The sequence below is a fragment of the Aulonocara sp. 'chitande type north' Nkhata Bay genome, linkage group LG19 (genome assembly GCF_057382095.1).
Source record: "Aulonocara sp. 'chitande type north' Nkhata Bay isolate Kocher_YH1m ecotype deep benthic linkage group LG19, A_spYH_male_GT1.1, whole genome shotgun sequence".
NCBI classification, from domain to species: Eukaryota; Metazoa; Chordata; class Actinopteri; order Cichliformes; family Cichlidae; genus Aulonocara; species Aulonocara sp. 'chitande type north' Nkhata Bay.
This window is the reverse complement of record NC_141362.1, coordinates 1648304-1720392: the sequence shown is the minus strand read 5'-3', so window position 1 is coordinate 1720392 and position 72089 is coordinate 1648304. Positions and strand designations below refer to the sequence as shown.

The 72089-nt window shown below is 40.1% G+C and overlaps 2 protein-coding genes across 3 annotated transcripts; both read right to left on the bottom strand.

The window, feature by feature from the left end:
- Positions 1-31670: 31670 nt before the first annotated feature.
- osr1 (odd-skipped related transcription factor 1) lies at positions 31671-38802 on the bottom strand. 2 transcript variants are annotated; one of them, XM_086275631.1, is made up of 3 exons: positions 38547-38791; positions 34745-35449; positions 31671-32312 (listed from the first exon to the last, which is right to left on the bottom strand). In XM_086275631.1, the coding sequence occupies exons 2-3, from the start codon at positions 35419-35421 to the stop codon at positions 32180-32182; spliced, it is 810 nt and encodes a 269-aa protein (XP_086131757.1). In that variant the 5' UTR covers positions 35422-35449; positions 38547-38791; the 3' UTR covers positions 31671-32179. The 2 variants fall into 2 exon arrangements, with proteins under 2 accessions (XP_086131757.1, XP_086131756.1); XM_086275630.1 differs by lacking the exon at positions 31671-32312 and adding an exon at positions 32676-33217 and having other exon boundaries at positions 38547-38802.
- A 15306-nt stretch (positions 38803-54108) lies between these two features.
- hhipl1 (HHIP-like 1) lies at positions 54109-65176 on the bottom strand. Its single transcript, XM_086275146.1, has 9 exons — positions 64827-65176; positions 63112-63758; positions 62762-62905; positions 62021-62349; positions 60925-61051; positions 58680-58825; positions 58487-58568; positions 56742-56824; positions 54109-56636 (listed from the first exon to the last, which is right to left on the bottom strand). The coding sequence occupies exons 1-9, from the start codon at positions 65112-65114 to the stop codon at positions 56077-56079; spliced, it is 2406 nt and encodes an 801-aa protein (XP_086131272.1). The 5' UTR covers positions 65115-65176; the 3' UTR covers positions 54109-56076.
- Between the last annotated feature and the right edge of the window lie 6913 nt (positions 65177-72089).

Sequence of the window (72089 nt, the reverse complement as noted above, 5' to 3'; positions counted from 1 at the left end):
TTGCACAATCGGTGGCTGACTAAATACTTTTTTGCCCCACTGTATGTCCTTTAAGCCTCATCAGCTGGATAGGCTGTCCACCCTAGTCCAGTGCTTAACCCAGATTTCTGATTGGCTTTCAAGCAACTACCTCGTTCTAAATGGTAACAATGATCATAGCTCCTCCTGAGCTACATTCTAAAATTAGTAAGGTTCTTGCCTCTTTCTGTCCATCTGTCAAGTCAAATATTCGAAATCTTGGAGTAATATTTGACTCTTCTCTGGGCCTTGACTCTCATGTAAAATCTTTGTCTCGTTCTTGTTTCTATCATTTAAGAAACATCTCTAAACTGCGACATATGGTTTCTTCAGCTGAACTGGAAAAACTCATTCATGCATTTGTGTCATCACGCTTAGATTACTGTAATTCCCTGTTTACTAGCTTGGATAAATCATCTCTCTCTCGCCTCCAGGCAATACAAAACGCAGCAGCCAGACTACTAACTCGTACTACCAAGAGTGTTCACATTACTCCCATCTTATATTCTTTATATTGGCAACCTTTCTAAGATGAATTGCGGTCACAGTAAAAGCCCTCACTGGCCATCCAACGGCGATGCTGTTCCTCTGGAATTGACCGAGAGCTTCCCAGCTGCACGGGCTGCTCACTGCTCCCATAATCCTCCATTTCTCAATCACTTCCACCTCAAGCTGCACCCCCACTGGTGGTTGTTTCTCCGTGGACCTGAGGCTCATGGGAGGTGTAGTTCCATGTCCCGCGGTGCACTCGTAAACAGTCATCCACCTTGATACATGGTGATATAAAACCACCCAAAGAAGCAGGCACATCTCTTGTAACCTGCTCATACATATGTTATTCAAAAGAGTGCTTTCCAATGCTTCCTGTCCCCAACCGGTCTCCTCAGCCAGAATCCAGATATTGACGGAATAATCCGCCATGCTCCATTTTCCTTGTTTTAAATTCAATAACCGGTGGACGGCAGTGGTGGCACCAGAACCTTTGTTAAACATGTAACGGAGGGAAGGTGATTCTATTTCCACAGTGTTTTTTCTAAAGGAAGGAAACCTTCCTCCAAACGGACAGAGCAGTGGAGCCGCCAAGGGAAAGCACACGCTTAAAAAACTGTATAATTAAAATATAATTTATTATATTTAAATAGTTAAAAATGTAAAACGAATTAAAACAACCCTGGCCAAGGGGTAACACAATAAAAATCAATAAAACACAACATTAAAAGTCCAGTGGCATCCGCCACGGTATAAAAGTCACAAAGAGCTAAGAAATCCAGCGAAGTGGTGTAAAAGGGAAACCCAGCGGAGTCCTCGCCTTCCTCCCCGCATTCCGCGTCCCGGTACGCTGAAGAAAGGGAGGGAGCGGCAGTCACTATTCTTTTCAGTGAGTTGCTTCACTAACAGTTTTCAGTTTCAGTAATAAACTTTGTGTTTTTTAATCTGACCCTCCTGGCTTTGGGCTCGTGTATGTTACCTCCCTGGGTCGTAACAGAGTCAGAGTTGCCAGTTCGTGGTTTACATCCTGCAGCATTTGCTCATGCTGCTCCAGCAGGACTTCCTGAGTGGTGAGTGTCCGTTAAACTGGATCAGAGTCAATTTTGTCAGGATCGTTCTGTCACGATAAAAAGGGGACCCAAGCACAATGCTTAGAAATAGAACAAAAAAATGAATTCAATTATTAGAAGCCGCCCATGCTACTCACAACGGCTTGACAAAGCTAAAACTAAAATTAAATAATACAAGAAAACACAATTTGGATGCAAAGGCTATGTTTGGTGTTATGATTCAGTGTTATCAGTACTTGTTTATTATGTATATATACATAAAATATACACATATGTATATATATATATATATATATATATATATATATATATATATATATGTGTGTGTATATTTTATGTATATATATATATATATATATATATATATATATATATATATATATAACACCCAGCACGCCCCTGCGGGCGGTTTATCCTTCAAGCTCGGGTCCTCTACCAGAGGCCTGGGAGCTTGAGGGTCCTGCGCAGTATCTTAGCTGTTCCCAGGACTGCGCTCTTCTGGACAGAGATCTCCGATGTTATTCCCGGGATCTGCTGGAGCCACTCGCCTATCTTGGGAGTCACCGCACCTAGTGCTCCGATTACCACGGGGACCACCGTTACCTTCACCCTCCACATCCTCTCGAGCTCTTCTCTGAGCCCTTGGTATTTCTCCAGCTTCTCGTGTTCCTTCTTCCTGATATTGCTGTCATTCAGAACCGCTACATCAATCACTACGGCCGTCTTCTTCTGTTTGTCTACCACCACTATGTCCGGTTGGTTCGCCACCACCATTTTGTCCGTCTGTATCTGGAAGTCCCACAGGATCTTAGCTCGGTCATTCTCCACCACCCTTGGGGGCATCTCCCATTTTGACCTCGGGACTTCCAGGTTATACTCGGCACAGATGTTCCTGTACACTATGCCGGCCACTTGGTTATGGCGTTCCATGTATGCCTTGCCTGCTAGCATCTTGCACCCTGCTGTTATGTGCTGGATTGTCTCTGGGGCATCTTTACACAGCCTGCACCTGGGGTCTTGCCTGGTGTGATAGACCCCAGCCTCTATGGATCTTGTGCTCAGAGCTTGTTCTTGTGCTGCCATGATTAGTGCCTCTGTGCTGTATATATATATATATATATATATATATATATATATATATATATATATATATATATATATATATATATATATGCATGTATGTATGTGTGTATCACTGTGATGGCATTTATATGGTTTTACATACAGACAACAGGCTCTTCTGCCGTGGTCTCATTTTGTCAATTACCAATGATGAAGGAGCGCCATAACATTCAATGGGAGCACTCTGCATTGTTGGCAGTTGGCTTGGCAGATCAAGCACAAGTTCCAAAGATTGGAAGTGAGAATGTGTTGAAAGCACAGTGTTTGCCCTAAATATATATGTTTAAAGTGATATTGCCCAAAATTCCAATAACAGTCGCCTTAAGGCACCTAACATTGTTAGGTAGACACCTTCTAATAATACAAAGAAACCTCAACAATCAAACAACCTCCTATGAGCAAGCACTCTGGCTACATTAGGACGTGAAAAACTCTTAACAGGAATAATAATAATAATGGATACTTTATTGATCCCCATGGGGAAATTACTTGTTTTTCTCTGCATTTGACCCATTCACTCAGTGAAGCAGTGGGCAGCCCACTAAGCAGGCGCCCGGGGAGCAGTGTGTAGGGACGGTACCTTGCTCAGGGGTACCTCAGGGTAGCCGTTAAGTGGATTCGAACCGCCGACCTTCCGATCATGGGGCGACCACTTTACCTACTGAGCTATCCCTGCCCCTAAAGGAAGCAATCTCCAGTGAAGCCAGTCTCAGGGAGGGGCTGCTATCTGTCACAACCAGTTGGGGGTAAGTGCTCCTTAGGAGAGCAAAGCAAAAGTCAGTATTGACACTGTGATTGGTGAAAGATTTGGAGTAAACAACCTTGTGAAAGTCCAATACACAGTCCAATTACAAAGTTTTTTAAGAGAATGGTTCAAGCTCAATAATACTAAACACCGAAGAATAGGGCAGAAGAACACAGCTTCCACTTGGGAAATTGTTGGTGGGTGAGAACCTATGAAAATGCTTTGGAAATATTTTTTTCTTTTAAAGATGACCAACGCTAAACAGAAGACTAGTGTAGTACTATGTACTGTTGATATCAGTGTTTTAGCACATACACGTGTGAAAAGAGAACTTAATAATAAACACTATGAATGGCTTATTTGTTCTACAGCTTGTTTGCTGACTCTGTCCTTCCTCTTGTGCGGCCCTCATCTTCCTTTCCCATCCAGCCAAGACTCATCCTGTGCTGGCCAGGGAGTAGTCAAAGCAGCTTTGCCCTGATACTCTTTTTACCAAATGATTTCTCTGGACAGGAGTGCAAGATTGGAGGGTAAGAGGTTCATACACCAAACAGTAAGCTGCAAGGGAAGGATATACTGCAGAGGTGGCTGAAGGCCTCCTCCAGCCCCAAAGACAGTGTTGTGAGTCAGCATGAAGAAAGCAGTTCACCCGCACAAGATGGGCCTCTTGGAAAAAAGAAAAAAAAACTCCCACAATGAAATGTTTTCTCTAAAAACTCTGAGACACTTGAGAAAAGTTTTCACCCCAAGATGCAACACAATGCACGTCCCTGTGCTTCCTCCCCCTCGGCTCAGCAAGCAGTGGCTAAAGGGAACTCCACGACCTGAGAAGATGGTGGGTGGTGGACAGTGGAGGTGCAGTAAAGCATAGGAAGAGCATATCCAGAATCTTTTGGTTGCTGCCAATGTTAACATATACCGGTGGATTCAGTATCAAAGTTTCTAGCATTTGGCTTCACAAAAAAAAAAAAAACCCTACAAAAAAAGGCACTACAAAAACACAAGTGAAGGAGTGCCCTGCTGGCGATTCAAATAGAAGATGTTTAATTATGAACATCTGGGAAATCAAACTTTTCACCAGACTCCCCCCTGTGCTTAAACTCTTTCATGCAAATATCTTCAACATTGTCATCTCCTTCTCTGAAGAGCAATGTTTTCCTATTTCAGCTTAATTGACTTAAATGTAGTTAAGAGAAGGGGAGCCACATTTGACAGACCACATTGTACAATTTTGAATAAACAGCCAGAATAACAAAAACATGCTGTTTAATTTAATCTTCCAAAATTTTTATCATCTCGAAACGTGTTTTTGTTACTTGGTTAGGAATGGAGTGGTAAAGGCTGTGTAATATTAATAGAACTACACAGAACACTTAGTAAGAGCACATTATATTAAGGTAGGATTGGTTATAAAATCTAATAGCATGTCTGCAAACATAGCCAAGTTCTCTGCTCTGAAAACACTTTTCATCAGCATTTCTTTCTTAAATATGTACATTTACTTAGGTTCTGTTTACAATGTTCCCATTTTATGTTGGCTCAAACTAAATGGTGCAGTTAAATGTTTTTCTTTTTTACAACTCCTAAATTTACAATAACAATGCTTTTTTTTAAAGTATTACATAGTGCTATACTTAATTAATTGTGTTAATCATTAATTATTAATTGCATTTTTCAGTAATGCAGTAAAAGAATGAGTTAGTGTATGAGTTTCTGTTATCACATCACAATTACAGTTTTATAATTTTGTCGTTATGTATATTACAACGTTCTAGAAGCATAGAAATAAAAAAGGGAGACAGGGAGTAGGACAGTGGTGGTGGGGTCTACTAATTTTGAGGAGTTGTGATATGTGTTTTTATGTTTCCATTACAAAAGGATGGTAAAGTGCAAATTGCGTCCAGGTCATAAACAGCTGCATATTGGTAGATAATTATTTAACATTTTTAACTTGAATTTATTTTAATTTAGGACAGAAAGAAAGATAGAGATTGTTTAATCTCTTAACTGCTTCTCACAGATTCCCATATTCTGCTGTGTTCTTATGTCCTGGGGTGACCAAACAGCTCTTGCACAGCAGCCACAGGTGGATTCTTCTACCCTGCAGCTCCGAGCTATGCTCAGCCAAACATAACAGCTGTCAGGCCCATGGGGTCCATGTCAAATAGCTTCTTTGGAGAGTGCAGTGAGGTCTGAGGGATCATTTTCTTCTTTTTATCTGTAGTGCTTGGTGTTAAGAATGTGGCTGCTGTGTCCTGCATAAGCACATTCCTTTCTGAATGCCTCATTTCCATGTTAACATCTCAGTATAACAAAGGAATTCCTTTATACTGACATAAATATATGTCAGTATATTTTGTTTATTTCTTGAAGCCCTAACATTGTATTTTAAAATTAAAAAGACATTAAAAAGTCAATAGGAGAGATGTTAGCTGATTAAACAAGTCTTAAGTGTAATAAATTCTGTTTTCATGGATGCCTGGATGTTAAACTTAATTGTTACACCTGGTAAAGCAGCAACACTGATCATTTTATTACAGATGAAAGAATTTAGACAGTTTTTAACTCTCAGTGATTCTGCAGTGTTCGTTTGACTTTGGGACCTGAAAATGGCTAATGATGTCAGACTTAAAGGCCGGGTTGCATTAATCTATTACTTAATTATCCACACTTAACAACTCTTGCACCTAATCCATAATAAATGTATGATAGAAAAATGTTATAGAACCAAAACATTGCAATTGTACTTATAGTTTTTATACTTGAATACCTCTGAAATGCAACAACTGGTACATGTGTTATTATTACCTGTGCTCCTTTTAATCCAGTTGGTGAGGGATCCACTGCCTTTAGCAGCCTCACACAGGTCCTTTTGTCACTGTTTCCTCCTCATGTCCTTACGAGACATGTCTGGGCAATGTTATATCATCAGTAATAATTTTAAAAAATCTATACACATAAAGCACACACACACACACACACACACACACACACACACACACACACACACACACACACACACACAGACTCGCACATACAGTGACATTTTAAATAATAAAAAAATTAAGTAATACATTTAAAATAATGTATTTATGATGATTCAATTTGTTTGACTATCTACTCTGTGCAGGCAGAAAGCTTATTAAATGTTTAAACTGTAGAGATGATAATAATTTTGCTGCTATAAAATCAGCATTTTGTCATATTTTAAATGTAACTCTAACATAATCTGTTTCTTAATATATTTTCTTTAAAATTTGTTTTTTGAATATTGTAATTGCAATAATTATGTGCATATGCATATTAGAAAAATAAGCCCTCCAGAACAGCAGGGAAAAGCCCTGTAACTTACTTTAAAATGGAATATGTTCCCTAAAACGGTGGACAGAGCTACACACTCATGACACCCTTACCCTTAGCTAACGGCTAATGACCAGCACTACTTATGCAGTTGCACACACAGCACGCTCGTTTGTATCAATGTGTCTGTTGCCACAAGATCACTTACAAACATGTACATAATAACCTAATACTCCTGTGTGCTGTAGACTATAGTGTACACTGTACACCCTACTTAATGGTTTTTGTGGCATCAGTCTGAGTCTCCCATTTAATCTGTGTTTCTCAGTAACCACTCTGCACCGCCAGGCAGCCAAAAATGTGCATGCTCTTTGCGAGCTCCCGGCTCATAACCAGCGCCCTCTGTCATCAAGGGTGATCATTGGTTAATGATCATCATGTGACTCATGCAAGCCAGATCCTTTTATTTAGCAAAATTGTGATTAATAAATCATAACCCAAATTTAGTGAGTTATTATTTATTTGTCATTTCTAGTCTCATATCTCTTGGAGATATATTTTTTATATTCTCACACAGGTGCACACACGGGTGCTCAGAGACACAAACTACACCTTTCTTGGCTACTACCTCAAAGCACATTGTGCGTTGTCGGTCTTGCATCCTGCACAATAACATTCATTATTTAGTATTTACTGTTATTTACTGTTAGATAGATTATTGCGATGGTGGAACAATGCGGTTTTCGTCCTGGTCACAGAACACTGGATCAGCTCTTTATCCTCTCGAGGATACTTGAGGGCGCGTGGGATTTTGCCCAACCAGTCTACATGTGTTTTGTGGACTTGGAGAAGGCATTCGACCGTGTCCCTCGGGGTGTCCTTTGGGAGGTGTTGCGGGAGTATGGGGTTTCATCACCCCCATCCGAGTATATATATATATATATATATATATATGTGATGATATCTCCCCCCTGACCTGGCGTCCTGACTCCTCCTTGCCGTAGCATTTGTGTTGTACCTCGTCAATCTCTAGCTGTGAGAGCAGTCCCTTCTTTCGAATGTTGGAACACTGAGCTACTAGTTGTTTCGCCGTCATTGTGGATGTTGGGTATCGAAGAATCCATAGGTCCCTCATCCTATTCATGTAGCCCCTTCCGCCGGGGTTACTTGCGTAGTAGCATTCCAACAACGCCCTGTTGTTGGAGGGAGGTTAGCCAACTAACGGAGTTGCAGAAAGTTGCGACAAAGAAGGTGCATAATAAATACAGCAAGCTGTCCATACCTGAGGCCTTGGAAACTGCCAAGCAAAGACTCACAGCCTTGGCCAGCCGCTTGAGGAGGTACACCAGAGAGATAGAGGGCAGGAGAATAAACCAGCTGTTCTCCAAAGAACCAGCAAAGGTGTACTCTCAGTGGCAAGGGAACAATAATAACTAGAGAACAGCACCACCAAGGCTGGAGACGGAGCAATACTGGAAGAGCATATGGGAGAAGGACGCAACCCATAACGGCAATGCTCAGTGGCTGGTGGATCTGAGGGCAGACCACAGCGACCTCCCTGAACAGGGTCCAGTAACCATCACAGTGGCAGATATCCAAGAAAGGGTCTCCAGTATGAAGAGTTGGACAGTACCAGGGCCCGACATGGTTCACGCCTACTGGCTGAAGAAGCTGACTGCACTCCACGAGCGTCTGGCAGCACAAATGAACCAGCTGCTAGTTAACGGGAGACACCCGGAATGGCTAACCGAAGGTCGGACGGTCCTGATCCCCAAGGACCCCAAGAAGGGACCGGTCCCCTCCAACTACCGACCAATAACCTGCCTCAGTACTACATGGAAGCTCCTGTCAGGCATCATATCGGCTAAGATGAACAGGCACATGGGTCAATACATGAGCGGGACACAGAAAGGAATTGGCAAGAATACCAGAGACGCAAAACACCAGCTACTGGTAGACAGAACAGTCAGCCGAGACTGCAAGACCAGACTGACCAACCTGTGCACTGCCTGGATTGATTACAAGAAGGCCTATGACTCAATGCCCCACAGCTGGATACTGGAATGCCTAGAATTGTACAAGATCAATGGGACCCTAAGAGCCTTCATCAGGAACTCAATGGGGATGTGGCGTACAACACTAGAGGCCAACTCCAAGCCCATAGCACAAGTCACCATCAAGTGCGGGATCTACCAAGGAGATGCTCTGTCCCCACTGCTGTTCTGCATAGGCCTGAACCCCCTCAGTGAGATCATTAACAAGACTGGCTACGGATACCGACTACGGAATGGAGCAGTTGTCAGCCACCTCCTGTACATGGATGACATCAAGCTGTATGCCAAGAGTGAACGAGACATCGATTCACTGATCCACACTACCAGGCTATACAGCAATGACATTGGAATGTCATTCGGACTGGAGAAGTGTAGTCGGATGGTAACAAAGAGAGGGAAGGTAGTCAGAACTGAGGGGATTGAACTACCAGAAGGCAACATTGCAGACATAGAGGACAGTTACAAGTACCTGGGGATCCCGCAGGTGAATGGGAACCATGAAGAGGCCGCTAGAAAAGCTGCAACCACCAAGTACCTGCAGAGGGTCAGGCAAGTCCTGAGGAGTCAGCTGAATGGTAAGAACAAGATCCGGGCCATCAACACGTACGCTCCTTACCATGCATGGAGGGTTTCACCCCAAGTCCAGCACCCTGAGGCTGTACGCTAAGCGGAAGGAAGGGTCCAGGGACTGGTGAGTGTCAGCACCACAGTCCAGGATGAGACAACGAACATCCAAGAATACATTGGGAAGATGGCCCCAACTGACCGAGTGCTCAGTGAATACCTCAGGCAGCAGAAACCCAAGAAAGAGGAGGGAGACGAGGAACCATCATGGAAGGACAGGCCCCTGCATGGTATGTACCACCGGCAGATAGAGGAGGTGGCTGATATCCAGAAATCCTACCAGTGGCTGGACAAAGCTGGACTGAAAGACAGCACAGAGGCACTAATCATGGCAGCACAAGAACAAGCTCTGAGCACAAGATCCATAGAGGCTGGGGTCTATCACACCAGGCAAGACCCCAGGTGCAGGCTGTGTAAAGATGCCCCAGAGACAATCCAGCATATAACAGCAGGGTGCAAGATGCTAGCAGGCAAGGCATACATGGAACGCCATAACCAAGTGGCCGGCATAGTGTACAGGAACATTTGTGCCGAGTATAACCTGGAAGTCCCGAGGTCAAAATGGGAGACGCCCCCAAGGGTGGTGGAGAATGACCGAGCTAAGATCCTGTGGGACTTCCAGATACAGACGGACAAAATGGTGGTGGCTAACCAACCGGACATAGTGGTGGTAGACAAACAGAAGAAGACGGCCGTAGTGATAGCTGTAGCGGTTCCGAATGACAGCAACATCAGGAAGAAGGAACACGAGAAGCTGGAGAAATACCAAGGGCTCAGAGAAGAGCTCGAGAGGATGTGGAGGGTGAAGGTGACGGTGGTCCCTGTGGTAATCGGAGCACTAGGTGCGGTGACTCCCAAGCTAGGCGAGTGGCTCCAGCAGATCCCGGGAATAACATCGGAGATCTCTGTCCAGAAGAGCGCAGTCCTGGGAACAGCTAAGATACTGCGCAGGACCCTCAAGCTCCCAGGCCTCTGGTAGAGGACCCGAGCTTGAAGGATAAACCGCCCGCAGGGGCGTGCTGGGTGTTTTGTTATATATACATACAGTGTTGGAGAGTAACGGAATACATGTACCGCCGTTACGTATTTAAAATACAAAATATGAGTAACTGTATTCCGTTACAGTTACCGTTTAAAAAGGTGGTATTCAGAATACAGTTACTTTGTTGAAATAAATGGATTACACTGCGGTACTTTCCTGTTTCATATTGTGGCGGGTCAGGACTGTTTGGTTTTGCTTGACAGCTACGTTCTGTTGTTCCAGGCGGCAGTGTTACGGTTGCCATGGTTACAGGGTGACGCTCTCGCTCTGCGTGTTTCCTGGGTGAGAGAGCGCCTTTTCGTTGTTGTTGTTGTGCTAAGCTAACAGGCAGAATGCTACAGCTCTAAAGAATGTAGCCTGATGGGCAGTGTAGTCCGTGCTGCAGGGAGAATGGACTGCCATACCCGTTATGTGTCTGTGAGCGCGAGGAGGGAGAAAAAGGAAAAGTACGAGCTGTCATCGAGCAAAAACGGGAGCTGGAAGCATGTAAATATAATAACAACCACTTCAGCCAAGAAGAGAGCCTGACGAGCCCAGTTGTAAGTAAGCTATTAAGACTCGACTGTACACTGTGTTCGTGTTTTCCTCCGAAACAATAAGTTCCGTTGGAGCAGCCTTTCAACGCCTCTCTCTGTCTCTGCTAGCAAAGTTGACCCAGACAACAAAGTAAAGCTATTTTTCGGCTACGAGCTGACAGGGACCCCGCCGTATTAGTCAGAGGTCCCTTTACTACAGGTTCGGAGCCGTGGACCTTCAGTAACAGTAATAAATCACAGCAATAGTACATTCACGTAGTTGTAAACAGCATGATAATATATTAAGTAATCCAAAGTATTCAGAATACGTTATTCTCATTGAGTAACGTAACGGAATACGTTACAGAATACATTTTGGGGCATGTATTCTGTAATCTGTAATAGAATACATTTTAAAAGTAACCTTCCCAACACTGTACATATATACATATATGTATACTCTTATAAATGCACCATGGTGTACAGTGTTTATTGTTATATTGACAATAAACACCTTGAATCTTGAATCTAATAGTTAAATGTTATTGTTGAGGGGCACTGGCAGGACTCCATACAGACACACATTAAAAAAAATAAAAAATGCCTCATGAAAAGGGCACTTTGAACACCCAAGAGGAAATGGGGAAGGTGCCCCCCCTGTGCAACTTGTTTGCTCTGAGATCTCCTTTCAGCTGAACATACTGACACATATCCCCTAGGAGGTGGCCAGTGGACATCTGAGGTGAGGTGTTCATCATTTATGCTGCTGATATATCCATGAAATCTTTACTTTGAGCACGATCCACAGTTTCTGACCATAACTGAAGGTAGGAGTGTAGATTGCTCAGTACAGGTCAGAGGCTTGACTTTCATGGCAGTATTTTTGGAAAATTACTTTTTTAAATAACTTTTCTTAAACTGGGAAACGTGTGAAAATTGCTGTGGATCTACTGAAATACTATTTTATAGTTTGACTCCACAGAAATAAAAAGTTTTCACTGTTGTCCATGATTTACAAAATTTTAAATTATACTTTCCCCTCAAAATATAACCTCCCTTCTTGTGTATATTTCCTGGTAAGAGTGTATTTTCATGATTTATATAGTATTTGTGGACTGTGACATTTAATTAGGTCCACAAATTTTAACAAATCAGTATTCCATCTCAAATGAGCAAAGTTTTAGAGCATTTCCTGCTCCAGTTGATATCCAATTTGCATAAAAAAATGTACGTCCAAACTTTGACCATGTATATTGATTTTTGCATAATTATTTTTGAAAAATGGTCTGTCGACCAACTTTCAGGCTCTTTACACATTGAAACCTGAGGCAATGCTTGCACATGAATATCTTTAAGAACTATAAACGTAATAGGCTGAAAATGTCACTAGTCTTTCTTTCCACTAAAATTAACCAGAAACTGTAATTTGGGACGTATACATTAAAAAGTGTGGATATTTACTATTTAAAAAAATTAACTGCACTCCATGAGTGCCTGGCAGCACAAATGAACCAGCTGATAATGGATGAAACACACTGAGAATGGCTAACTGGCCCAGAAGGGACTTGGCATAAACATGAGGGTGGCAAAACACTAGCTACTGGTACATAGAGCAGTCACTCGAGACTGCAAGATAAGACTAACCAACCTGTGTGTAACCAAGGTTATTATGGTTTTAAATTGTATTTTTACATTTGAAAATTGCCCCTAAATGAGTTTGAGTAGTTACAGTTTCATTGCTGTTATTATTTTGTACTTTATTTTGGTGTATTGTTCCTTATTGTTCCTCAAATTTACTAGAGGCACCCCAAAAATTGTAAACAAAGCACCACTCGCTGGTGAAAAAAAGAGCAGCAAAGAGCGAGCAGGAGATTGTACATGCGTGAGCATAAAAAAAGCCCTGAGTGAGGGAAAGACAATAATTCACAGAGCAAGTTGGGAACAGATGCATCACTATCAGTAATCTTGCATGGTCTCTCTTTTTGACACAGAAAAGAGTTACACCACCAATTAGGAGCTGGATATTTAATACATTGTTACTTAAAGAAAAAGATTTAATTAATTATTTCAAAAAGGAGTGGGCACTGAATTTAGGAAGTACCCCAACCGGTCGCAGCAGATGGCCGCCCCTCCCTGAGCCTGGTTCTGCCGGAGGTTTCTTCCTGTTAAAAAGGAGTTTTTCCTTCCCACTGTCCCCAAAGTGCTTGCTCATAGGGGGTCATATGATTGTTGGGTATTTTCTCTGTGTTTCATTGTAGGGTCTACCTTACAATATAAAGCACCTTGAGGCGACTGTTGTTGGGATTTGGCGCTTTTTTTCCTCATGCAAATCTTTTATCTGTTTATCTATTAATTTCTATTTGTGTTATTTTGTGTATTACATTATAGGAGGATTGTTGCAATTCGCTGTCCTGAAATGCTTCTTAAAAGAAGTACAGGTCAAGGCTTACAGATCCCAGTCTTGAAACTGTACTCAGAGTTACATCTGTCAGAGTAAATGTGGCTTAGCTAAGTGAGTAGAAGAACTGACAAGGATCTGGCAAGAAATAAAGCACAAATGGACTCAGGGCTGATTTGCTTGTTGAATGAGTGTTACAATAATTTCTTTAAAAGGAAGCAAAACATTTTATTTTTGCTGAAGGAGTATATGTTTACATTTGCTTACAAATGTATACTTCTGTTTTGAGCTTCTTTTTTAAAAGTTTTTATGAAGACAGTACAAGCAGAAGACCTGTCAGTTACACAGCTCACTGCGTTTTGTACATTTTTGTTGTAACTTTAAGAAAATATCAACAGAAAAGACAAATATGATGAGTGATTGGCATATTTATAAAGAAAACCATTTGAAATGTGTGTTTACATGCCTGCACTTTTATTTTGTTAAATAATAGTAAAAGAAAATAATGAAGAAAATAATACTAAAAGTAGGGTTATATGTCTGGCCAGAAATATGTACAAATTTATATATTTGTTAATTCATTTCTTCATTTCTTCAATTAGTTTTTTAAAAGTTGGTAAAGATAGATAGATAGACACAGATATTTAGAGTAGATTGGGATAGATTTTAGATTTTGAGTCCTAGAGCATCATTCAGCAACAATTCAGCAATATATGACACGTGAACACCATTTTCTTAAAATAGGACAATATGCAATGTCATACATAGCATCATTTTCAGTCCCAAGCAACCAATTGGAAGTGATTTTCATCAAGACTTGCTTTTACCCTTCAAATCTGCTCTGATACAGTATTAGAATTGTTGGGGGGGGGGGGGTTTCCTCTTTATACCCTTTGGGGCCAGTTCTGCTGGCTCTGTAAATGTCAGCTCATTGTGTATCCATCCTGCCACCTCCGACTCAACTACCGGTTGGAAGCCATAAATGTGTCAGTCGCCTAGAGCAGCATCTATTGCGTGTAGTACCATTTACCAGCCTCACGCCCACTGCTAGCCCTTCCGAAATGTTTTGGTTTAGACAGTAGCAGTGAATGATATTTCCACCTAGCCTAGGGGACACAAAGATAAAGCCAAGGCCAGATGTAAAGTAAAATTTTACTCATACAAGGCACGTCATGTACTATACTACATGTACTGTTTTCAGTCAGATAGGGATTGTTGTGCACTGAGTGCAGAGAATATGTATATACTCATATATATACTAAAAAAAAATCAGTTTGCTTGTAGAACCTCGAAATTTCAAGTTCAACAATAATGAATTCACACCTACAAATGTCACTATTCTCTTGAACAAAAATAATAATAATTTAGGGCTTTGGCTATCAATGACCTTTGATTGGGCAGTTAGCTTTCTTCATCGTGATACTAAACTAGCAATTTACACTTGTTTATTACAAACATTCAAGCTGTTATTTGAGTACTTGACTGAGTGGAGTAGAAAACAAGTAGACAACACAGCTGAGCTCTGGTACACACACAACAACTACCAGATTCAACTTCTGTACTGGAGACAAAATTACAAGTAAACAATCTGTGAAAGTAAACCTGCTAGAGAGGGTCGAGTTGCTATTATCTTCTTTTGAAAAAATGGGTGACAGTAAAGAGCTGAATTGTCCAGAAGAGAGCTTCCTGGGTTACACTTAAGAGTGATAAAAATCCTGCACCAGGAATGCTAGCAAGCAAGCAAGCAATTTATTTATATAGCACTTTCAGATCAGCCCCAAGCTGAACACAAAGTGCTGTACACTTGACATGCCAGAAAATATACACTAAACAAGTTAAAAAAAAAAAAAAGAAATAATATAAAATAGAGGAAAATATTTTTTAAAAAAAAGATGATAATTAAAATAACATTTAAAACAATAGAATTGGCACAAATAGCAAAGACAATAATAAAATAGTATAAAATGATAATTAGAATTACATTGTCATAAGCCAAGGAGTAAAAAGGGTTTTAAGATGTGTTTTAAAAGTGGACAGTGAAGGGGCCTCTCTAATGTGCTGGGGAAGATTGTTCCAAAGACTAGGAGCAGCAATAGAGAAGGCCCCGCCCCCTCTGAGCTCTCTCTTGGACCTGGGTTCCTCCAGGAGCAGCTTGTCAGCTGACCTGAGAGACCTGGGGGTGAGTAAGGATGCAGAAGCTCAGAGAGGTAAATTGGGGTAAGACTGTTTAAGCATTTAAAAACAAACATGAGAATTTTAAAATGAACTCTAAGATATACAGGCAGCCAATGGAGTGAAGCAAGGATGGGAGTTAGGTGCTCTCTTTTGCGAGTTCTGGTTAAAAGTCGTGCAGCAGCATTTTGGACCAGCTGCAGACGAGAGAGAAGACACCGACTAACTCCACAATACAATGCATTACAGTAATCTAAACGAGATGAAATAAAAGCATGGATTACTGTTTCAAAATGCGGCTGAGATAAAATGGGTCTTATCTTTGCCAAGCGCCTTAAATAATAAAAACTGGACTTGACAGTAGCCCTAATTTGACTGTCTAATTTAAAATCACTGTCCATCTTAAAACCCAGGTTTGTAACAACAGATTTAAAATACTCTGCCTGGGGTCCCAAATCAATAGCGAAGGGTTCACAAGGTCCGCTAGGACCAAACAGAATCACCTCAGTTTTGCTTGAATTACAACTTAGAAAGTTTAGGGACATCCAAGATTTAATGTCTTCTAGACATGCTAGAAGTGGCTTAATAGAGAAGGCATCATTCTGCTTCAGAGGCAGATAGATCTGACAGTCGTCAGCATGGCAGTGGAAGGATATTCCATGCCTTCTGAGGATGGTTCCCAGGGGCTGTAAATATAATGAAAAAAGCAGAGGCCCTAAAATTGAGCCCTGCGGGACCCCAGACTGAGAAGTGGCAGAGGAGGACTCATATCCTAAAAAGTTAACACTAAAAGTTCTGTTAGAAAGATAAGACCTAAACCATTTCAAAGCAGTACCATGAATTCCTGCAAGATGGTGCAAGCGAGACAGTAAAATGTTGTGGTCTACAGTGTCAAAAGCAGCTGTTAGGTCAAGAAGGACAAGAACAACGTGATTACCAGAATCACAGGTAAGGAAGTTATCATTAAAAACCTTTAAGACTGCTGACTCAGTGCTATGAAAGTTTTTAAAATCTGATTGGAAGACCTCTGGGATACCATTCTCGTTTAAAAAAATCCATCAATTGCCAGTGTACAATTTTCTCTAAGAGTTTAGACATAAAAGACAACTTGGAGAGAGGCCTGTAGTTAGCCAATACAGTGTGGTCCAGGGCAGGTTTCTTAAGCAAGGGTTGTACTACTGCATGCTTAAAATTAGCAGGGACTACACCAGATATTAAACTGCTGTTTATAACAGTAAGAACAGCCTGGCCTATGCTAGGAAAAATCTCCTTAAAAAATTGGTTCATTTGGGGAACCAGAGAGCCTCAGGTGGCCAACCACATCCTCTAAATAAGAAAGAGTCACAGGCTCAAACTGGTTAAAAACAGCAGGGAGGGCAAGGGATCAAGACAGAGGGGTCGGACTCGGGGGAAGAAATGAGAGCCCACGTGGTTGCAACCTTGTCAATGAAAAAACACATAAAATCATTAGACAGTTTAAGAGAGGCCTCCAAACAGCCACTTTGTCGAGCATTTAAGACTAAGTCAATAGATTTAAATAACACACGTGGACTGTGACTGTTGGATGAAATGATCTTAGAGAAATATTTTCTTTTAGCCTCTTTGACCGTATCCTGATAGAGGTGCCAGCAGTCCTTCAGAATTTGAAGAGACACCTGCAGTTTGTCCCTCTTCCATCTGCATTCAGCTCTACGACACTCCCCCCTCACAGCCCGAGTGGTGTCGTTAAACCAAGGGTCAGTTTCAGCCTTGGGCTTCCTGGTTATTAATGGTGCCACAGAGTCCAGAATGGTTAGGCAATAATGCTGATTATGAAATACCAAAGAAGATACTGTGATGCACATTGCTCATCCCTGTTCAAAATATAATGCCTTGTTGCCTTAATGTAGAATATCATTAGCTACACAAGCAGTAGAAACCGTCATACAGTTTAGGGATTTTAAACGTTAAACTGTAAAGTCCCAGGAACAAGCCTTCCTGCAGGAAAGTATGCAACTCAAGTAACATACTTAACATCACATTCATGCAAGAACATAACTGAGAAAGAAACAGTGTACTAAAAATTGATTACACTAAGGGACAAGTTCACGTACCACCCCAATTGATAAACCTCCCTTACTGTTAAAAAGTTACTGTTTTTTAAAAAAATGTGAATGAAAGGAATATCACATGCTTGTAAATTACACAAAATTTAATGCATTTGATTTAGTGGTGAGGGGTTAGAGCTAGATTTGGGTTAAGCATAGCCATAACTCTTAGCCCTGCTGCTTGAAAAGTTTTTGTATTTATTCACTTATTGGCCACTTTATCAGGTAAACCAAAGTTAATGCAAATATCTTTTCTATCAAATGGCAGCAACTTAATGCATCTAGACGGTTTTGATGCTCAATCATCCAGGTAAGTAAATCCCAAAAGGTTGCTTCTGTTCATCTGGACATAGCGCTACGTCCAGATGAACAGAATCAACCTTTTGGAAATGCATCTAGACATTGCCAAGATAACCTGAAGTTCAAACCCAGTGTCAGAATAATGAAGAAAAGTAATTTAAATCACGTTGAAGGTGACATGATTGTTGGTGCCAGATGGGCAGTATTTCAGAAACTTGTTTTCCATCTAAAATATTTTGAATCAATAATTTTCTAGAATTTCTGTATCCAGTGGGTGGCAGTTTTCTGTGTGACAATGTCTTGTTGATGCTAGAGGTTAGACTGTTTTGAGCTAGAAGGAAGGTAACTGTAACTCAGATAACTACTTTTCTGATGAATTTGGTTTTCCGCCACACATGGCTGATAGGTTCAGTGTGCACCCCATGATCTCATCCTGATTTGTTCACTGGTTAAGGCTGGCGGTGTAATGGTATGGGGGATATTTTCTTGGCAGAAATGGGCCCCTCAGTAGCAGTTATCTGAGTATTGTTTAAATGCCACAGCCTATCTGAGTATTGTTGCTGACCATTTCCATCCTTTTATGCCCACAGTGTACTCATGTTGTGATGTCTCCTTGCAGCAGGATAACATACCATGTGACAAACTCTAAATAATCTCAAACGTGTGTCTTGAAAATGGCAATGAGTTCACTGTACTTGGATTTGGTTGACAGTTACCAGATCGCAGTCTAGTAGAGAACTTTTGGGATGTGGTGGAATGGGAGGATCAGATAATCAATGCGCAGCATCTGCATGATGTCAGTATGGATGAAAATGCGCTTTACAATTCCACTATTCATTCACTCTCACATTCATACACTGGTGCAGGCAAACCACAGTTGTAGCCACAGCTGCCCTGGGGCAGACTGACAGAAGCGAGGCTGCCATATCGCGCCATTGGCTCCTCTGGCCATTATGAGTAGGCGGTAGGTGAAGTGTCTTGCCCAAGGACACAACGACCAGGACAGACAGAGCTGGGCATCGAACCGGCGACCTTCCAGTTACAAGATGAGCTTCCCAACCCCTGAACCACGATCTTCCAAATTATAATCAGTTACTGGATGTTGTAGGGCTATCTTAGTTGACACAACTCTGCCATATCACATGGAGATCTGGGGCAGTGCATCTAGATTGGCAGAGAAGGATGGTGGTTCCCACCTTTAATATTTTTGTGGGGGTCTATAACCCAGACCTGGATAAGCAGTAGAAGATGGATGGATGGATATTTACAGCACAAGTGGTTAATGACCATTGTAGGTTGTTATAGGTTATGTGGGAAAAAACAGATGCATAATTTATTCGATTATTTCAGACAAACATCAGCCTTCATGACGTATTTAAAGGGTTTTTTAGGGGACACAACATCAAAATATTAAAGCTAGTAAAACTAACTCTGCATGCTCTGCATGCTAGCTCCAAAAATATGGCCAAGCAGTTCAACAAAAGCAACTAAAACAATAGGCTTTGGAGCGTGATGTCACGGGGAGTGGGCGTAGAAAGGATTTTGGCCCGATCCGCCATTTTGGGGGTCTAGCGCAAGTGAAAAGGGAGCGAAGTCACACACAACAGCCATGGTTCGTATTTGATGTGTGGTCGGCTGCAATGTTCGATCGCACGACCGGCAAGAGAATAAGCTTGAAAAGGGTTTATCTTTTCATTCTTTCCCCACCTGGAAGCAACATGACGCAGCTCGTGTATTGATGTTACCAAACGAAGGCGTCTAGCCTGGATAGCAGCTGTGAGGCGAGCTCCAGTTCTCTTCCATCTCCAAATATCTGTTGGTGCTCCAGACATTTTCATTCCGGTAAGTTCTAAATATGTTCATATCTTTATAGCCTATTAGTTTTATTTTCTATGCGCTCTGAGGTCATAGCAAGTTAGAACAAACATCCTACTGAGTGATTTTGCAGAACTACCTTCTATCTATAGAGATGCTAATTATTTGGCATTATTGCAGCAAACCAGCCTATGAAATGGATGAAACATCATGACTGGGTTCCAGCGCTACACAAGGGACCTGCTGCAAACATACCACCATGCCAATCAGATTACTTCTTCCATGTGAGGGTGAAGAGGTGACCCTCCTGGATAAGATGGTGAAGGTGTGCTGCATTTTGGTGAACAGTGTGATAATAAAACCAGGGAAAAATGAAACCTGCTCCTGTTAAATGTTCTTAAGTATTGTGCTGTTAAAATTGCTGTATTTTTTCAAAAGATACAGTAAATAATGTTAGTAGTGGGTGATGTCATGTAAACACTCATGATTTTGTGTAAACATTTTGCCATTTGTAAACTATAAATGACATCATCATTGTAACTGATGTGATGTTCTATAAGGTGGTTTCAATAAAAAAAAAAAAGAGGCAAAAATTAGTTTGTTTCTTTAGTCAACTTTTGAACAGTGGGACTCAGTAAGTACATATTCAGTAAATGCAAATTATTTACACGGCAGTGCACTACAGGCATGAATGTAGACCCCTAGATAAAACATTATGGGTCATTCCCACAACCCACAGCTTTACTGTGTTCCAGCAAAGTATCCAATAGCAGTGACGACTCCTCCAAAGTAGCAGGTGGGATTTTTCTGTTTTGAGGACCCCTCCTTTTCCCCGTCACTACAGATGGTCTGTTTATGTTTTGATTGAGAGCCTTTTTTTGGGCAGCTGAAGAGGAGAAGTCTATCTTATGGCCAACCTCTGGCTGTATCTTGGTCATATTACCCAGCAAAACCCAGTATGCAGGTTCATCTGTAACAGTCCTTGTGCCACGGATCAACACTGCTGCTTCTACATTAAACAGAAGAGCAGCGACATGGCTGCAGGTCTCTGCGACTCTGGCCTTACAGGTGCAGCGGGCGGCTTCAACCTTCCCTGTGATGCTCACAGTGACCCATGGCTGCAATGCTGGTTCATTCAGTCTTTGAGAGTGCAGGACCTGAAACACACACAGACAAAGTTCATTTAAAGACAAGAACTATGAGCCAAGGCCGACACAAATGTGTTTAATCTACTTTATCATAAATGTAACAAAGTGTTTAGAAAGTTAGCACATACATGTAATTTTTCATTTCTTTATGTGTCCATCTGCATGTTATAGTGTAAATCTGTCTGTTCTCTGTCAGAAACCTGCCTGCAGAAAATGAACCTAAAGTATGTAATGCAAGGATGTCATCACTTTAGAGATGGAGAAAGCATAAAGTGACAATTATGAATCACTTAATATGATAAGGAGATTCTGCAGGTCATTGATCAATATATAAAATTAAAATAAAATGTATTTTTAGTGACACAGGATACAAACATGGAAGCAAGATGTATAATTAGTATTATTTATAATAAATATGAATTAATTAGTGCAATTTCTTTAACCATAAAGAATAACAATCCTTCAGGACAGTGTCTCATCAATGCACTGAACTCACTATGTTATCCACCTAACAGCCTCCACATGTTCTCACTGTAATTTCCCCTCATGAATGAATTTATGCTGCACTAATGTGAATGTTTGCAGGGAAATCAAACGCATTTCACTCGCAGTACTCGAGCTGACTTACCTTTGCTTGAATGACGACTTGTACGCGCTGACTCCACAGACAAGGTACGAGAATATATCAGGCTACGTCAGTAGCGGTTGGTCTTCAGGGTTTCTACTCCACTGCCGTATTTCATACGGGTCCACATTTCCAATGCACGCTATTTTCTGCAAGTACCGCCGCTTCGCCTCTGAATGAAAACGGTCTCTATACAGTTCATTCTCTTTTGAGCTGCTTTTAAGCATCTTTCTTGTAGTCGTCGTTCTAACACAGTGTGTTTGGTTTGATTCGTAGACCCCGAAAATGGCGCTGCGCTCCCATAATGCATTGCGGCGTGACGTCAACTCCAAAGCCCTATTAAAGCCAAAGGAAAAATCATATAGATCAAAAAAAGTTATAGATCAGAATAGTCATAAGCCTGCTCTCACATTTCCATGTAATTCAAGCTGTTCTTCACTTTGGCCAATATCTGTAATGTAGAGGAGTTAAAGTGTGGTGTGCAGCAGCTGTTAGTGTGTTAACAAGGAAAGCCTTCACGGAGGGATTTAGGCCATAAGAGCGAATCATCATCCAATATGCTGTCGTTACCACACCATTGATAATCACAGTAAACAATGTCACAGAGTGCTCAAGTCGTTTAATTCATCTGTTTTTTGGTTGTTGTTTTTTTTTTTACTTTGTTTCAGTTTCAGTTTCAATTTTATTTCTATAGCACACTGAAAAGACCAAGGTACAGTGGCTAAGAGAATATTGGGAGCAACAACACCATGAAGTCCAAAGAACACAGCAGACAGGTCAGGGATAAAGTTACTGAGAAATTTAAAGCAGGCTTAGGCTGCAAAAAGATTTCCCAAGCCTTGAACATCCCACGGAGCACTGTTCAAGCCATCATTCAGAAATGGAAGGAGTATGGCACAACTGTAAACCTACCAAGACAAGGCCGTCCACCTAAACTCACAGGCCGAACAAGGAGAGCTCTGATCAGAAATGCAGCCAAGAGACCCATGGTGACTCTGGACGAGCTGCAGAGATCTACAGCTCAGGTGGGGGAATCTGTCCATAGGACAACTATTAGTCGTGCACTGCACAAAGTTGGCCTTTATGGAAGAGTGGCAAGAAGAAATCATTCAAGTGCAGACAGCTGCTGCTTCTTTCCAATTTTTGCTTGTTTCTTCATTTTTTCTTCCAAAGTGTTTGCATGTAATTCCGACTCCCTGTCTACATACTCTACATACCTGGCCTGTACCGTCGTCGGATTGCCACACTCCTGGCCCTCTTTTGTTCTTTCACCTCATCTTTTATGTTAGTCTGTCTTTGCATGTGATTGGCCTCACAGTGTACCTGTAAAAATACAATCTCTTCCCTCCCTGCATGACAGTGCTGAGCGGCTGAAGATTCGGCTCAGATCCCCCCTCAGTGGGCGTTGTCAGGAACATCTTCTTTGCTCTTCTCCGGAGCCTCAGAAGGCTAAAAAGTGTATCGCACTCTATCACAGGGCTAACACAGAAAGACACAGAGATAACTATTCAAACCAAGCACCATTTTAGAAATACCAGTTAGTGTAAGAAGGATGTCTTTGAGCTGTAAGAGAACTATGGGGACCCCAGAGCAAACTGCTTCTTTCTTTATGTTGATCTAAACTGGAACACAATGAATTTGCCCACTAGCGTCTGTTGAGCTATGATGATAAGAAAAACCTATTTGTCCTATGTGTGGACCAATGCTTCTCACCACTTTCTCAATACTGTTGTTAAGGTAATCATGAGGAAACTCAGCTCATGATGTGACCTCTTTGTAGTGTCCCTTCTGCGCCAAGTTCAACAACCCAGTCACGTACACAATCTCCTGCCATTTCAAGCTGCCCAGCTGTGTGTGTATCCCTGTGTACTCAGAGAGCTGATGACAAACTGATGAGTTCCTGATTAAAAGAGAAATGATGAGCAACGTGCTGGCCATCCGCTTAGCTTTTCTCTTTCCCATGGATGAGCAGCTTTCTTCCTGCATGACGCACTAAAGTAACACTACTGACAAAAAGACACACATGGATTTCAACACACTCTGTAAGTGCTGAGCAAATCAAGGTCACTCAGTCAAATTGTTTTTAAGCTAAATGATTGCTTAGTATAACCAAAACATTACCCAGCTGACATTTTGACACTGAATAACTGTAAGCTGGTGGTCTTGTTACAAATACTTCTAAATTTAGAGTAGTGTCAAAATTGAGAATGTAAGTTCACCACTGATTTGACATAGCTGTGAATATGGACCTGGAGGCTCTTAGACTCTCAAGCAAAGGAAAGCTTGTTTTCAATAAATATTTCATATTTTCCTTTTTTGATTAGAATAAATGAAGTAAAATATCCATGAGAAAAAAGTAAGAACACAAATTCTGCATGCTCCGGTGGCAGCTTGAACTCTACAGTAAACGCGTTGGAGCTTATTTCTCAGCTTATTTTTCATCCCAGCTGAACTGGAAAGTGTTCCCATTATCAATGACATCAGGGAGCAGACACAACGGTTTTGACAGTTTGACACGTTAAGTTCACCATGCAACAAATGAGACATAACTTACACATAGATAAACATAATTGGCGTACAAATATTGTGTATATAAAAAAAAAAAACATGGTCCCGTGAGAGAGATATAAGAGATAAGATAAGATAGAACTTTATTAATCCCTCGGGTGGGTTCCTCTGGGAAATTCGATTTCCAAAAAAGCACAGCACCGACAGAAGTTACAGAGTTATACACACACACATATATATAAATACAGAGACAATATAAATAAAATATACGAAGGGGATAAATAGAATAAATAGGAATAAAAATAAAAATACAAGTGAATTGCACATTTCAAGTATTGAGTCTATTGCACCGTTGACTATTTACAAAAGTATTGCACAAAAGGTATTGCACAGTGAGGTGAAGAGGCACTACAGCTTAGTTGTTCCCTCCTTTGTCCTCCTGTTTCCCCTCCCTCTCCCCTCCAGAGAGGAGTTAAACAGTCTGATGGCGTGTGGGACAAAGGAGTTTTTAAGTCTGTTAGTTCTTGTCTTGGGGAGAAGCAACCTGTCACTGAACAGACTCTTCTGGTTGTTAATGGCATATACAATATGTGTGTGTGTGTGTGTGTGTGTGTGTGTGTGTGTGTGTGTGTGTGTGTGTGTGTGTATATATATATATATATATATATATACACACACACACACATATATATATATATATGTATGTATGTATGTATGTATGTATGTATGTCTGTGTGTGTGTGTATATACACACAAGTTAGTTCTCAGTCAAATGTAACTGTATTTAAAAAAGAAACATTTGACTCTTTTCATTGCAATAATTTGATTGACATTTATTGCTTTGTATTACTGGAATCCTATTGTACGTTGAAACACCGTCCATGTTTATCTGTCTACACTTCAGTTTTTGTTATAGTACCATTACCAGTTACGACCTGAGAAATAATGCTTCTGTTTCTATGCTCATTGCTGAGGTCTTTAATAATCAGGTTGTGTCTTATCGTCAGGATTCGGGAGAATGGCACCTTCTCTACTTTTAGCATTAAGCTTCAAACTTTCCTTTTTGCTAAAGCATATACTTAGGGCTGGATCAGGTGACCCTGAATCTTCCAATGCTTCTGGGGGCTTCTGTGATGCACTGGATGTTTCTTCTTCACTCACCTTTTTTTTTTCAATTCAATTCAATTTCTTTATTGTCCCACAAGGGGAAATTAGTTCAGCAGCAGGAGGATAAGAACAAACAGAACAATACTATAAAACAATAATAACAATAATAATGATAGAAAATTCAAGGACAATTATTTGCCATTAAGGAGACAAGACGCAGTAGGGATAAAAGAGACCTGGAGTCTTTTAGTCCTCCTCGGAGGTACTCTAAAACGGCGGCTGGAAGGCAACAACTCAAACTCACTGTGAAGTGGATGGTTCACACAATTAATAATAGAATGAGCCTTTCTAAGCACATTTCTATTGTAAATGGCCAAAAGTCCATCTTGCCAGCGCCCTGAAATTTTGCTAGCAGTTTTTACCAGAAGTCCCAACCGATTCTTATTCTTCACCGTCAGGTTACCAAACCAGGCAGCGATACAAAAAGACATCACAGATTCGATAAAACTTCTATAAAACAAGGACAACATCTCAGATGAGACATTAAAAGATCTCATTTTCCTTAAAAAGAACAGTCTTTGTTGAACTTTTTTAGTAGTGGCATCAGCATGAGATTCAAAACACAGTTTATGGTCAAGTACCACACCTAGATATTTATAACTCTCAACGATCCCAATATCGGCAGTTTTAATGATATTGGGTGATGAGCTATAAGAGGACTTCCTAAAATCAATAATCATGTCTTTAGTTTTTGACACGTTAAGTGAGAGGAAGGACTCATCACACCAATTCACAAAATCATCTACAACCTGTCCATGGCCTGACTCGTCCCCCACTAGAAGACTGACGATCACTGTGTCGTCAGCAAACTTCAGGATGTGTCTGTTTGTGAGATTGCTGCGACACTCATTTGTGTACAGAATGAACAGAAGGGGAGAGAGGCAACAACCCTGGGGTGATCCAGTAGAGGAGGAGAACACATCAGAAAACACATGATTCACCCTCACACATTGTGACCTATTAGTCAGAAAGTCTGTCACCCAGCCGACCAGACTAGTGTCAAGCTTGAAATGATTGTAGAGCCTGTCAGCAAATAAGAGGGGTTGAATTGTATTAAATGCAGATGAAAAGTCAGCAAATAATAATCTTGCATGGGTGTGGGGGGCCTCAAGATGCTTATACAAGAAATGCAGGAGTGTGACAGCAGCATCCTCCACACCTCTCCGTGCTCTATAGGCAAACTGGAAGGGGTCAAGATGGTGTTCAACATGCATTAAAATCTCCTTCTTAATTATCTTCTCAAATGTCTTCATGTTTTCCACTCACTGTATGTTTATACACCACTTGCATTTAATCATTTAGGAATGACTGCAAGTCTGTGACCGGTGGACTCAAAGGCAGGATAAATTAACAAAAAGTGAGCTATTTATTTGTCCAATAACTGGGTACAAAAGGCAAAACATGAAAGATAAATGAAACATCAAACACAAAACTTTAGCCAGACCCCTGGTGGGACAGCCAGTGGGACAGCCAGGGCGTTGTGTGTCGGCATCAAGGCAAGTGTCACGGTCCGCTGTGACAGACCGTGTGGAGAGTGCGTGGAGGACTCAGGTGCGGACACGAGTGACACGGGAGTAAACTTTAAACAAAAGCGAGCCTTTTATTGTGGCTGGTAACGCAAGAGAAACAAACAAGAATAAGGGCAGCTCAAAAGCAATAACTAAACAGAAACCTAAACTGGGAATGAACTAAGGTAAGGCTATGAATACAACAGACCGGGCATGGAAACATGGAGGGTGGGAACACAGACGACGCGACACAGACTGTACACAGCAAATCCAGCATGTCCAAATTAACACTGTCGGATTTGATTTCAACACTATTAAAGTGTCTATATGGGTCCACACCAGAGAGTGTTAATTTATCTCTTTTTGGAGAGTTGGTACGTTAACTCTGATTTAGTGTTAAACACCAAATCTGTCTGGAGTTGATAATTTAACACTTGGTGTTAAGAGTTTATATATTAACTCTCAAAGAGTATTTTAGTTTAACTACGTAAGAGTTATCTTCTAATTCATTCTAAAAAGCGGGAATTTTACTGTTCTGAACTTCTAGAAATTTCTTTTGGAAATAAACATTTACTAAAAAGATGCAATGGTTTTTGAAAAACATTTATTCTGAACTGTGCACCACAATTTCAAAACATTTTCTGAAAGATGTAACAGCATACATGTTCTCACTTTCATTAGAATTTTGTTTATCAAAAGGTCTGACATGGTAAATGCAAATAACAGCATCTCATCACTTATTTCTTCAATACAATATGCATGTCCTTCATTCATCCCTTTGTGGAACTTCAGCGCACTTCTGCTCTCCCCCATATTCCATCTTCACAAGCATATCCTGTGCGGAGATCGAATAAAAATTAGTTGACACTAATTAATGGCACAAATAATCCAGTAAACAATTGCAGCACAGTAAAAAAAAAAAAGGAATCCTCTTTGAGCCATTACTTGTGTAAAGTATTTTCCCAAAAGACAAGGACACAGGCAACAGGTAATACTGAACTAAATGTAAAACCTCAACTTTTTTCATTTTTACCTAAACCGTGTGCACAAAACTCTGGAGGGATCTATGCTAACGTAGAATCCAGTCAGGACATCTGCTACTGCTGTTTGCTCGTTTTTTTATTTTTTTTTTATGGGCGATCGTTTTCAGGCTTCAAGTAGCACCATTATACCAACATTTCACATTCTAGACATTGTTTTAGGTGTATTTGACCAAAAGTTTGACTGAAAATTCACATGCAAGCTTTTTTTCAAGGCTGTGGTATTTGCCCGCAAACAATACCTTTCAGCTAGCTAAAACAGAATATTATGCTATCACCGAGCAACATGGCTAATGCCTTTCACACAGCTTTGTCTCAACTCCAAAGAGCCACAGAAGTAAAAGCTCATAATAATAATTGAAACAATCTTTGAAAAAATGACTTACCAAGCATGGCAAACAACTCAAATATGTAGAGCAAAATGTTCTGAAACGGCTTCACTTCAGCTTCGATTGGAGCCGTGCTGGGGGCGGAGTCTGTGAATTTACTCTGTTGGTGTCATAGCCCCTCTAGGAGTTCAGAGTTAAGAGGTCAAGAGTTAATGTTTCCATTGTAACACCTCCAGATTTGAAATAGAAACACTCATTTTTAACACTCGATTTTAACTACTATCATTTTACACCTCAGAGTTACATTAAAAGAATGTGACTCTGCTTAGAGTAAAATTAACTCTACTTTTGCAAGGAGACTATTAACACCAAAAAATTTAACACTTTTGAATTTGCTGTGTATGAAACACAGAGACTAAATACACATGAGGGATGATCAGGGGAAGTGGATGCACACGGGGAACACAGGTGACACTGATAATCATAACAAGACACGGCAGGAGTGAACGTAACACTGATGGGAGATGGGCAAAGTAAAACAGGAAGTACACAGAGGTTCAAACAGGAGGAGAGAGAGCACGGGGAGAACGCAGACATAACGGGCTGGGGAAAACATAGAATAAAACACAAAGAGAGACGAGGGCTCATAAATACACAGAGGGGCACACAGGGGGTAAGAGTCACGAAGGGAAAACACATAAGGAACAACGTAACAGATCAACCCAGGAAGCATGGCCTAAATAAAGAACAAAATACAAAAATACATGAAAACTAAGAATACTGGGCCCACATGGCCCAGGACCATGACAGCAAGAGACCTTGGACAAAATAGGACAGACAGTTGTACCCAGCATCGGAGCAAATACCCATTCTGGAGTGAAGCTGCAGGTCTCTGTCTGTCGATCTAGCTTCCACCATCGAGAACCAAGCTTTCGAATGTGTGAAGCTGATGGCGGTGGCGGCAGAGAGCAGGCGTACTTGGTCATAAAATCAAGTACGCCTGACTCATAAAATCAGTTCCTTCTCTGGAGGTTGGAGTGAAGAAGAGACAGCCATAGAACATTGCAGTTGAGGTTTGTGTTGTATATCTTCTACGTCCATTGTTGCTCAGAGCGTACTGTCACAGGTGGACTACGACAAGTTAGAGGACCCAAACACAGATGTGCGGAGGGTATGAAAGGCAGAGGAAGAACAAAGGGTGACTCGGTCAATATATAGATTAGGGGTGATTAGGGAAGTGGAGACGGCTGGGGAACACAGCAGGAACAAAATAGACATAATGAGACAGGGGAAGCAAAACTGAACATAATGCCCATGAGACAAGGTACTATCAACAACAACAACAAAAAAAGACAAGACATAACTGTTTCCTGACAGAGACAGAATACAGACAAAATACAATCCAGACAAAAAGGTGAATAAAGATGGAGCCATGACTGACTGGCAGAGGAGACGCTGATGACAAGACGCAGAGATGGGACTGTGATAGACTAGACACAAAAGGGTACTAACACAATCACCAAGTACTCGAAATATAGATATTAAATATGATATTTCTTAAATTCAAAAGAACAAATCATTAGTCCACAAAAGAGACTAAAAACACTGGACCATGATATGTCTTTTATCTTGTCTTCCTCCCCTCAACCTCAAACAGTTGTCACAGATGGCTGCCCTGCTTTGGTCCAAAGTTTCTTCCTGTTAAAACTAAGTTTTTCCTTCCCACAGTCACCAAGTTCTTCCAAATAGGGGATTGTCTGATTGTTGGGGTTTTCTCTGTATTGTTGTTGCGGTAACCAGGAGGAAAATCAACCTGAACCTGAGATTTGACTAACGGACAGGATCTCCCCTCCTTGGGTCTCCTCCATAGACTTTTCTGGAGATGCTGAGAAGTATGATTTCCCTGCAGATGAAGAACATCCTCTGATCCACCTTCTTAAAAAGGGAACCAGCACCCCAGTCTGACATGGAGAGACCCCATCCCAGACCTCCATGCAATGTGGTAGAGACATGTCAACTTGGACAGCCTTAAGGAATTTGTGGTGAATCTCATCCATGCCCAGGGACCCAAAAACTCAGGACTTGTTTAACTACATCAGTGACCTCACCTCCAGTAATGGACAAGTCTTCCCCCCAGCTCCAGATTCTGCAGACGTCTTGTGTATTGTATGTATGCGCTCAACATGTTGTATTTTTGTGGAAATTTTGTCCTAAAAAATGCACATTGAAAATAATGACGTCAACATCAAGTGATGATGAGCTGGTCCTGATGTTTCTAAACAAGAAAAAAAGAAACTGAGGTTCTGGGTTCATTCATTCACCCATCTATTCCTGCAGCACAAGGGAGAATTTCATGGTTTCTAGGAGTTGAATCTGTGTCACTACTACCATGCTCGTATATATTTCAGGGGTGCAGTTTGAGCTCCTGTTGACAGAGTTGGCACAACATCTGAGGAGGCAGAGAAATAATTTCAGAGAGTTTATTGACCTGGAGCAGTGTTTAGCAGTCTGTCTGAGGTAAAATAGTAGTATTTTATTATTTCCATATCACTGTATATTCAGCATGAGTGCGTGTTTTTATCTACAAGCACACTTGTTGCCAAAAGCAGTGGTTGATTGGTCAGAACTGGTTATTCAGATCCAAAAACACGAGCTTGGTTAAAAAATTTTCTTTTGAAAATTCCTCCAGCAAAATCATGTTGTTGGTGTGAAAAAATTTTAACACACAAAATATTTGCATAGATGTTACGCATCTGGTGTGGAAAAGCCTTAACTGAAAGTCTTGCTCGATGGTCTCACCAAACTCCCACACAGAAGTTTTTGCTTCATCTACTGCCAAAGCCAAGTCCTCTTGGCCTGCCAGCTGCCTCTGGAAACCCGCAGATTAACCAAGCTCAACGGGTATCCTCCTTCAGGCTCTGGTGTCCACCATCTGGTCCAGGAATTACCACTAGCACCAATGACCTTCCAGCTGAAACCCCCTCTATTGTCGAGGCCACAACAGCTTCCTCAATAGTAAATGCACAGAATATGGTCCACTCTGACTCAGTGCCCACAGCCTCTTTCAGAATGCTACGGTGTCTGCATTTGGGTACACTGAGCTTCTAGTAACTAATTTCCTTCTGCCACATGATCCAGTTCACCACTCGGTGGTGATTAGTTGGCAGCTCCGATCTTTTCACCCATGTCCAGGACATACAGCTACAGATCTGATGGTATGATTACAAAATCAATCGTCAGTCTCAACATGTGGATATTTAAGTCTTCAGTAGGACAATGAAGTTCCCAGATAGAGCACCTCCAGCATCCAAGATAGCTGTTTACTCAAGATTCATTCCCTAACCTCAAGGTAAAGTGACAATGACTTCCATGTTGGGCAGAAGATGAAGCTTATCTACATGTTCAAATTTCTAGATGGAATCTGTAATGAAAGCGATGTTTGCAGGTGGATAAATGCTTTCATCAAACAGATCATCTTTAAGTACACACTATTTTTGAGTTTTGTGCATATATTCACTTTTAATAATAATATACACTGTACTGTAAATGAGACCTCTCATTACTCATTACTGTCATTTTCATTGTTGTGAGTTTCGAACCATGGTGGATTGATCTAAATGTAGCTTCTTGTGACCATCTTAACTAACTTCTTAACAAATAGAATATTATTTGACTTCACACAAACTTGCACACGTGGCCATCAATTTACGCTAAAATGTTTATTTAAAATGATTATTCATTTTGAAAATAAATTTAAGACATCAAGAGATAAATGTAAATAATCAGGTTAAAGTGCAAAAATATGTTTTGATATAATATTTCTGTAAAAAAATAGCATGGGAATGTGATATTCAACGGGAGATAAATTTGTTTCTACACATCCACTGGTTTCTCTTCCAAGTCAGGCTTGATAAGTAAGTATACATTTATCCACTACTCCGTTATTTCAGTAAGAAATGGTTGGTGAAATGTTTCTTTCTTAAACATTATCTTAAGTTCTGAGATCAAAGTCTTGGGGGGGGGGGGGGGGGGGTTGTTTTGGGGGTTTTTTTACTCATGTTTTCTTTGGTCTTCGTTCAGTGCCCTGGTCCCTGTTGAGTGAATCACTTGATCTTGGCTGGCTTCAGTTCCTTGATCTGCATGTGTAATGTTTTGTGGACGGCCAGAGTCCTGGACTGACAGAAGCCCTTTCCACACTCCTGACATTTAAAGGGCTTTTCTTTAGAATGGATGTACCTGCAGAGGGGAACACAACACTCCAGCAAGTCAGTGTTTACCAAAAAATTATGTCAAATTTCAGATCATTATTTAAAAGGCAATAATTGTCTGGTTTTACCATCCTTTCATTATTACCCAGCAAGAAAAAGCACACAGGCTTAGTTTACAGACAGTCTTCAAGTGATTAACAAGATTTATGGAGCCTGTGTACTCATTAAAAGTGCCATTATCACAATCTGACTTTTTAGCTTAAGGCTTATAGCTTATCTGCTTAACCTCTGGGTGGTCTTGGGTCGATTTGTGCCATTTTTCATTGTTCATTTACACGCCATTTGCACTGTGCAAAAAAAAGTTCGGTCACATTTACTGTTAAAATTTCAGTATGACTTCCAGAAATTAGCTTCAGTGGCTAAGCTACAGACAAACTTACACTATCGGTCCTAGTGGTCGATTTGTGCCCCATTGAAACCCATTATAAACGCTATTTTTCACGGCAAAAAAACTACGGTCAAATCGATCGTGATCGGTTATGTTTCCGTTTCCGTTTGCAGTACTGGCCTTAGAGTTGTAATTTTTTTATTTGTCCACCGGGTGGCGCCCTTGCTCCACATTTGACCCCGGGCTGGAAAACAGCGGGCTGCTTAAACAGACCTGCGGGAAACGAAGCCTCATTTCCGGCGTGCAGCAGCGGCTTCGCCCGCTGATCGGGCGGGACCATTTTCGGCCCCTAGGACCGTTTGAGGGTGCTTTTTTTTTAATCAACAGGAAATGACGTATTTGTTGTGACGTGGTACCGGACGTGTGTGTTGGAAAAAGGGGTCCGACGCAACATGCCCCGGTCATCGTCGGGAGTTAACCCGGGAGGATGCACTGATTTCGGCCTAGAGGAGGAGCATTTGCCGCCTGGAGACCATTTTCTGGTCCTGAAAAAAAAAAAAAAAGGCGATCGAAATGAAGGTTGGTGCCAATCTTTAGTCCATCTAAAGGCCTAATTATAATAACAATCAAATATTACTTCAAATGTTTTTTTTTTTTTAAATATTTCGTTTTGTTTTGGGGGGCTAAAAAAAACGGTGCGCTCATGTAATTAAACTGCGATTAAAAGGGTTAAAATCCGCGAAATGTAATTAAAACTTGACATGAATATTTCAAGGAGAAGTAGGTCTAAAAGATTGGCTAATTTAAAGTGGAAAAAAATATTAATATATAAATTTTTTACAGCGCTTTTTAGGGCGTGGTCGATTTGTGGCTCTAAGCCCGATAGTGTATGCATTTTTCTAGGACCCCCCAGTTCAGCAGCTTTTGTGAAGTTGTCTGATGTATTACAAATGTAATGCAATGCACAGAAGTCAGTGATATTCACTGACTACTGTGCACGAACACAACCACAAACTTTAGTTAGAAGACTTTAGTTTAGAAGAAGAATTGTGTAGATATGAGATGTTTTTGTTCATCCAGACAAAGATTGTTAGGATTAGCATGTTCTTTGCATAGTGGCAGTGAAAATACTAAACTTAGCACAAAAAGTTATGGAAATTTGTGTTTGGTCTATTATTTCTTTGTTGTAACAATGCTTAAATTTTATATCGTTGTAAAACGGTTTTATTTGCCAGTTCTTCACCGCCAATGCCAAACAGCTTATTCTGCTTCTGACTCTTCTGGTACCAGGTGCTGACAATCAGGTGCCATTGGTGTGATATAGGACAGCTTCAACCTAATGTTCCACAAAACCAAGTGGCAGCATTATTTGGAGTGAGGCAGTAAAGGCAGCCTTGGCCAAGTTTCGCATAAAGAAGATTGTCAAAGACAGGCCACTAAGTGGGCATCTCAAGAAGTAAATACCACAAGAAGACAGTTTTCTCATCCTATCAGCACTTAGGAACCATAGGTAGTCTTCTACAGTCTACAGTCAATATGGGCAACGGCTCTGTCCCTAGAAAACACGCAGTCCATCTCCTGTATCACAGGGCTGCCAAGAGGCCTGCTATGAGAACTCTTCACCATGGTGTCGGCAACATCAGGAACCTAGAACTTGAACATGTGGAGGTACATTATGTTCAGTGATGAGTTCAGATTCTGCCTATGGCAGCTGGCTCTCAGGGTAGCACAATAAGCTGTTTGGCATTGGCAGAGAAGGTTTGGCAAGTTTTTCATGGACACAACCCACATTCTCAACTTTGCTGCTCAACCCACAAATGCATTTTGCTTACAAATGTGGCCCCATTTAAAGGGAAATAACGTGGCTTTCCAGTGGTAAACGATTTATTACCAAGAAACATGTTACATGTTACAACAAAGAAATAATTGACCAAACACAAACTTCCTTACCTGTTGCGTTAACTTTATGAATAGAAAAACTGGGATTTATGTTAATGTGAACAAAACTTGAGTGGAAACTAATTCCATTGTGTTGAACTGGTTTGATAAAGTTGGATAAACCAGCATCTCACCTGTGGTCCCTGAGGTGATCCTGTCTCCTGAAGGCCTTGTGACAGATATCACATGTATATGGCCTCTCATCTGTGTGTGTCCTCTCGTGGATCAAAAGGTTGTAGGATTTGGTAAAATGTCGGGCACAGAACTTGCAGACAAATTCTTTCTTGGTCTTTGAAGGCAGTCGGCCTCGACTAGACTTGCGCTCTGGTGAAGTAAGTTTGGTCACATCAAGCATGCATCCCAGGCTGGCTGCGGTCAGGTGTGGAGATGATGCCTGCGCCGCAGAAGCACTAGCGCTCACTGTCATGCTCAGGTCCTCCACCTCTAACTGATCCTCTTTGGTTGCTGCTGCTGCCAGGTTGGCAAAGTCAAAGCGAGGCTTGTTTTTGAAGGTCTGTAGCAACCCTGCCGAGTCTTGCTTAGGTGGCAGAAGGTGAGGGAAAATGGGGATGGATGCCATACAGGAAATCTGGGAAGGAAGCTTAGAGATGGTGCAGCGGGGCAGGGCAAAAGCTGGGTACCCCAGGGTCCACTGGTGAAGGTGGACGGCATGCAGGGCGCTAAAGCTGTAGATGCTGTGAAAATGATCTGCAGGCAGCTGAAGACCTGTTGAACTCTGGATGAGGGAACAGTTGGCCAACTGAAGTGATGGGTGGAGAGGAACTGGTGCTGGCAGAGTCTTGCTCCCCATGTCTGCTAAATCAAATCCAGCAGGCTGTCTAATTGAGACAAAAAATATCAGCTGATGAAAATATCAAACTTCAACTGAGCTACAGTTGTTTCTTTATAAACATTTATTTATTAAATTCATCAAATAAAAAATCTGTTAATAAAAAGAAATGATTAAAAAAAAGAATGTACTTGAATGTAATACAAAGAGCATAAATTATTGGCCAAAAATTTGTTGGCTAAAGTACATCATAGTTTTCAGAATACATTTCACCAAAAACATCAAAGAAAAAAGGAAAATAATAACAAAAGTTCATTGTAAAACCAGTGTTAGTATGCACACACACACACACACACACACACACACACACACACACACACACACACACACACACACTGAAAGCTCATGCACATGTGGTTGGGTGTTTCTTGTTACCTTCCCAGGTACATGCCTGGGGGTGTTGAGGGCAAGGAAACAGAATGACAGCATTCAACCAGAGAAATACCTGTGAGCTATTAAATCAGGTTTGATCAGCTGGAATAACAATAGACAATAATGCATCTTTGTCTGAGGCAGACGCTGATGGACACAAGCCATTGGAACTTCAAGTCCCATTGTCTGAATGAACAAAACCCACAAACCACTCCTCACCTCTTCGTCTCAAACTGCTTGTTTAAATAAGGCTCTTTTACCCAAGTGCCTTTCACTTAGATTTGAATTTTTACAAATATGTATAGTTTGGATATTTTTCACTTCACTATAAGTTTTGTGTCGCTACAGTAACTGTAGTAGTTACAATTACAGTTACTACCATAAATATACAATGTTTCAAACTGAATATTTAATTCCAAAAATGAAAACTAACCAAAAGATATTATTTTGATACATACAAAGTTAATCAGCTGTTATTAGTGGTTAAAAACCATTAACACATTGGTCAACAACATCAAAATGCTGCTTACTCATGAAATGCTGCTTACTTCATTTGTAACAATACGCATTAGCATTTTTTGATATTTAATCATTCAGTCTTTGCATTCAACAACAACACTTACATCGTACAATATACTGTATCATCAAATATTAACGTTTAAAATCCTAAAAATTTGAAAGTCAGATCAACATTAACAGTTATCATTATGTTCTTTGAATGCTCATTACTCACATATTAATGCTAGAGCAATGTATCACAAATGAGGATTTGTGTGAAATATATTTGAATCACTGTTATTTGGAGAAAAATAGAATTTGGCTGTAATAAGGACAACACATTTGTTTTAGAAATATGCATGAAGGATCATTTGTAAAAAGCCAGACAACCTTTGCATTTCATTATATATCTAGAATGAACTTTTTGAGTCTGCATAGTTTGTTTTATAGTTTATAATTATTGGCGATTTTCAGTCCAGTGGTTGGAAATAGCAGTTGTGCAGTTTATAATAAAGAAGCTAAATGCAAACTTGACAGATGAATAAATTTAAATAAAAATATAGAAAGCCTTAACTGCAAACCTGAAGCTACTCATCCAGGTAGTTGCAGTGAGGACCAGTGAAGCTCAAACAGCCCCCTGGGGTCTGCTCCTTTCTGATCATGTAGCAGAAGTAATTGATTTTTACATAGGAGGTAATTAGAGAAGATACATGCTATGCTGCTAAGCCTTTCCACACCTTTAACCCTTGCTGTCTGCATATCACAAGATTCCAATCTAAACACCCACCAGCCTGATTCAGCCCCTCAGGGGTCTCTGTTGTGAACATTGGAATTTCACATTTACCTATTTAAGAAGAATACCTAGTTAGTAGTATTACACATGCCAAAGAAAAGAGACTTTACAAAACAGATTTTTAATAGATGAATGAATAGACGAATTAACAGACATATAAAGAAACAAACATATATTGTGAAATAGTCACAAATTAATACTAATACTGACTGCTGTGAAACTTCCTTGTTCTTTTACTAATAGTAATGTTATGAAGCTTGTTGATTTTAAATGCAGCTCAAAATGTATAAAGTATATTTCTTATGAACTATGCAAAATATTAAACTTTCTATTTCAAATGTGAGTAACATTGTCCAAAACCGAAGCACTGAAGTAATAAAAACGTGTTAATTTAAGTAAAGAAACAGGTTTATTTTTACAATGCAGTGTAGATTACAAACCTAATATTTTTATTTTTACCTCAGTGGAATATCTAAGACTTGTTATGGTCTGGAAACTGATATGTAATCTAGACTTTCAGGCCCTCACTGCTTGTTGTGCTGTGTTTGCACAGCGTACGCAGACCTCAGAACAGTCATTTCTCACAGTGATGCTGTATTTGCTGCTTTATTTAGACAATGTTTGGGCTCTAAGGTCATTTAGTGGATAATGAAATGTCGATTAAAAAAAAACATACTGTTTTGGCCGTCACTCTTTCCACAGACCAATTATGCAACGCATATACTGTACATTTCCTGACCCAGGTGACCGTGAGCAGTATCAGTTATTAGTTAGTTGCCATCATAGCCCTGAGAATGCACCCATTTCATCTTTAAGAAAATAGGTTCACTTTGTTTCCTTTTTCTTTGTGTAATTATGTGCTAATGTTTGCTAAAATTTTATCTGTGCACTTCCTTCGTTACTTCTTTATTTACAGGCAAAGATAATCAATAAAAACAACCTGCACTACTAACAGAATTAAAAATAAACTTGCGAGTCTCGATGCATATATTGTACATATTGTATTCAAATTAAGATTTATTTTATTGTAATAGGCAAAGGTATAACAAATTGCATGACTGAAGTGGAAACAATTGTTTTTAGGGCACCACAAATGTAAGTTTTTAAGAGCAAACTGTGTTTTTATCTATTGGCATTAATTTGTAAAATATGTGTTATAAATTAGGCTATATTTAATGCAAAAATAAGTGTTTTTTGAAAATGGGCAATAATGACAATGGCAACTTAGATGACTCGAAATAATTATTGGAAAAACAGAAAATGAGCAATGACATGACATTTTAAACAATGTTTGCAATAACTGTAGGCTAATTTAATTTTTAATTTAAAAAAATGAATGTGAAACTTTTTTTCCATTCAGCATCTGGATGGTCATTATCGTTTTTATGTTTAATTAAAACAACAACGTGAAACAAAGACTTACCAATGAAATAAAAAGTTGTGAAAAGCTGTCCTTGCGTCACAACCTTATGCGGCCTTGTTTTATCGGTGTGGATGCGTCACTGGTATGGTCGCATGTGCCTCCGTGCTCCTGTTTTCCTCCAGTGTGACTTCAGTGACGAGGCTGAGCTGAACAGGAGGCGCGCTGTGGTGGTGTACTTGTTATGCTGAGACGCTTATTCCAACTGCCTCTTTATTGCAGCGCAGCCTCCGACACCTAGGCACGTCACACAAGCATGCCCATATACAACGCAGCAGGCAAAGAACATTGCTAGTATATATCGATCACTGAACAGTTCCTGTAGGTGTGTTTCACGTTAGTGCGCCATCGGCATGGCTATGTGGAGCGTGCATAACACATTTCATAGATAATTAAATTAAAAGTGTAGTCAAACTTCCAGTGAACAAAATCTGCCACCTGGTGGCAAATGCTTTTGCAAAAAAAAAAAAAAACACACCATAAAAGTGGATTTATGAGGAAGGAAAAACTGAAATTTGCATAAAGCTGAATATCTTGGCATAGTATTTCATAAGAAATGGTTACATGTCATGGATAGATAAATAACAAACTTCCTACTTCCTACTTTCAGAAAGAAAGTAGATTAACCACTGTATGAACCAATCTGCTGTGTCCTTGCAGAGCTGGAAAGACTTTGTTTTTTAAAACAGATTTTCAAAAATATAACTGGCTTAATGTTGCCATGGGCATCGATAATGTTTTATTAATTCAGGCTTTCGTGTTGTTTGGGGTCCTAGTTGGTGCTGGGTTCAAACAGAAGGAGATGGTTAGAGAAAAGCAGAAAGAAGACAAAACATAATGAAATTAGAGCTATCTTTCTCTTGTTGTCACTGTCTGTAATCTTGATAATTTATTTTATTTTTTAAATGGATGTAACGGTCTAATGGCACTAAACTTCATGTATTTTAACACTTGTGTTGAGTCATAGCCAGGGGGTCTATACAAATGTGTAATTTCATGACTATATGAAACAATACTGGGAGGTTGTTTACGGAGACCAAAACACTGTTGACTCATTGTGGAAGTATTTGTGGTTAAAGCTGCTTTTGATTTGTGCAGATTTAACACTGCGTGCAGGTGCCCTTGTGTGCGTTCCCAAACACATGTACATTTTCAGGCTGGCTGTAGCTCAAGAGGTAGAGCGAGTCTACTAATTGGGAGGCTGCTGGCTGCTCTAGTCTGCAAAGTATCGGGCAAGAACCAGAAGTTGCACTCCAATGCATCCATTGTAATATGAATGTGTGTGAATGACAGAAAAAAAAACTTCTTGCATGAGTGGGTGAATGAGATATATGAAGTGCTTTGAGTGCTGCAGTAGGGTAGAAAAGTGCTATTTCTGTCACAGTTAAGTTTCAGGGTTATCAGTCAATCCAGTTATCCAGGATTTATTTTACCTGCTTTGGTGCAAATGAAAGTGACAACTATACTAAGCATTTTGTCCTATTAATGTCAGCATTAACTGTGGGGTTATTCACTGTTAAAGTAACTTGCTCCAGAGCAGGTTAAGTTTAGAAATCAACAGCCATGAAGTCAGCACCTATTGACCAATCAGTTCCCCAGGGTCACAGTTCCTGGAAGATACCTCAAACCTCAGTGCACAGATGTTAAAAGGGTTTTTCAGTGGTTTCTAATGCTTTTGTGTTTTGTGATAACCATCAGTAACAAATATAAAATATTTTCCTTGATTTCTTTTCCCCTTTCAGGTGCACACAATGTTATTTTTCTATGAGCATAGTGACTTTACATCAACTGTGCACATAGTCTAAGCCTACATTTAAATTCTGCTTTTACACTTATTATTTTCTTCCTTTCAGACCGTTAGACACCAGTTTCTTTACTGACTTCAGATGAGTTTATTAATCTTGTCAAGAAAAACAAAGATATCTTATTTTGAACTCACTTTGTAGCACATGGACAAGGTGCAACGGAGAAACAACAACAAGACAACCACAAAAAGGGCATGAATTTGTACGTGGAGGCCACAGACCACAGACTCTTTCCTTATTGCTTCTGATCTGACTTTATTTTTCTCTAGTTTTACTTTTTGCTAGCATCTTTGTCCCTAGCATGTGCGGTATGTTCTCCATATTCAGGTTGCACAAATAATCTGTAGTGTAAAGAAGATTCCAGGAAATAGGCAGTTATGTGAGGAGAGTTAGACAGAGCTCCACAGCAGGACCAGGATCTGCTCCTTTGTGTGAGAAAGAACAGGAGGAACAATGCAAGATTCCTACAAAATGACTTCGACCAGTCGAGTCATGTGCCTGCGTCAGACCAAACTGCCAGAAACAGATTTAATGACAGTTGCATGAGGACTTGACATCCTGTAGTGGTAAATTTGCACATTTGTCATTTTTGTTTAATTAGTTTATTTGTTGAATAGGGACGATGTACATGAATAAACATTGCTGTAAATGCACCAGAGTTAGCAACAGGCAAATTTAGTCACTTTTAGATCTTAAAAGAAATGGTAAATGGTAAATGGCCTGTATTTATATAGCGCTTTACTAGTCCCTAAGGATCCCAAAGCGCTTTACACAACCAGTCATCCACCCATTCACACACAGGTGATGGCAGCTACATTGTAGCCACAGCCACCCTGGGGCGCACTGACAGAGGCGAGGCTGCCGGACACTGGCGCCACCGGGCCCTCTGACCACCACCAGTAGGCAACGGGTGAAGTGTCTTGCCCAAGGACACAACGACCGAGACTGTCCAAGCCGGGGCTCGAACCGGCAACCTAAAAACAATATACAATAGCAACATTTTAAAAACAAAAGGTAGAAAAAAGAGAAAAGGTAAAGAAGACATTAGAAAACCCATACCAAAGGAAAGCAATATGGCACTAGGAGAATAAAACCAAATCAATATTGACAAATTATACTACAAACTTTCTTTCAACTGACTTTTGAAAATATTATATGCAGTGGTGTTCTGTCAGGACAAGCAAGGTTTTATCAAATCTAGAAATAGACATAAATTAAAATGTACCAAAGAAAGGTCATCTCTGCTGGCATACAGCTCCTCACCTGTCAATTAGTAGTTGCATTAAGCCTTTACATTACTGCCATCTTGTGGCCATTGTCGCTGAAAGCGGTGCTTACTTCAGTCTCAGAGAAAACTGTAGTCCTCTCTGTCTCTGACGGAGCGTCCATCTCCCGTCAGGACTGATTGGAGCAGGGCAAGCGAGAGAGGCCAGCAGCTTGCTTCTGGTGGTTTGGCACATTGTTAATAACCCGCTGGTCTGTGACTGGAAACATATGCTTTGTAAGCTTCATTTAATGTATAACTTTTCGACATAGATTTTTTGTTTCAAATAAAACAAAATAATTGCGATGGCACATATTGCTCCAATAAGCTGAGAGGGTATTACAACAAGTTAAATTTTAAAGTTTAAACAAGTATTATCATGTATTATCTGTATACGCAGTCACATTGTGACACCTAAGTTTACTAGCTGGGACCACATCCTCAGTAACGATGAGCGATGAAGGATGAGGAACTGTGAACTGGTGCTGCGGTTTGGGGAAGGCTTCGAAGGGGACTGGAGACAGCTCCCGGGCCGGGCAGATCCCCATGTACTAACTAGAAGTGAATGAAGGAAAGGAAGAGAGGAGAAGAGGAGAAGAGAAGGAAAAAGGGGGGAAGGGGGGACATGAAAATGAGAACAGCATTTCTCAGCTTGAGGCCAGAAGGGGTGTGAATGAGGAGTGGTCCCGCTCCTGAAATTCAGATGATATCTCCACTTGATAATAATAATAATAATAATAATGCATACTTTATTGATCCCCATGGGGAAATTACTTGTTTTTCTCTGCATTTGACCCATTCACTCAGTGAAGCAGTGGGCAGCCCACTAAGCAGGCGCCCGGGGAGCAGTGTGTAGGGACGGTACCTTGCTCAGCGGTACCTCAGGGTAGCCGTTAAGTGGATTCGAACCGCCGACCTTCCGATCATGGGGCGACCACTTTACCTACTGAGCTATCCCTGCCCCAAAAAATTTTTAAAGGGGAAGCGCGAATGCGCATCCCCGCCCCCCAAGCTAGGGCCGTGGCAGCGAGATCGTGGGGGTTCGAACTGGCGGCGCTCTGTACCAGAGTGCTCTGCCACACATCATACGCCAAACGGCCGGCCAATATTAAGATTAAGTCAATAGTAATCTGGTCATCTGTCAGAGATCATAAATCATCAGTGTGCTGTAAGAAGAAAATGGACAGATTATACAGATGTGCAGTACTGCTTCAATTCAGTTCAATTTGGTTTTATTTATACAGCGCCAAATCACAACAACAGGCGCAGAAACAGAAAAACTCCCTTTTAACAGGAAGAAACCTCCGGCAGAACCAGGCTCAGGGAGGGGCGGGGCCATCAGCTGTGATTGGTTGGGGTGAAAGAAGGAAGACAGGATAAAGACATGCTGTGGAAGAGAGACAGAGGTGAATAACAGATATGATTCGATGCAGAGAGGTCTGTTAATACATAGTGAGTGAGAAAGGTGACTGGAAAGGAAAAACTCCCTTTTAACAGGAAGAAACCTCCGGCAGAACCAGGCTCAGGGAGGGGCGGGGCCATCTGCTGCGAGAAAAGGGGGTGAGAAAAGGAGGACAGGATAAAGACATGCTGTGGAAGAGAGACAGAGATTAATAACAAGTATGATTCAGCAGAGAGGTCTGTTAAGTGAGTGAGAAAGGTGACTGGAAAGGAAAAACTCAATGCATCATGCATCAGCTATTACACAGGAGAGCTTCACGGTTTGGGATTGTGATGGGGTCGAAAGATAATGCTTCCTGAAATCAAAATGATTGAAGTTATGCATAAGCTTCATTTGTTGTCTGTTATGGTCGTACTGACAGTGTGCATGTGAGAATGGATGACTCATGACTGCAGAACAAATCAGCCTATCGGGACAAATAAAGTAACCTGAACATTACAAGCCAAATTTTATGATGGATATGAAAAAAATTACAAATTTGTTGCAAAGTGCTCAGCAGCTGTGAGACCTCTCTGTTTTCCTCCTGCAAAACTTTGTTTGCCACAAAGGCCATTGTGGAAAAATAATTGGGCAAGCCAACAGCACATCTTTGGTCCATTAATTTGACCATTTTCCTGAAACATTTGTTGCATTAATTTGTTTAGTAGACACACTTCTTTGGCTGAATGGAATGCGATCATTTCAGTGTACCTTTTGAAGCTGGATAGTTACACAGGTTGCAATAATGATGCACTGTAACTTTAAAAATCCAGATCCAAATATGTGGCTTGTGATGCTCCAGCTCTAGCAAAAAATAAACAAACAACAACAAAGAAATATGGTATCTAACCAGATTCTTACTCTGGATGGCATTACCTTGGCCTCCAGTAACGCTGTGAGGAACCTTGGAGTCATTTTTGACCAGGACATGTCCTTCAATGCACATATTAAACAAATATGTAAGACTGCTTTCTTCCATTTGCGCAACATCTCTAAAATTAGAAATATCCTGTCTCAGAGTGATGCTGCGACCGGTTGGGGTGAGAGAAGGAAGACAGGATAAAGACATGCTGTGGAAGAGACACAGAGGTGAATAACAGATATGATTCGATGCAGAGAGGTCTGTTAATACATAGTGAGTGAGAAAGGTCACTGGAAAGGAAAAACTCAATGCATCATGGGAATCCCCCGGCAGCCTACGTCTATTGCAGCATAACTAAGGGAGGATTCAGGGTCACCTGGTCCAGCCCTAACTATATGCTTTAGCAAAAAGGAAAGTTTGAAGCCTAATCTTGAAAGTAGAGATAGTGTCCGTCTCCTGAATCCAAACTGGAAGCTGGTTCCACAGAAGAGGGGCCTGAAAACTGAAGGCTCTGCCTCCCATTCTACTTTTAAATACTCTAGGAACAACAAGTAGGCCTGCAGAGCGAGAGCGAAGTGCTCTAATAGGGTGATATGGTACTACAAGGTCATTAAGATAAGATGGGGCCTGATTATTTAAGACCTTGTATGTGAGGAGCAGGATTTTGAATTCAATTCTGGATTTAACAGGAAGCCAATGAAGGGAAGCCAAAACAGGAGAAATATGCTCTCTCTTTCTAGTCCCTGTCAGGACTCTTGCTGCAGCATTTTGGATTAGCTGAAGGCTTTTCCCTGGTCAAAAATGACTCCAAGGTTCCTCACAGTGTTACTGGAGGCCAAGGTAATGCCATCCAGAGTAAGAATCTGGTTAGATACCATATTTCTAAGCTTTTCAGGGCCGAGTACAATAACCTCAGTTTGATCTGAATTAAGAAGCAGAAAGTTAGCGGCCATCCAGGTCTGTATGTCTGTAAGACATTCCTGCAGTTTAACTCATTGGTGTGTGTTATCTGGCTTCATGGACAGATAGAGCTGGGTGTCATCTGCATAGCAGTGAAAATGTATGCTATGTCTTCTAATGATGCTGCCTAAGGGAAGCATGTATAATGTAAACAGAATTGGTCCTAGCACTGAACCCTGTGGAACTCCATAATTAACCTCAGTGTGTGAAGAGGACTCTCCATTTACATGCACAAATTGGAGTCTATTAGATAGATATGATACAAACCACTGCAGCACAGTACCTGTAATACCTACAGCATGTTCTAATCGCTCTAATAGGATATTATGGTCGACAGTATCGAACGCTGCACTGAGGTCTAGCAGGACAAGCACAGAGATGAGTCCACTGTCAGAGGCCATAAGAAGATCATTTGTAACCTTCACTAAAGCTGTTTCTGTGCTGTGATGAGCTCTGAAACCTGACTGAAACTCTTCAAATAAACCATTCCTCTGCAGATGATCTGTTAGCTGTTTGACAACTACTCTTTCAAGGATGTTTGATATAAAGGAAGGTTGGAGATTGGCCTATAATTAGCTAAGACTGCTGGGTCTAGAGATGCTTTTTGAGTAAATGTTTAACTACAGCCAGCTTGAAGGCCTGTGGTACATAGCTGATTATTAGAGATAGGTTGATCATATTTAAGATCGAATAAGACTCCAACTGACTATCCAGTTATATACATTAGCCAGATACATAGGCTGGGCTGGATGGTTCCCTGGCCTAAGATGGGTGATGGGTGTATGTGGCGGGGTGTGGTGAGTGGCTTGGCTGCAGGGTGGATTGCGCAGTGAGTTAAGGGGACAGTTCCAGGGGAGTTTGCTTAACGTGGCTGGTGGTTGTTGTCATGCCCATCCCTTATTTCAGTAGTGTGCCAGGACCTCGAGGTGTGTGGAGTTGGTGAAATGACGGCAAGCTGACTAGACATAGAGGACTGGAAAGAATCAGCCTGAGGGATCTTGACAATGTAAATAAAGCAAACTCACATTGTGAACACAAACATTGTGTGGTGTGTGGGGTCCCCAAGAGCACTTGGGATGCCTGTAGCTCAGTGATCAGAGCAGTGCATCCACAGCTCACAAGGTTGGTGGTTTGATCGCTGGCTGCTCCGGTCTGCAGGCTGGGCAACCCAAAGTTACTTTCTGATGCATTTATCAGACCACAATGGTGTGTGACTGGTAGATAGAAAACACTTAAGCATAGAAGAAACAGGCTGTGTGAATCAGGCATGTTGTATAAAGTGCTTTGAGTCCTCCATGAGAGATAAAAAGTGTTAAGACCATTTTCAGTTACTCATCGTGTTACATGCCCGTTTATTTTGTGGTTTTACAGAGCTAAGGAGTTAGGGATAGCACTCGTCTGTAATCTCACAGTTTGTGGTTCGATACCTGGCTGCTCTTCGATACATCCATCAGAGTGTGAGAATGGGCGACCGTGGCTCAGGGGGTTGGGAAGTGCATCTGTAACCGGAAGGTTGCCGGTTTGTTCCCTGGGCTCTCTGTCCTGGTCGTTGTGTCCTTGGGCAAGACTTCACCTACCGCCTACTGGTGTTGGCCAGAGGGGCCAATGGCGCGATATGGCAGCCTCACTTCTGCCGCAGGGCAGCTGTAGCTACAACTGTAGCTGCCTCCACCAGTGTGTAAATGTGAGAGTGAATAAATAGTGGAATTGTAAAGCACTTTGGGTGCCTTGAAAAGCGCTATATAAATGCAATCCATTAATGTTAGAAAGCACTTAGGTAGAGCATGGGAAAAAACAACTTGTGTGAATGAGGTACACTGTGATTTCAGAATCAGAATCAGAATACTTTATTGATCCCTGGGGGAAATTATTTTTTGTTACAGTGCTCCATTTTAAACCAACATTAAGACAAGACAGACAATACACTAACTAAGAATAGTACAATATATACATATATATACATACATACATACATAAGTGCAACATAAAAAACCTAACCCAGCTTTTCCAAAAACTGCAGACCTTTTGTTGTTCAGTTTGAACATTCCTTATTATTTGTTGTATGAGGTCACCAGACATTAGTTTTTAGTAGCCATAGACACCTTTTGCTATCCCATGAATTAACTTAAAACAATTAAAGTGAAGTAATGTTTGACGAAGAATGCTTCTGGTTTTGAAGTACATGAAGAAAAACACCAGTTTACTGCATTTCATTCCACTGTTTACTCCTCGTGATGAGAGTGGGAACAATGTGGAGAAACATGGCAGGGGGCTGAAACCAGATCCCCTTTTACAACCACTTGCAAAACAACTTCTCTCTATAATGTAGTGTTGATCAGAGCCCTGCTGAGCCAGCAAGCTGCAGAGGCATCTTTAATTGTTGCAGGTGGTCTGGTTCAGGGAACACAGCTGTGATGCTTAGGGATCTTCAAATAAAACTCCAAAGCATGCATATGTGAATGGGTACATAAACAACAGAACTGGGTCCAACACAGCTGTGTGTGAGATTGCTGTGCCAGGGTTCACAGTCTGAGTTAACGGCATGGCTTCCTTTTGCCTTGTGTCAGTGATTATGAGTGTGGCAAAAGCCACCGCGGATTCAAAAGCACACTTATCAGTTCTCTACAAGTGTTTTTTATTTAAACCAACTCGGAATCTGAAGGACTGGAATTGTTCAAAAAGTCCTACAAAACCACCAAGTAAGGAGATTACAATTGAAATACTGATACGTGGATTGTAAGTGCTTTCAGTGGTAACTAAGGCAGTCTTAAGAACACTGCAAATCACAGTCTTTGTATGTAAGAACAAGTGAATCAGCTGCAGGTGTAGGTTGATAGACTGGGAAATAGGAAAGTTCATGCTGGAAGCCTTGAGAGTAGCAGCGTTCCTGGCCAGAAGAAACAGAAAGAAAGTGCTTTCTGAGATACTCGACTTTTACTATCATTAAATGGATAAAAACGAATTATCAGATATTCTTTATAAATTAGCTTCAGGTTTTATTCTAAAGGTAAATAGATTATCAAATCACAATGAACTAGGCTTCATTAAAAATGTCCATTACTGTATACACCACAGGTCAAAAGTTTGGACAGACTTCTTATTTTATGTTTTTTCCTTATTTTTACTACTTTCTACATTGTAGGTACACACTGAGAAGATATGTCCAAACTTTGGACTGGTAGTGTACGTCTTGTGGTAGCAGGTAAAGTCAATAAGAAATATTTGCCATGCTTTTTCAGTCACTGTTCAAGACAGCAATGACTGTCATATCAATCATAATAACAAACATATATATATATATATATTTAAATCTATAAAAGGTTCTTCAAGGTTCAAGGTTCTAAAAGCTTTAGTTAATGCTATCCAGTGTTTAAAGCATTTTTTTGGTTTAATTGCAATACTCTCACAGGTACAACACCAGACTTGTAATTAGTTATTAAGGAGCTGAACATTCAAATTTTAAAAGCAATTCAGAAAACGATGAGTGTGTTGGGAAAGACTTTGTGGTTTTTTTTTTTTTTACAACATTATAACATTACTAACACACAACAATATATCCACTTAAACAGTTCTTCCTGTATATGGTGTCACTTAATTTCTTAGCTTAGGTATTTCATATCTGTTTCTGAACTATATTTTGAGCTCTAGTTTCAGAGTGCGTCTGGATAAAAACATCCATCAAAGTCCAGGAACTCGCTATGTAATAAGCTACTCTACTAATAAATTGGAACAAACAAATACACAAGCTGATGTAAATACAATGAAAAGAACAACTAACAGATGGTATGGTGCTGCAGAGGTCACCACAGTTCACAGCAAGAAGCTTCCTGCTTCAAACCCAGAGTCCTCTCTGTGAGGGGTTTGCTTGTTCTTCTTGTGCCTGTGCAGGTTTACAAATTACAAAAAGTGAATTATAGTTATTAATTCATTCATTATAGTTGTTAATTATGTGAACTGTGGTTCACAAGTGCTTTGTGGTGAGTGATACTAGAAATGTGTTACAAAAATGCCTAGTTCTTATTTTTTGTGTATACTATCCCTACCATATTACTATATATGATATATGATAGTACTCTATTCCTGGATAGGAAAAGTGCGTAGCTGAAAAAAAAATCTTTCATACAATACTGTATCTTAAGATAAGATAACTCTTTATTGTCATTGCACAGTCATACATAGTACAATGGTATAATGAAATTGGAAAACTGTCCTTCGTTGGCACTACATATAACACAACACGACCCGATACGACACATCACAACGCAACACAAACAACACAACACAGTATAATAACATAGTAATAACAAAGAAGAATAAGTGTGCAGATTTATAAGTGAGGTACCAATGCATTTGGCTTGCTTGTTGCCATATTTAGTAAAGCCATTTATAAATGAACAAAAAACAAGCTGAAGATCAGAGATGACTAGATTGGTATTCCATAGTGTATCTTTAAAAAAAGCACCACAAATTAGAGCAAGATGGTCAACTGTAATGGTACAACACAGAGGAAAATGAGTCATAGCCTAAATAAACAAACAGGTGTGCTATCAACCACCCCCCCACATCTGAATACAAGCAGCAGCTTTATCCCACGCCAAGTCCTTCAGTGAAGTTAAATGATGACCTCAGAGAAGTGTCACATACTGACTCACTTAACAGCAAGGTTGCTGCTATAAACACAAGCAGTGGGTATGGACAATTTACATGTGCCCATCATTAGCTAGCATTACTGACTAACAAATTAGCCATCCAAGCAGTTAGAGCAGTGATCATGATGTCACTAAAAAGGTTGTTTTCGCAGTAGGAATGCACCGTTTTTCATTGCAAAACTGAAAGATTAATTGAAGGACTGTCAACCTGCATGGTCAGGAGGAGAGCACTGATCAATGTAGCCAAAATAAGATACCTTTGAGGAGCCTCTTTAGAACTCAAGGCTTATGTGAAAAGTCTGCAATGTGGAAATCAGCAGTGCTCTGGGAAAAAAAACGAACCATTTTGAATTGACATAAAGTATTCTGATCCAGATTTGGAGCACCGTTCTCAGCCTGTAGGGGAAAGTAAGTGGGTGAATAAATTGTCCTATCTGCCCAATAAAGGAATAGTTTACACCAGCATTCATCTACATTGACCCCATGCTCACATAAGTGCTGGGAGCACTATGAGAATCCTGTTTTTTTTTCTTCTTTCTTTTCTCCAGTATTTTCAGCACCATTGTACCCACAATCATGAGGCCACTTCTTTACATTTTCATTTAAATTTACTCTTATCAAGGCATGTTCCATTATATTTAAATATTCAGCCCATCCATCCATTCGCATCCGCTTATCCTTTTCAGGGTCACGGGGGAGGCGGGGTACACCCTGGACAGGTCGCCAGTCTGTCGCAGGGCTAACACACAGGGACAGACAACCATTCGCACTCACACACTTCGCATTCACACCTATGGGCAATTTAGATTTTTCAATTATCCATTTCTACCCAGACTTTTGATGAAATGTCTTTATTAGAATCATCCATCCATCTTCTTCCACTTATCTGGGGCCGTAAGGGGCAGCAGCTCAAGCAGAGAAGCCCATCTCCCTCTCCCTGGCCACCACCTACAGCTTGTCCAGGGGAACACCGAGGTGGTCCCAGACAAGTGGAGAGATATAATCTCTTCAGCGTGTCCTGGGTCTGCCTCGGGGCCCAGGAGGCATCCTTGTCAGATGTGCAAACCACCTCAACTGGCTTCTTTCGATGTGAAGGAGCTCTACTCTGTGCCCCTCCCAGATGGCCAAACTCCTCACCCTATCTCTAAGGGAGAGGCCAGCCACCCTTCGGAGGAAGCTCATTTCTGACGCTTGTAACCACAATCTCGTTCTTTCGGTCACTATCCACAGCTCGTGGCCATAGGTGAGGGTAGGGGTGTAGATTGACCGGTAAATTGAGAGCTTCACTTTTACAATCAGCTCTCTCTTCACCACGACGGACCGGTACAGCATCCGCATCACTGCGGCCACAGCACCAATCCGTCTGTCGATCTCCAGCTGCCTTCTCCCATCCAGGACCTCTGCTCCTGGCCGCCACCTGGCTCACAATGCACCCGGCCTCTGCAGCGCCTCCTGCAGGTGGTGGGCCTGTAGGAAGATGGGCCCATGTCCCTTTTTCGGGCTGTGCCCAGCTGCGCTCCATTGACTAAGGCCCCAGACCATCACACTTCCTCCTCCATGTTTGACAGGTGATGACACACACTGTGGAACCATCCTTTCACCTACTCGACGACAAAGATCCTGTGTGATGAACTGAAGATTTCACATTTGATCCATCGGTCCATAATACCTTCTTCCAGTCTTCAGCAGTCCAGTGTTGGTGTTTCATGGCACAGACAAGCCTCTTTGTCTTGCCTGGCTTTCTCGCTGCAACTCATCCTGTCAAACCTGCAGCTTGAAGTCTTCTCTTCACAGCTGAAACAGACTTTCTTACTACGAGCACTGTTAAGCTGCTTGAAGCTGTTGTCCTGTGAGCCGCCATCACATGACCTGATTCAGTCGTGTCTCTGGGTCTGTCAGACTCTTCCTGTCACAGTTTGTTTCATAGTGCAGAAGGAAACTGGACTCACTGACACCTTGACTTTCTTTGCAGTCTCTCTGTAGGACAGACCTACATTTATAAGAGTTATGATGGTCCGTCTCTCTTCCATTGTTAATTGCCTTTTTCTCACCCTGTTTGTACCAACACACTGCTTTCTGCAGCACAGTACTGTTCAGCTGATGCTGACGAGGGTACCACAGTGTGTCCAACACTGCTTTATGCAGACAGAGGAATTAGTAGCACCAGCTAAAATAACCTAACACTGAAAAAATTTACAAAGCAATGTGGCAGGCAACAAAGGCAAGCAGCTGAGTATATTCACCGGATCGCCATCAATTACAAAGGAGAAAGAACTCGTAAAGGCAGCATGCAAACTGAGCAGAATACAGAATGAGCAGAGATTACAAAGAAATCAAGAAACTTACTGAGAGCAAGGCCTCTTTTACAAATCTGTCTCATACAAAAAGCTGCTGTACAGGTATTAATAGGCATTAATAATATTTCATATAGTGCAGTCAGAACAACCTAGAGCTGAATGTGCTCAAAACTGTAGGGATCGAAGTGCACTCCAGAAGAAGTCCCTCTCCATTACCGCCCCGTACCTTACTCAACAGCACTGCTTCTGTCAGGTTCTAAGGTTTTAATGGTCACTCAATATAGACACTATCATCAAAAAAGAACAGGAGAACTCAGGAAGTTCAACCTGCCTCAGGAGCTGTTGATCCAATTCTACACTGTAATCCAGTCTGTTCTCTGCTTATCCATCACTGTCTGGTTTGGCTCAGCCGCAAAATCTGACAAGAACAGACTACAACAGACAGTGAGGTCTGCATTTTTTTTCACAAATCCAGAGTCAGGAAACAAGTAGGCAAACATCACTACAGACCCATCACACCCTGGATACAACCTGTTCCAACTCCTGCTCTGCTACAGAGCGCTGCCTGCCTACCTGTGAATATCACCCTACTGTCTCGTCCCACAACAAATTAAAATAATGAACCAGGAAACACATTAATTTAAAAATAATTAAATATAATTTTAATATTACTCATTAAAATCATCCATCCATCTTCTTCCACTTATCTGGGGCCGTAAGGGGCAGCAGCTCAAGCAGAGAAGCCCATCTCCCTCTCCCTGGCCACCACCTCCAGCTTGTCCGGGGGAACACTGAGGTGGTCCCAGGCCAGCTGAGAGATATAATCTCTCCAGCCTTTGGTATGTCTGCCCTGGGGGCCTCCTCCCGGTGGGACATGCCCAGAACACCTCACCCAGGAGGCGCCCAAGAGGCATCCTTGTCAGATGCCCAACCCACCTCAACTGGCTGTACTCTGTGCCCCTCCCAGATGGCCAAACTCCTCACCCTATCTCTATAAGGGAGAGGCCAGCCACCCTTCGCAGGAAGCTCATTTCTGCCGCTTGTATTCACGATCTCGTTCTTTCGGTTACTACCCACAGCTCGTGACCAGTGTTGGTCAAGTTACTTGAAAAAAGTAATCAGTAACTAATTACTGATTACGTCCCCCAAAAAGTAATCCCGTTACTTTACTGATTACTTATTTTCAAAAGTAATTAATTACTTAGTTACTTAGTTACTTTTTAAAAACATGATTTACAATCTGAACAGGTGATAAAGTGATAGATCTCTCAGCCCAATTCTACTTTTTCTGCATAATAATAATAATAATAATGCATAGATTCCTCTTCTTTTGGACATCACTGCTTGTATTTTTCTCATTTTTAACATTTATATTAAAATTATTCAACTTTATTCAAGAAATTGTGGAAATACAAATGCAAATCACTATCATATTTTCTGGGACTGTCATGTTATTAAAACTTACTGGAAGGGAACACATGCAGCAATACAAGAAACATTTGGAAGATATTTACCTTTGGAAAGCAAAACTCTATTTTTTGGACTTATGCCAGAAGGATGGACAAAGAACGATAAATACTTGTTTAATATTTTACTGGCTGCAGGCAAAAAAGCCATCACAAAAAATGGCTTTCTTCAGAGAGCCCAACTATGAACATGTGGATGAACATCACACTGGACATTCCCAGAATGGAGAAAATGACAGCAGATGTGAACTACAAGAGGGACCTGTTTGTATCACGATGGAGGAAATGGATGGACTGTATAAAAAAACACAGGCCAGATTTTGCTTTTGCTTTAGATTCTGACTTTGTTAACTACTAGAAGACTACAGGAAATATTAGTTACATTAATGGAAACAAAAACACACTCCCTACATTTTTTTAAATTATTTTTTTTCTTTTTCCTTATGTAACTTTTATTTATTTATTGTTTCCTGTTTTGCTTCTTTTTCTTTTCTTTTCATTCTTCTTCTTCTTTCATTCTTTTTGTATGGATATTTTAGTTGTTTAAATATAGAAAAAAAAGAAAAATATATGTAGTTACAAATTGCTGAAGTTGGTGGTATTGTATAGTGATTCCAAAATGTCAATTAAAAAAAGAAAAAAAAAGACCTTTTTAAATTCCTAAAATATAAATGTCCAGGGTGAAAGTCTCTAAATTATTTGTCCAATACTGTAATATCTGTGGTAAAATGTTTACAGGTCCATCACAATTACCCTACAACAAATACACACACATTTTCATTTAGTAGTTTTTATATATTATATTTATGATATTAATAGAATAGAATAGAATAGAATAGAATTTAACTTTATTGTCATTGCACATGTCACAAGTACAAGGCAACAAAATGCAGTTTGGATCCATCCAGAAGTGCTTTAGCATGATATAGATATATTACAATATACATATTAGCAATAATATAGGTATATAGACATGATATGGTAGCTATATGGTATAGCTATGATATTGTAGCTATAATTATAGAACAAATATAGATACAGAGTAGGACTATGATTTGATTTTTTTTATTTGAAGAACAGCTATGACAAAAGGGGTTTTCACCAGCTTTTCTGAACTGCTACAATTAAGAATTAGAAAACACAAACACACACACATCCAAGAAAAGCAGTTCTTGTTGATTAAGATGAACAGGTATGCAGACCGAATATTTTTTCAGGTTCTCTTGTGCTTTTAAAATAGTAGTATTATTCTGCCATCTGCTGGAGAAATGTGCAACATATCAGCATCATATCTGAAAAGTACTTTTCAAACCTTTTTGTTTTGAAAATATAAAAGCATTTATAAAAAGCCTTAATGAATGCTTAAACAGAGGCGGTGTGGTTTGCTGACCCCTGCGCCCCTTTTATAAGTTCTTAACTATTTTTTGCATTTTTTTAATTTATATTACATTTACATTTAAATCTATAACTAACTATATAACTATATATAAATGTCATCTGTGAAACAGAATATTGCAAGCAGGTTCTTTAATATTCTCCAAAAAACACACAATTTCAGTATTTTAATAACCAGCACGTGTTATTTTAGAATGAGCATAATGAATGTGAATACAACAACGTGCAAGTTTGGAATTACTTATGTCTCCTCAGTACGGTGCTGAAAGCTTTAAATAAACCATCCCTTCAATAAATAACCACATATTAAAAGGTAAAACACTTTGACTTGTGACACATGCATTCAGCCACAATTAAAAACACAAAGTCAGTGTCTTGAGTTTCATATGTGATGTTGGATCTGCAGAATCATCATCTCTGTTATGAAATTTGGCAAGATTAAAGACCTCAAAAAAGAAAGTCTCCATCTCCAGCTCATGCAACTGCATACACGTATCAATATTATCTTCATAATAGTCACAGTTTAATGTGGGCATCTGCTGCTGTAAAGTAACGTTATCACAATATTCTGCACAAAATAAGCAGATGTAGAATGTGTCTGCTTACGCAAGACTTCTGGAGCTCAAATACGTTAAATATAAAAACACATTAAATGTCTTTTCATGAGACTTTGTGGAGTTCCAGAATGGAAGAAAAGCTAAAGCGAGGTAATTTATGTAAAGACAAGTGATAATGTCAAGCTTTTATCTTTGATAGTCTTTGAGATAATCATCTTCAAATATTGCATCAGATTTCACATGTAAAAGGTTTCAGGTATGCCTCTTTGCTCTAAGGCTTTTATCCAGTTCACCTTTATATTACATTAAGCAGGGACTCATTGTTTTTTCTTCCCACAAAAAATTGAGACACGAAATATACAGTCAACGTTTTAATATTACACTGTAAAGTCAAACTTTTATAACCCAATAATAAAATTCAAAGTATTCACTTATCAATGAAAAGTACTGAAGGAAAAAGCTTGTGTGTAATTAAATTGTTATACTATATCTTAATGTACTATAAGTAAGATCCATTATTTTGAGAAAAACGACTGCCTTTATTATTTTATTAATTTATAACTCTTAGTTTGTCTCAGTATACACGCTATCCTGCCGTAGGTTATTGAAATGTATGCATTTGCTTGTGAGCTTTATTTAAAATACTCTTAAGTAGTTATCACGTTCGTTGTAATGTACAACATATAACACAACTGCAGTTTTAGATTACTGTTCATTTCTTGTTGCTGTGGGAAATAGAATAGCTGTCTGTGTTGTGTTGTGATTTTTTTTATGTTTTTTTAAACAGGACATTAACTCTTTCGTAATTGCTCTCGACAACTAGTATTAGTTAAACTTTTAGACTTCTGCAACATATGATGAGTTGCCACAGATCACACCAGCATCTTCATAGTGGGCACAGTTATGTGTCCCCACACCAGCATGTCTGCAATCTAAAAGGCTGGATTCAGTGCCTACACACTTAACATCATCAAGAAGAATCCGCAAATCCTTTCCCTCACCAAACTCAGAGTTCTTAGCTGCTTTCAGAGCATGTTGGAAACCGAGCTGCCGGCAAACCACTCTAGCATTGACAAGGGTCCACAGGTCATCACACACGGTACCCCATTCCCCATTAATGTAGATTTCTACACGTCCACGGTCACTCCTGGAATCCCCAACCAGTCTCACTGCTCCCGTCTGGATGTGAGGTGCACGTTCCAATTTGGATTTATTCTTCCTATGCCGGCCTTTACGCCTTGAATTTTTGGTTGTTTTGGAAGTACCTGTGGCTGGTACAGGAGTAATCACGCCTGCTCCTATTTCACCTCGATGATCACTTAGCTCTTGGTGCCATTGATAGGATTCAGTGGATTGTGGCTGAAAGTTTTCATTCGGCAGGTCAATGCCAACCAGCGCTAATGGAAGATCATGAAACAATATAGACCAAATGATATTATAAAAACTGAGATAGCTGGTTTATCATTTCAGTTTGTGTGAAGAGAATGTGTATGTGAACTCACTTTCTTGAGGAACAAACTTGATGAGATTGCTTTTTACTCTCACTGGAAGAGGGTTGTAGTGGCACTGTCTTGGTGGTGCACGTCTAAAACACAATGACAAATAACTGTTTATTGATAGATTCTCTGTTTATTCTTATTTATCCGCTGACAGTCTGTTTTTAACAGTCAAGATCAGACACGGTGATAAAGGAGGAGTTAGGTTCCTTTTATTGCTTCTCTTTGCCGTCCTTTAACATTTAACATTTATTGTCCTTTTGGAAATTGACCATACCAAGGAATCATTGTCGTCTGTGGAGACCGCCATTGCACTGACTGCTGTGTTTTTAGAGGGGTCTGCTTTAAGGCAGTCGTGAAATTTCCTCCCCATATGAACAGCAACAATTACTAAAAACTACTCTTCCATCTATTTACTGACTTCTGTTATTAATTAATAACCTGACATTAATAACCTGAATTAATCTCCCAAATTAATTAATCTTTCTCAGTGATTACATTCAAATTTACACCTAAACTGTGTCATTTGTTAGACTGCAACATCATAAGGTTCAACCGGGAAAAAAAAAAGCTAAAATCTCTCCATTCACCAGAAAAACATGTAATGGGCATCTTGAGGCACCTAATTTTGACTGTCTAGCTAATCAGATACAATATATTGTGAAGCCCACAACTCAAAAAGAGAATTAGAACAAATACATTGTAATCACGTCGAACTTCCAGACCTCGTCTTTATTACTGCCTCTATTAACACAAACCCGTTGATCTCCTCCACTTTGACAGATTACAATTGTAGTCTCCCTGTAGTCTCTCTCCAGTTTGGCACAATCCAGACTTTCAAGATTAACAGAGCAACTCTTCACATTAGAAATGGGAGTAGAAAGGAATCACACATCTCCATCAAATCTTCAAGTTAATACACTCGTGTTAGCCTCTAATCTTTTTCAAACTTTCTGATTAGACAACAGAAATGTTCTTTACTACCTGCAACTACAAAACACAGCTAAGAAGAGAATTCCTATACTTCACAACCCCACAGATCTCAACTCTTTCCCCAACAAACAAACAATAAAAAACATGAGCACAAAATCAATATAACTATTTGCAAATGAAAATAAGACTTCAAGAGTGGATTTTCGGACATGGATTTCTATGAGTGCATTTTTACCTACATTTATTCTATAAGTCCGTGACAAAAATACCAATTTACAACTGAACTGACAGAAGTTGAGACCTGCAGCTAAAGATGAGGCACTGAAACGGTTTATATAAGAAACAGAGAAAAGTCCCTGTCTATCTCCACATCTGTAAGAAGAGTAACACCAAATAAAAAAACTAAAGTGCACTTCAGCAATCCCTCAGATTGACTGCAGGAAGATGCATTATTGAGATTACTGAAAATGTTCTCACTGTATTTTCTACCTTTCCATCCCCTGATACAAATGACTGGAAATATTTTGGAATCTTGATCACAGGTCTTGATTAATAGCATGCACATGTGGGCTGTCAAGTAGCCAGGAACACTTCAGTGACTGAATCTCACTGAATCTATATCTATGTACAGATGTTTCTCTGTACCTGACAAAAGGAACTAAACAAAAATAATGGTAAGTGGAACAGTGTGGTTATACTTTCTCTACAAAGATGTTTCTCCCTCTAAACAACCTGTCATTGATTCAGGTGAGTTTGCCTAAATTCATATTAATTTCATTTAAAACAAACTGAAAATAATGAGTAATTCTATCACTCACCTTGAGGGATCGATGACTTTATAAACGACTCCTGAAGGTGATGTAGCACTTGGTATTGCAGTGGACATGAAGTAAAGCTCACCTGAAATGAATAACATATTTAAAGAATATTACACAAAACATTCATTTCAACTGCTTAAACCAGCTAAAAACACTACAGGAAAAACTGTGAGATTGTGAGATGATTCGTTACCAGATTCATCCTCAGCAAAGGAGATAATGTACTGGTGATAGTTGTTGATAAGTCCAGGAAAGGCACAGGTTAGCCCCATCCCCATACATATCTCGTTGTATTTCCAGTTTCCTGTTGTTTTGTCCTCCTGCAGGCTCATCAAACGCCTGGAACATAAATAAAATCTATGATTTCTAATGTGTAGGCACTTTGTGTGTTTTTTGTGTTTTTAATTTCACACCCCTTAGTACCAGTTACTTCTGCATTTTTAGAGTACTTATGAATTCCTTCAAATAACTATAGTACATTTGGTACATTGCACATTGGCGTTTTGGATAAGAAATGAAAGATACAGAAGACCTGATATTGACCTCTGATAGTGAAAAGATATGGTTGTTACAGGGACTAGAAAGAGAGAGGCCTGGACTTGGACACCGCTGTCTTAGACTATTTAAAAGTAGAATGGGAGGCAAAGCCTTCAGCTTTAAGGCTCGTCTTCTCTGGAACCAGCTCCCAGTTTGGATTGGGGAGACAGGCAACTTTTCTACTTTTAATATTATGCTCAAGACCTTCCTTTTTGATAAAGCATATAGTTAGGTGACCTTTTTTAGGCTCTAGTTTAGGCTGCTAGGATGATGCACCCATGGTGAGTGAAGTATTTTTCCTTCACTCACCTTTTCAAGGTTCAAGGTTCAAGGTTCTTTATTCGTCACATGCATAGTTATACAAGTATAACACAATTAAATGTAGCCTGACACGCTCCTCGACTTGTGCAAAGGGGGGGAGAGAGGAAGAACATTATATATGATCTACATTAGGTGAATGTGCAGTAGTAGCATGTAAGCAGCAAGCAGGTGAATTCTGTACATTAAGTGAATTAAATAAGAATAGACAATCTGAACATTTTACAAAATAGACAATATGAACATATTTAAAATTAAAGGAATTTGAAATGTACTTTGTGCCGGTGGGTTTAGAGCAGGGGTGTCAAACTCAAATACACAGTGGGCCAAAATTCAAAACTGGAACAAAGTCGCGGGCTAACGTTAATATTTATTGAAATATATTTATTCCTCCAGATATAAGAATGAATCTTTTCTTATGGACTCAAACACGTTTTGCTGAAAAACTGGAACAAGCAAAGCTTAATACTAAACAATATATATATTAGCTGTATAATACCAGTAGGCCAGCTCTGATAGTCATTTGGTATGGCTTCGTGGGCCAAATGTAATTAGGCTGCGCGGGCCAGAGTTTGACACCTATGGTTTAGAGTATGTAGAAGAGAGTCCTGTCTCAGTCACTTATGGAGCAATCCTGCAGCAGCGTTCTGCTGTACGGATCACTCTCTGAAGAGCTTTTCAGTCTTTAACACAGCTGTTCCCAAACCAGGATGTTCTGTGTGAGGATGCTCTCCACAGCGCCTGTATAGAAAATCCTGAGGATCGCTGGAGAGACCTTCACTCACTATGTATTTGTACACCACTCTGCATTTAATCATTAGTTGTTATGAATGCCTGTCTCTCTTCCACAGCTTGTGCTTTATCCTGTCTTCTTCCCATCAGCCCCCTCCAGTTGCAGCAGATAGCTGCTCCTCCCTGAGCCTGGTTCTGCTGGAGGTTTCTTCCTGTTAAAATGGAGTTTTTCCTTCCCACTGTCACCAAGTGCTTGCTCAGTTGGTTAGTATCTTGCCCAACAACACTTCCACACATGGCCTAGAGAAGCAGGGACTCAACCCGGCCCCTCTATTCAGCCACATAGCTGCCATCCAATTACAATATAAAAGTATTTTTTATTTCCTAAATTAGGTGGACACTCTGAAAGTCTACACAAAAGGTTAAGATTAGCATCTTTGAGTAAGACTTGTGGAGTGGTTCTGGTCTACCTAGAATTCAGCTATCAAGACCAGTCCAACCAGGATTAGTCTTGATAGCTGAATCAATATTGATTTTGATAGATGAACCAATACTGAAATAATGGTGACCTGAAGAAGAGAAGGTCCTTCATTTTATTTGGCGAGGAACATGGAGGGTTTGTAAAAAATGAATTTTTCAATTAGCCATTTCTGAAATCCTAGGATGTGAATGAAGTTGCATCAAACACAGCAGTTATTTTAAATTTTTTGACAGAAACAACAGTTATTTAGATTTTGGGGGGCAGACATAACACTCCTTTAATTTCACAAATGATTGGTATTTCACTACTGTTATCAAAATAAAAATAAATGTTCTAAACAATAAAATAACATCTTTCAAGTGAATCCTACCCACTCATGAAGTCTCCAAATATATAAATGCCATTCAGGTTGGGGTATTCACAACCTCGATACACATAACCACCAGTGACTGACTTGCCCATCCTATGAGGATATGCATAAACAGGCAGGACATCATCTGTGAAAAAAATGAAAAAGGGTCATTAACTGCATTAGTATGAATCTCCATTATCAGAGCATCAGAACAGGATGTGCCATTATAGATACATCTTAGTTCAACATTGGGTTGGGTTCAGTCAAGTACCAACAAATGATTTGTCATCCATATTTGACTGATAAGCTAAATGTAATTCTGAATTTTTAAGCAAATATTTATTGCGTTGCTAATTAAGAGTGATTCTGAATATAAACTCTGCCATTAATTTGGAAAAATGTAGGACCTGATTCAGAAGAAGAAATGTGGGGGGAATCAGTGACAATGAATCATGTAATGGCGACAGTGAGAGAGTAATAGTGTCTCTATTGAACAAGACATTTATGTAAACTATTCAGTAATTGTATGATGTTTTTGTTCATACAAAAACTGCAAAATATACTCAGCATCTGATTTATCAGGTACACTTATTAAACTGCTTGTTAATGCAAAGTTCTAATCAGCCAATCATGGCAGCTGCTGAAATTCAAATCAAGTATCAGAATTAAGAAGCAATTACTTTGGATATGGCATAGTTATTGACAAGGCAGTTGGACTATTTCAGAAACTGTTGACCAAATTCTGATTTTTCCACATAACATGGACTAACCAAAATAAAAGAATGGAAAAAAGTTGCCTGAAGTGATGATTTTGGATGGTAGGCTGGTGGCAGTGGTATAATGGTGTGGAGAATATTTCCTTGGTCCACTTTTTGTCCCTTCACACCAACTGAGCATTGTTTAACTGCCACAGACTAATTTGATGCATGTTCAGTCTTCCATGTAAGAAAAACCAGAAAGTTGATTTCACCAGAAGAATTAACGCACTTCTGAGTGCAAAATGGTGACTAGTCTGAGACAAGTGTAGACTGATTGTGCTATTTTTAAAGCAATGGATAAATTACACAGACAAATCTTTAACATACACAATAGTGCATTGATGTGGCATACCTACCTAATGAACTGTTGGCACATAGTTTCTTATCGTAGCAAGAGAAGCCTTCTTTAGCTCTCCAGCCATAATTTCGACCTTTCTCGATTATATCGATTTCCTCGAACTTGTTCTGGCCTACATCCCCACAGAAGATACGCCCTTTGCCGTTTTTGGTCCATGGATCACCCCGGTCCACCGAACACCTCCACATATTGCGAACACCGTAAGCATAAACCTCCGGGCGTGCTCCCTGTTCATGTATAAACGGGTTATCTGGAGGAATTCTGTACAATGGACCTCTCCGGTTGTCATCCACATCAATTCGAAGCACTTTACCCAAGAGAGCTGACCTACAACGTAAAAAATGTTGATCTTTCACTACATATTGATTGTCAGTGTTTCCACAGTTTTTAAACAGCAATACCATCAGTACTTTCATCATCTCTCCTCTTTAACAGACACACAACAATTCAAACTGTATATTTTTTGTATAGTTGTCATATTTATCTTTAAAACATTGTAATAAAAAATTGAAAATTTTTACTGTTTTTGCAATTTCTTACTGAACACGAACTGAACATAATTTTCACCAGATTGTAATGAAGGTTATAATGTCATAACAACATGCCTTTAATGGCAGATTTTTTCATCTAAAATGTCAAGAAACATACAAGATTATACATTCAAATGAGCTTTTTTACATTTTAATCAATAAATGTTTTACATTTTTCATTTTTGGATGTCTAATTATGAGTTCCTTACTTGTTTTGAGCATTCCCATATTTCCCAAATGGGTCTCCTGCCATTCCACCATCACCTGTGAAAATATACAAGTACCCATCATCTGCAAATAGCAGCTGCCCTCCATTATGGTTGGATGCCGGTTCATCAATCTCCAGAATAACTCTAAAGGAACATGTTGATACAAGAAATAAGGAATAGATCGGGTGTTAAAACAAATTTACACAAAAAAAACACAAAAGAATTGATGCAAACCATTTGTTTCTCTCTGATAATGGTCAATATGACAAAAAGTATAAAACTGCAAAACAGTTCAGGTTTTAGAAAAAGGTAGTGCTTTTTGCTAACCAAGTACAACAGTTCATACCTACCGCTCAGAGGTGTGGTCCACCTCATTCATGTCATTGGCTGATACGTGGAACTCACTGATTCTGATTCTCTCATCAAAACCCACCTCCACTGAGTAATACACATACAGCTTCCCATTGTACTTGTATTTGGGGTGAAAGGCAAGTCCGAGAAAGCCTCTCTCATCACCTTCCCACGATGATGTTAGCACTGCCTGGGTAATGTTCAAAAATGGTCTCTCCAGCTTGGACCGATCTGGAAGATAGGTCCACACCAGGCCGACCTGTTCTGCCACAAAGAATCTATGTGTGCCATCATTGGCATGCACCATGGCTAATGGATTCTGGAGACCATTGGCCACTTCTTCCAGGCACAGCTGCAGACAGCCATCTGAGTTCACCTGAATGCCACCCAGGTTCTGGGTGAGTTGCTGGTTGTTAAGCAGATATGGATAACAGTAGTCCTTGTCTTGTATCTCCAGGTAATGGCAGAGACTGGTCTGATTTTCTCTGAAGTTTGCTATATATGGGTCACCAGACAAGAAAGGAATGGTGAAAGAACACTTATTCCAAAACTGAAAGCAGTATTCAGAGCAGAGGCCTGGGATGGTCCTGACCGGGGTGCTTGGATCCTCAGCATCAAAGAGGTGAGCTGCATAGGGAGAACACTCCTGAGATCAGACAGATGGAGGAGAGACAAAAAAGGAGGAAAAGAAGAGACATGCAACAAGAAGGAACAGTTAGTGCCACTGATAGCATGTAAAGTGGTCTTTAAACCTGCATTAGTTGTTTTTGTTACATGGATTACAATATGAACAAGTTACAAATACAGCGTACATAGGACAAGCATGATTTTAAATAAAATGCTTATTGCTGCAGTTTAACATCTGTCAAATGTAGAGGCTTTGCATTCATTTGACATTATGTATCCTTTATATAAATCTTAGTCCAGTACTCTCAGGGAACTGTCATCCCTTTACCTACTCGTTCTTCCATTACAAAGAAAAAAAGTCTGTAACTCTCTTTGCCCATTGTTTCCTGCTGTGCAAAGTCTTATATAAAAGCCTCTCTTGTGAAATATTATTAGTGATGTCAGTGAACTAAACCAGTAAAGTTGTGGGCCATAACAGAAAATACTGTTGAGCTTAAAAACCTAAAATGGTGACAGCAGCAATATTTCTTAATGTTAAGAAAGTTCATTCAGCCCTTATGACTAAAGGAGATATATAGAAGAGATATATAACTTTAGTCTTGACCCATATTGATCCGTATATATAAAATGATATGTCATGGTCAGGTGTGCTAAATTCTGCATAGAACTAGGGTTCTCCCTGTGCACTTTAACCACCTTGTATTCAGATAATTGAATAGATGATGGTAAACGAATATTAATGTTAAGAATGAATAATAATGTACTTCATTAATACATACTTGCAAAGCAAGATTACTGCAGGTTATTGTATTGAGATATGCCTGTAGATGATGAGGAGCATAATTCCATCTATTTCCTATAGACTGCTTTACCAGTAATGACAGAACATAAATAAAGCGCCAGACAAATCTTTCATAGCCTTTACTGTATATCAGTGTACAGCTTTCAAAGTCATCATGACATTTTTTAACTAAAGACTGCTTTGTTGTTTTGCTTCTGTTGCTTATTTCACAGCAGTTGTTTTGTTTGGCCAGTGTAATGGTAGGTCCTGGACTCAGCCAACCGACCTTTGTCCATGTGTTCCTACCTGGCAGAGCAAGTCAAAGATGAACCCGGCACAGCTGGTATATCCACTGTAGTCAAAATTATCCATAATCTGGTAGTATTTAGACATCAGCTCCTGGTCCTTCTGATAATCACAGCAGCCAAATTCCTTGTACATTATACAAAATTCCAGCTCCTTCTGCGGTCGGAAGGGCGGTTTAAAATCCAAACACTGCGGGTGTAACATCACAGGTGCAAAACATAGTGTCAAAAACAACAGAGTAGACCAGAGCCACAGATGGCTGGTGATTTTTCCACAACACCGCTGCATCACGGCTCACACTGCGTGACATGGGAGGACAGATTTTTCGAAAGAGGCTTCCCGTGTGGACTTTGATCATTTGCATTGCTCAACGCTCTGACGTGGTGAAGCGCAGGTCGGCGTTTATTTTTTTATGTTTGCTCGAGTTTTAGCAAACATAGTTTTAAGCAGTTTGAAATTACAAAGAAAATGTCATTATTCAGTCATTTTAGTAAGTACTGCATCAGTTATGCACAACAGTTTTTTTTTTCAGAACTGACGAAGCAGACAGTCCTCCGAATCCGACTTTGCGACTGACATTATTGCACATCAGAATAACTAACCAATTTATTTCCAGAGGGGGGCTGAGAAACAATCTTATGCTTCCGAAAGTAGGAAACAGAAAAATTATGACACGCAAATATGTTTTAAGTGGTTTGAATGAGGAGTTATAAATTACACTGGGAAGATTTAGTTAACCTTCTTGTTGCATTCGGTTGAAAAACGAAGCCAAGCTGTTTAATAGCAGAGAAAACGCCTTTTACTTTATCACCTGGAAACCCTGTGTTCTGTTCCTAAGTTAAAACCAACATTAGATAAATCGAAATATCGCCTTTCTCCATATTTCCATTTAAGCTGTAAAACGCTTGTGTACAAAGACTGTCGTCGGCTCAGCTAAACTCACAGTCAGTGAGTCAGTCAGGCGGACTACACACATGCAAACATAAACACACTGTTGATTGATCTTTGACTGAAATTTTGTTTATTACATTATGTTCCACCAGTTTTCTATTTTTGGCCACAATACTTTCTCAGGAATTTAACAATTTTGTATTTATTTTAATTTTTTGTTCCAATACTGCTGGATCATATTTTCAATGTTCACAGCAAAATCTCCAGTGTTAAATTAACACTGGAGAGTGTCTATATGGGTCCACACCTCTGAGTGTTAAATACAACACTGTTGAGTGTTAAATTAACACTTTTGACAGTGTTATATGTTTAAAAGTAACCTAGTCAGGTTTGAAGATTAACAATGGCTAACACTGAGCAGTGCTGATTTTCTAACACTGGAAAATAACTCAAAATGTTAGAAATATTCCAGTATTAGAAAATCAGCACTGCTCAGAATCTTCAAAACTGATTAACACTCAGAGGTGTGGACCCATATAGACACTCTCTAGTGTTAATTTAACACTGGAGATTTTGCTGTGTTCAAACCAATGAGTGTATAAAAGATTTTTATACAGTCATTGGTTCAAACACACACACACACACACACACACACACACACACACACACACACACACACACACACACACACAGATGCTAAGTTTCCAAAAAGCAGATTTAGGGCAACATGAAGAAGCAGCAAGAGGAATAAGGATACAAATAGTTTCGTGATCACTCAGTGATGACGGTGTCTGCAGCTACATTACTCAGATGTTTACTGACTAGTTTGATAGTGAATTTCTTCCGATCTGGGTGTGTGTGTCTCTTAAATTAAATCTGCTCATAAACAGTTTTAGATATAGACTCTAAGAATCAGAATTTCTAAAAGACCACCTGTCAAGACAATTATTTACAAGATTAAAGTCCCCACCAAAAACAATGTGAGAATTGGGAAATTTAGTTAACCAGTGAAGCACTCGCTCCCCTAACCTGTCAATGAAACCATTATTTTCAGGTTAGGAACTGAAGCCATAAACATTTACAACAATTTGCAATATCAAGCACTAATAGAAAATAATGACCAACTCTGCCACATTCAGAGATCAGGATTTTTCCATTAAAAGTATTTTTAAGAATGAAAACAACTGCTAAGAAATAACTCAGAGCCCGACTGCACCCTGGTTCGTCCTTTTTGGGCCTAGGCAATGCAGAGTATCCACAACGCAGCTCATCTTTGGCCTCTGGCAGAACAGCTTGATCTGTTTGAATGACTTCTGTCCTTATGTCCTCTCTGTCCTTTTCCTCTCAGCCATAAAAACTTTCCAGGTGAGAGAGCCATTTTGCATGTGACTCGCTGGTTTCCTGATATTTTGCAAGTGGTGTGTCAAAGTGGTCGACTCTCTCCTTCATGGTTTTAATGTCAGCACAGATAAACTCAAAAATGTTGTTGGTGTCTCCTCAACCTTTCTCCATTTGACTGTTGGGGATTCAGATGGTGTAAGAGGAAGAAGGGGAAAATCCTCTTCTGTTATAGATGCAGCAGTTGTTAGTCTGAGCCGAGGTAGTTGTGCAATGTTTCCCTTGATGGTACTCGAGGGCACTCTTATCTGCAGTTTGCTAGTGAAGTTTTCTTGCTAGTGGAATTATCAGTTATTAGCACCTTATGAGCTTCCATGTTTCTTTTCTCAGAGCTTTTCATATTGTATTAATGTTGCAAGTCAAAAAGAGTAGAACAAAGTTAGCAAATAAGGCTCTAATTGCCCTATAACAAACAGAAATACCAGACCAGCTTATATATGACCAGCTTCTTTATATAGTATACTCATAGGTAAATGAACATGAAAGTACTGAGGAAGACTGTAGTGGGATTTACAGTGTGATGTACTGATGTCCCTCACAGTGACGCTGTGAGTTGAAAAGCAGAATGTGTGAATCTGTGACTTGAGAGAGCGCAGCTGAGCACTGGTGGCACTAATGAGAGGTCATTATCACAGAGTTGTGGTTGTAAGTAGTAAAGTAAATAAAACACATACAAATAAAATTTGAATTACACATTTGAAACTCTCAGTATATTTATGTAAATATCAAATCTACAAATTTTGGGATATTTTTCCTGTAATTCTAAATTTCAAACTACAAGTCAGAATGTCACGGCAGTAGCTGAACTCACACGGAGGCACAGGTTAGCAGGATTAACACAACTTTATTGCACAAACCATGAAACTGCAAGGACAATTAGACGTGAACTATGAACTGAGAATTATTACGTCTGTAAGGGTAATGTAAAGCAATAACTAGAAACAAAACACAATTGCATTACCAAGACAACTAGACCATGAACTATGAACAAAGATTTCCTAAGTCTGTGAGTTTGACGTGAAGCTATGATTAGAAACAAACATAATTAGACTGAAATAATTCGGTAGAAAGGCTAAAGCTCAGGGGCATGAAGGAAAGGCACGGGCTTCAGGGAATGCAACCGGGAGTCTCAATACACTGCAAATAGAGGAGAGTGGATTTAGTGGCTGAGTCCATACAATCCAGAGGAACTATAATCAAAGCAACAGGGAAGGTGGGAGGTCCGGGTGAGGCGGCTGGGTTCTGAGAGCGTGGGAATCCGTGGAATGCAATGATGGCGGCTGGAGGTCAGGCAGGTGAGGTGAGCAGATCAGAGCTGCCAAGCATAAGCCAGCGACAGCAGAAAAGGTGAGTATTGTCTGGGATGTAGCGTGGAAGTCGGCTGAGCGGCTGCAGAGAAAAAACACAAAGTGAGTTTCTTTCTATAACAATCTCTTTTTACGCAAAAGCTGTGACAGCCAGCACTAACTGTGGTTAACAGAACACTTGGTGAACAGCAGTGGTGAGTGCTCATCTTAAATGCTGGCAGCTCAATTTCCTGTAGGTGTGGAGACACACCTACACCAACAAAATAAAAGCCTATACCAACCAAACCATAATCATAATAAAATAACAAACTGAACGTAAGTTACCATAAGTACCATTTAAAAAAGTGAAGTGAAAAATACTCCTTCAACCTTAATTACCTGAAGCTCTAACATCTAATTAAACAAACATTTATAGCTCTAAAACACTTTAAATCTTTACTAGAAAGTTAAGCCTGCCAGGTGAGCAGGCAGGCAGCATGGACACCCAAGTCTGTGAATGCGAAAGCCAGAGAATGAGGTGACGTAGGATTTTGAGACAGGTAAGTGTCTCACTTTGGTATGAGACTCCTTGGAGACCCCTACATAAATATCCATGAACTATGGATGGATATGGATATGGATAAAACACCACTGTTTTAGTGAACAGTGGTGTTCACTAAAACAGTGAACACCACTGTTTTAGCTAATCACATTTTATGTATGTGGCTCACATGCACACATTTTATGCGACGACTGCATACATATTAGGAGGATCAGCCGGACGCTGATGGTATGTATGTTGTTGCCATTGCACAGAATTTGTGGATGTTTTATCTGCTTAATCTAACTTGGTTGTCCACTTAGAGGCCTTTTGCTGTGGCATCACCTGTTGCTGCTGGGTCGGGAAGGGCTCCTTTCTAGGGGTGCAACGATACACAAAATTCACGGTTCGGGTCGATACTTTGGTGTCACGGTTTGATATTTTTTCGATACAAAAAAAATGTTCATGCTTTTTTAATTTGTCATTTATTAAAATTATAAATATATATTTTAACTCAAACGTACAGTTTTTAAATGTAATGTTGCTGAAACAAAAAAGTTATAAAAACAATAACTCTATCTGATCGAGAAATCACTCATCTTTGGAAAAGAGAGTTTATTACAGAGAAATGGCTCTTTCCAAAATAAAACCTACACTATACGCTTCTTCTGGGCTATATTCTCAGCAGCATATTAGACATATCAGGTCCCCGTAGTGATGAATGAAGCTTTCTGAAACATTGAAGCTTGTATTGAAAAACGGTTCATTACTCCAAGCTTTTCAACACAGCCCTCTCTGGTGACATCTGGTGGCCAAAAATACGAAGAGCAGCTTGAATCCACAAAATAAAACCAACTGCTGAGTAATGATTGCCCACTCTACAGAGTGGAATGCTGTCTAATATTGGGCCACCGTTGTGTTGCTTTAAACTTGTATTTTTTGGGGTGACAAAAATGTTGTTAATTTCTTTAATAAATAATTTTGACCAGTAAACTCTCCTTGTTTAAACATGCACCATGGCGTGGTCTTTCTTTGCTTGTGACGTCTTGATGTTGGTGATGTTGGGGCGACCGTGGCTCAGGGGGGTTGAGAAGCGCATCTGTAACTGGAAGGTCACCGGGCTCTCTGTCCTGGTCGTTGTGTCCTTGGGCAAGACACTTCACCTACCGCCTACTGGTGTTGGCCAGAGGGGCTGATGGCGCAATATGGCAGCCTCGCTTCTGTCAGTCTGCCCCAGGGCAGCTGTGGCTACAACCGTAGCTGCCTCCACCAGTGTGTGAATGTGAGAGTGACTGAATAGTGGCATTGTAAAGCGCTTTGGGTGCCTAGAAAAGCGCTATATAAATGCAATCTATTATTATTATTAAATACAATAATTGAAAAAATACCACGTTACATATAATATACATATAATAATGTACAACACACATTATGCTTCTGCTGTGAGGTCCCGCCTCCATGTACTTATGCAGTTAATCGGTAGACGGGTATTTTTTTTATAAATAATATTACATTAGGGAAATTTTCCTATACATATTTTTGACCTGGGGGTAGAATTGATTGTGAACTTGCAAATTAAAAACATGATGCATTTAAGGTAACCCTCTTCCATTTGTATTTAAGAAGAACATTTGTTCCACTGTGCGATGGCCGAACCTGTTCCTTTTATATTTAGATCATTTCTCCTGCCTTAAGGAAAATCCTTTCACATGGAACAGAAGAGGCTGGAGTGCAGAGAAACTGGTAGAGATGCAGTTATACAGTCTACCTGGGTCCCACAAACTCTCAGCTAAAGAGAATAAATAAATTAAACTGCTGCACATTTTGCAGACTAACAGTTTAAGATTATTTCAAACAAAATGTATCTTTTTATAACATTAAATGTAAAGAGTCAAATAGAAGTCTTTCTAAAGATATTTAATAATATTTATATTATGAAAAGCAGATTTTTGACATTTTACGTTTTTCCCGTTGTCAGATAAAATAAACACGCACAAAACAAAAGCAAACAACAAGAACGCAAAGCTGGAAAACCCACCCGATTGACCAAAATCAACTCAAAATACTCCCACACAACAGAACCTCCTCTATTCCTCGCTGGCTCCAAATCACTCAGTTAAAATATCAGTGGTTTGCTATCTGTCACCATCAAAACACTCCACAAATCCCGCGAATGATTCGCTTCTATTGAATCAGATACCGAAGCAGTTAGGTTCTAAATGAAGCTTCGGACGTCACTGATCACGTGACTCTGGCTAAACGAATCAAGCTTCGACGCAGTGCTTCTGAAGCAGTGTGTTGATTTTTTTGACACACGCACCGGAGCGTCAGCTTCAAGCGGACCATCACTACCTGCACCGTTTTGTATATACACCTGGTGGACTTGTAATAAAATTGTTGTGTGCATCTGTTCCTGGAGTCCTCTACGTCAGACCTTAACAGAATTAATTTATGGATACAGGTAAAAGATATGTAATCCCCTAATGTTTACTTGGTTCGTAGTTTGACTGACTTTGTAATCTGTCCCTCATACAAAAATAAATGTGGTATTTAAATTTAAACCGTTAACCTATGGGCATTCCTTAGCTCCATGTTAAAACAGTTTAGTATTATACACAGCATTGTTATAATCAAAGAAACTATCAGTACACAATAGCTGTACGGGCAGTACCTGACTACAGTTTAATATTGTTTGATTAAATAATTATTTATAATAGAAAGGACATCAGTCATCATAAAGAACAGTACAGGTGACCAGTTGCAATAAATGAGCATTCTGACAATATGTCAAATGACTAATATCTGAGCTGTCATACAGTGAAAAGCAGGGGTCATCCTGGACAGGTTGCCACACAAGGTAACACAGAGAGAGTTACACTTCTCTAACATGCTTAGGGGCTGGCCTTGCATAGAATAAATATAACTGAGCCTGTAATTTTTGCAAATTGTTAAACCCATTGAGCAAAGCAACATTGTCAAATTTTTGGTTTTATCCTAAAAATGTGCATTTATTGGAATACCACTTTAAATTCTGGGGGTTATTACAACTGACACTTTAGATTCGCAAATCTATTCCACCTGAACAGGAGGAGTAGGGGTGCAACGATACCCGTATTGATATTGAACCGTTTGATACAGTGCTTTCGG

What these genes read in the sequence shown, in the direction of transcription:
- hhipl1 (XM_086275146.1), bottom strand. Translation starts at nt 65,114, where the DNA reads ATGCAGCGGTGTTGTGGAAAAATCACCAGCCATCTGTGGCTCTGGTCT. An exon ending in ATGTGCCAACAGTTCATTAG is followed by an intron (nt 61,052 to 62,020) that starts GTAGGTATGCCA and finishes TTTTTTTCACAG; the next exon opens with ATGATGTCCTGCCTGTTTAT. An exon ending in TTTGGAGACTTCATGAGTGG is followed by an intron (nt 58,826 to 60,924) that starts GTAGGATTCACT and finishes TTTATGTTCCAG; the next exon opens with GCGTTTGATGAGCCTGCAGG.
- osr1 (XM_086275630.1), bottom strand. Translation starts at nt 35,421, where the DNA reads ATGGGGAGCAAGACTCTGCCAGCACCAGTTCCTCTCCACCCATCACTT. An exon ending in GATCACCTCAGGGACCACAG is followed by an intron (nt 33,218 to 34,744) that starts GTGAGATGCTGG and finishes TTTTTTTTTCAG; the next exon opens with GACCAGAAAATGGTCTCCAG.